Genomic DNA, 71,720 nt, shown 5'->3' with positions numbered 1-71,720 from the left:
TATGGAGATGCCCATCAATAGATATCAATGTGAGTGAGTAAGGATTGCCATGCAACGGATGCACTAGAGCTATAAATGTATGAAAGCTCAACAAAAGAAACTAGTGGGTGTGCATCCAACTTGCTTGCTCATGAAGACCTAGGGCAATTTGAGGAAGCCCATTATCGGAATATACAAGCCATGTTCTATAATGTAAAATTCCCACTAGTATATGAAAGTGACAACATATGAGACTCTCTATATGAAGAACATGGTGCTACTTTGAAGCACAATATATGAGACTCGCTATATCATGATGCTACTTTGAAGCACAAGTGTGGGAAAAAAGGATAGTAGCATTGCCCCTTTTTATTTTTTTGGGCCTTCTTTTTTTCTTTGGCCTTTCTCCTTTTTTTATCAGGACAATGCTCTATTGAATGATGATCATCACACTTTTATTTATTTACAACTCAATGATTACAACTCGATTCTAAAACAAAGTATGACTCTATATGGATGCCTCCGGCGGTGTACCGGGATTTGTAATGAATCAAGAGTGACAAGTATGAAGAAATTATGATCGGTGGCTTTGCCACAAATACTTATGTCAACTACATGATCATGTTAAGCAATATGACAATGATGAATGTGTCATGATGAACTAGATGGTGGAAAGTTGCATGGCAATATATCTCAGAATGGCTATGGAAATGCCATAATAGGTAGGTATGGTGGCTGTTTTGATGAAGGTATATGGTAGGTGTATGATACTGGCGAAAAGTGCACGGTATTAGAGAGGCTAGCAAAGGTGGAAGGGTGAGAGTGCGTATAATCCATGGACTCAACATTAGTCATAAAGAACTCATATACTTATATCAAAAATCTAGAAGTTATCAAAGCAAAGTATTACGTGCATGCTCCTAGGGGGATAGATTGGTAGGAAAAGACCATCACTCGTCCCCGACCGCCACTCATAAGGAAGACAATAAATAAACAAATCATGCTCCGACTTCGTTACATAACGGTTCACCATACGTGCATGCTACGGGAATCACAAACCTTAACACAAGTATTCTTTAAATTCACAACTACTCAACTAGCATGACTTTAATATTATCACCTCCATATCTCAAAACAATTATCATGCTTCAATCTTTTCTTAGTATTCAACACACTCAAAAGAAAGTTCCACAAATCTTGAATACCAAGCATATTATTATTAAGCAAATTACCATGCTATTAAGAGATTCTCAAAATAATTTAAGTGAAGCATGAGAGATCAATAGTTTCTTTAAAACAAATCCACCACCGTGCTCTAAAAGATCTAAGTGAGGCACATATAGCAAAATTATAACGCTCAAAAGATATAAGTGAAGCACATAGAGCAAAATTATCTAGCTCAAAAGATATAAGTGAAGCACATAGAGTAAAATTATCTAGCTCAAAAGATATAAGTGAAGCACATAGAGTATTCTATCAAATTTTAATTCATGTATGGCTCTCTCAAAAGGTGTGTACAGCAAGGATGATTGTTGCGTACTAAGACACAAAGACACAAGTAATACAAGACGCTCCAAGGAAAACACATATCATGTTGGTGAATAAAAATATAGCTCCAAGTAAATTACCGATGGAAATGGACGAAAGAGGGGATGCCTTCCGGGGCATCCCCAAGCTTTGACTTTTTGGTGTACTTGGATTATCTTGGGGGTGCCATGGGCATCCCCAAGCTTAGGCTCATGACACTCCTTATTCCATGATCCATCAAAATAATTCACCCAAAACTTGAAAACTTCACAACACAAAACTCAAAATAGAAAACTCGTGAGCTCCGTTAGCGAAAGAAAACAAAAGACCACTTCAAGGTACTGTAATGAACTAATTATTTATTTATATTGGTGTTAAACCTACTGTATTCCAACTTCTCTATGGATTATAAACTATTTTACTAGCCATAGATTCATCAAAATAAGCAAACAACACATGAAAAACAGAATCTGTCAAAAACAGAACAGTCTGTATTAATCTGTAGCTAGCGCAAGATCTATAACCCCAAAAATTCTAAAATAAATTGCTGGACGTGAGGAATTTATCTATTAATCATCTACAAAAATAATTAACTAAATATCACTCTTCAAATAAAAATGACAGCAGTTCTCGTGAGCGCTAAAGTTTCTGTTTTCTACGGCAAGTTCAACAAGACTTTCCCCAAGTCTTCCCAACGGTTCTACTTGGCACAAACACTAATTAAACACAAAAAACACAACCAAAACAGAGGATAAATAATTTATTTATTACTAAGAAGGATCAAAAAGAAAGGAATAAAAATAAAATTGGGTTGCCTCCCAACAAGCGCTATCGTTTAACGCCCCTAGCTAGGCATAAAAGCGAGGATAGATCTAGGTATTGCCATCTTTGGTAGGCAATCCATAAGTGGCTATTATGATAGTTTCATATGGTAATTTTATTTTATTTCTTGGAAAGTGTTCCATGCCCTTTTTTAATGGAAATTGAAATCTAATATTCCCTTCCTTCATATCAATAATCGCACCAACCGTTCTAAGGAAAGGTATACCAAGAATAATAGGGCAAGAATGATTGCAATCTATATCAAGAACAATGAAATCTACGGGCACATAATTCCTATTTGCAACAATAAGAACATCTTTAATCCTTCACATAGGTTTCTTAATAGTGGAATCCGCAAGATGCAAGTTTAGAGAGCAATCATCAAAGTTACGGAAATCTAGTAAATCGCACAAAGTCTTGGGAATAGTAGAGACACTAGCACCCAAATCACACAAAGCATAAAACTCATGATCTTTAATTTTAATTTTAATAGTTGGTTCCCACTCATCATAGAGTTTTCTAGGGATATAAACTTTCAACTCAAGTTTGTCTTCATAAGATTGCATCAAGGCATCAACAATATGTTCGGTGAAGGCTTTATTTTGACTATAAGCATGTGGAGAATTTAACACGTATTGCAACAAGGAAATACAATCAATTAAAGATCAACTTTCATAATTAAATTCTTTGAAATCCAATATAGTGGGTTTAGCAATATCTAGATTTTTATTTCTTTCAATCCCACTTTCATCAATTCATCATTAAGATCTAAATACTCCGAATTTTTAGAACGCCTTCTAGGTAAAGGAAGATCATATTCAGTTTCATCAAGATTAATATTGCAAAATAAAGATTTAATAGGGGACACATAAATAACTTTTATATCTTCATCTTGATTTTCATAGGAATTGGAGGAACACGCTTTAATAAAGGCATCTTTGGAAGCACGCATCCTAGCGGTTCTTTCCTTACACTCATCAATTGAAATTATCATGGCTTTTAGAGACTCATTGATATCATGCTTAGGTGGAATAGATCTAAGTTTGAAAGAATCAACATCAAGAGCAATTCAATCAACGTTCCTAGCCAAATCATCAATCTTAAGCAATTTTTCTTCAATCATAGCATTAAAATTCTTTTGCGAAGAAATAAATTCTTTAATATTAGATTCAAAATCAGAGGGAATCTTATTATAATTTCCATAAGAGTTATTGTAGGAATTCCCATAATTATTAGAAGGATTCCTAGGATATGGCCTAGGATTAAAATTCCCTCTATAAGCATTGTTACCAAAATTATTCCTACCAACAAAATTCACATCCATAGATTCATTGTTATTCTCAATCAAAGTAGACAAAGGCATATCATTAGGATAAGAAGAAACACTCTTAGAAGCAAATAATTTCATAAGTTCATCCATCTTTCCACTCAACACATTAATTTCTTCTATCGCATGCACTTTCTTATTAGAAGATCTTTCAGTATGCCATTGAGAATAATTAACCATAATATTATCTAGGAGTTTAGTAGCATCTCCTAAAGTGATTTCCATAAAAGTGCCTCCCGCGGCCGAATCTAAAAGATTTCTTGAAGCAAAATTCAATCCGGCATACAAATTTTGTATAATCATCCACAAATTCAAACCATGAGTAGGGCAATTACGTATCATTAATCTCATTCTCTCCCAAGCTTGTGCAACATGTTCATGATCAAGTTGTTAAAAGTTCATAATATCGTTTCTAAGAGAGATGATCTTAGCGGAAGGAAAATACTTAGAGATAAAAGCATCTTTGCACTTGTTCCATGAATCAATACTATTCTTAGGCAAAGACGAAAACCAAGCTTTAGCACGATCTCTAAGCGAAAAAGGAAATAGCTTCAATTTAACGACATCAATATTGACATATTTTTTCTTTTGCATATCACATAAATCAACGAAGCTATTCAGATGAGTAGCGGCATCTTCACTGGGAAGGCCGGCGAATTGATCTTTCATAACAAGATTCAATAAAGCAGTATTAATTTCACAAGATTCAGCATCGGTAAGAGGAGCAATCAGAGTGCTACGAAAATCATTATTATTGGTATTGGTGAAGTCACACAATTTAGTAGTATCTTGAGCCATCAGGATAAACAAGCAATCTAACACACGAGCAAACAAAAAGCAACGGGAAAAAATAGGAAAATAGAGAGGGAGGATAGAGAGAGAGGGCGAATAAAACGGCAAGGGTGAATTGGGGGGAGAGGAAAACGAGAGGCAAATGGCAAATAATGTAATGCGGGAGATAGGGATTGCGATGGGTACTTGGTATGTTGAATTTTTGCGTAGAATCCCCGGCAACGGCGCCAAAAATCCTTCTTGCTACGTCTTGAGCTTGCGTTGGTTTTCCCCAAAGAGGAAGGGATGATGCAGCAGAGTAGCGTCAGTTTTTGAGAACCAAGGTATCAATCCAGTAGGAGCCCACGCTCAAGTCCCTCGTACCTGCACAAAGCGATAGCTACTTGCAACCAACGCGATTAGGGGTTGTCAAGCCCTTCATGGTCACTTACGAGAGTAAGATCTAATAGAAATAATATTTTTGGTATTTTTGGTATAAAGATGCAAAGTAAAAAGTAAAAAGCAAAGTAAAAAGCAAAACAAGATTAAAGTGATGGAGATTGATATGATGAGAATAGACCCGGGGGCCATAGGTTTCACTAGTGGCTTCTCTCAAGAGCATAAGTATTCTACGGTGGGTGAACAAACTACTGTTGAGCAATTGACAGAATTGAGCATAGTTATGAGAATATCTAGGCATGATCATGTATATAGGCATCACGTCCGTGACAAGTAGATCGAAACGATTCTACATCTACTACTATTACTCCAGTCATCGACCGCTATCCAGCATGCATCTAGAGTATTAAGTTAAAAACAGAGTAACGCCTTAAGCAAGATGACACGATGTAGAGAGATAAATTCATGCAATATGAAATAAACCCAATCTTGTTATCCTCGATGGCAACGATACAATACGTGCCTTGCTGCCCCTTCTGTCACTGGGTAAGGACACCGCAAGATCGACCCCGAAGCTAAGCACTTCTCCCATGGCAAGAACTACCAATATAGTTGGCCAAACCAAACGGATAATTCGAAGAGACTTGCAAAGATAACCAATCATACATAAAAGAATTCAGAGAAGATTCAAATATTATTCATAGATAGACTTGATCATAAACCCACAATTCATCGGTCTCAACAAAGACATCGCAAAAAGAAGATTACATCGAATAGATCTCCACAAGAGAGGGGGAGAACTTTGTATTGAGATTCAAAGAGAGAGAAGAAGCTATCTAGCTACTAGCTATGGACCCGAAGGTCTGAGGTAAACTACTCACACTTCATCGGAGGGGCTAGGATGATGTAGAAGCCCTCCGTGATGACGGCCCTCTTCCGACGCAGCTCCGGAACAGGCCCCAAGATGGGACCTCGTGGATAAAGAAAGTTGCGGCGGTGGAATTAGGTTTTTGGCTCCTGTTCTGATCGTTTGGGGGTACGTATGTATATATAGGAGGAAGAAGTAGGGCGGAGGAGCAATGAGGGGCCCACGAGGCAAGGGGGCGCGCCCTAGGGGGGGCGCCCCCCACCCTCGTGACCGCCTCTTTTGTTCCTTGGAGCAGGGTCCAAGTCTCCTAGATCACATTCGGTGAGAAAATCACATTCCCGAAGATTTTATTCCGTTTGGACTCTGTTTGATATTCCGTTTATCCGAAACACTGAAATAGGAAAAAAACAGCAATTCTGGGTTGGGCCTTCGGTTAATAGGTTAGTCCGAAAAATAATATAAAAGTTGAAAATAAAGCCCAATATAGTCCAAAACAGTAGATAATATAGCATGGAGCAATCAAAAATTATAGATACGTTGGAGACGTATCACGCTCCTCCGCAGCCTCGCGGCGGCGATCGGCCTCGTGAGCTTCTTCCAAAGCTCATGAGCGGGCCTCATTGGCAATCTTGAGGGACGCCTCAGCCTTCGCTTTCTCGAGGTCGCGATGATAACAGCCTAGGTTGATGGCCACTCGCAGCTTGCGCCGCTCCTCCACCAACCGAAGGCCTTTAGCCTCAAGACGCGAGTCGACACCAGCAAGCTCTTCACCAAGGCGGTTCATCGTGTCCATCGCCTCCAGGAAGAGCTCATGGCGGACCACGCTGCGCCCGCGCTCGAGCTCAAATGCTCGGCCCACCTCGTCTTCCACCTCAGGGGCTGCGGGTGGAGCATCAAGTGGCGCACCACCTCCCGGTTGGGGGCTGGGGGCTGGCACGGCCCCAGACGCCAGCTGACCCTCGCGATGGGCCCGAACCGAACAAGGCCCGCTGCTTGAAGAAGACTCCAGGATCGAGGCTAGCCAGCTACCGACCGTGACCAAGGGAGGAGCCATTGGCACGCCTGCTGCGCTCTAGGCAAGGCCGCGAAGAAAGGATGGCGAAGGCGCAAGCTCAGGGTGCCTCGATGATGGACCAACTCCCCTGGCCGACCTCACGCCCTGAGCAGCGTCCGAGCCTATAGTGCTGGAGCTTGGTGGGCGCGATGGGACAAGAGGGAGCTGCTTCTCTGAAGATTTCGTGGCCTTAGCAGAAGGGGACCTGAGGGGACAATCGTCAGGAAAGGAAGGTGGCACATAGAAGATCACCAAGATAAGGTACTTACTTGTCGACAGCGATGTACTTCCATCGCTTCAACGGTCCAAAGATGTTGCCGCCGCTGGGGGATCCCTTCCTCTTGCGGAGCTCCTCCAAGTCCACACAAAGGCGACCGAAGCGCTAGACGTGACGGCCGAAGCACAGCGGAGCCGAAGAAGAACCAAGAGGGATGGCTTCAGGGGAGCCCGGCTGCGGCGAATAGCCCGGCTCTCTCTCGCTGCGACCTCCCGAGGCTCCTGGAGCCTCGTCCTCGGGAGCTGCATGCCGCTTCTCATCAGCGACTGACGCCTCAGGAGGGGCGTCGCAAGCTCCCGAGGACGACGCCCCTGGATCACCGCTCGACATGTGCTCCTCAGCACCTGAGAAGTCGGCCCCCGTTGCAGGTCGCTCCCCTGCGCCGTCACCTGGGGAGAGCTCGGCACCGGCGGCGCAGACAGGGACCACGATGACGGGATTCTTGCGAGGCCCCACCAAGCCAATTGGGCGCAGCCCCCACTCATCAAAGGAAGGCATGTTCGCGGCAAAGGTAACCTTGTTCTCGCAGTGGTACAACATGCGGCTTTTCCTTGGTATCTTGTCCGGCAGAGGGACACAAGATAGGACCGTGAGCATCGTTTTCCGCGCGGCGAGAGGAAGCCCCTCCTCCTGAAACCTCATGTTGTCATGTCCGCTGAGCAAGGCCCACGGTAAGACCCCAGGAATCATGCTATAGTAACCTCACCCTAATGTGCCATGTCAGCATGTTTTATTAAGCCAATTTGCCACCTAATAAAAATCAAACAATAATTCAAATTTGAATTGCAAGTCAACTTATTATTTCTTGAAACGATAAAACTAAAATGTTCAAGATGTTACAAATATTCATTAAGTAATTGTCATGTAACAACCAACAACTTTTGAATTATTAAAAGGCCCCTAACCTAATTAATATAGTACCAGTAGCAAATTAATTGACCACTTCAATTTTTAAAATTATTAAATAATTTCTATTGCCCTGAAACTTTTTTGTGCACTCCGAGGATATTAACTAGTATTTATGTGCCAAGTTTCAACTCAAAAAAAAAAATTGTTTGCTATTTCAAATGAATGTAAAACTGAGTCTGATGTTAAACATAATAAAAGAAAAGGGAGAAAATCTCCTATGCACTTAAGCCCATTAGGAAACCCAACCCACTTCTTGTTTACCTCTTCTTCACGTACAGTAAACAGGGGGAATGGCCATGGCACACATCCAGCCACCATGGCCGCCCCGGGGGTTGCTTATCGGCCATCCCGCGACTCCCCCCAGTGGATAAGACCACCCCTGCCATCCTCTCGAAACCCTAGCTGCCTGCTCGTCCCATTCTTTCGCTCCCTCACGCCGCTCCCCTTCTTCCCATGCTGCCTCGCGCGCGTCCATGGCTGCGACACCACCGTTCCCATGGCCGGAGCCGTCCCCGACCCGCGAGGATATGCTGTAGAGCTCCACCGGCCTATTCTGCATCGCCTACAACCTCCGGTTCAAGATGGATCCCTCCACAACCTCGCCATCTGGTCGTCTTCCCCGCCACGGCCGCCGCCGTTCGTCGTCGGATTTGTCTCCTCCGGTCCACCTCCGGCCTTCTCGACTGCGCCATCGAGCTCGCGGTGAGCTCCTTTGCAGACCCCCCTTTTTTCCTTCCGTTCGTCACATGTTGGTATCAGAGCCGACTGCCTGTAGGAATCCCCTTCCCAACTCCTTGGCCGAAGTCAAGTCTAGTCATTGAAAAACTTTTACTAACATGGCCGTGTGGCTTACGGGCCCACGTCGCCATTGGGTGGTATTAGGATCTTTTACTCCTTGTCTATACTCTGGGACTCTGATCTCTCTTTTATTCGGGTTAAATGAATTTTGCTAAATCTAACATTAGGATCTCGTTATCACTTTCACCGAGCCCCTTATTACTGATGATCGTGTGCTGCATGTGAAGACCCTGAAGATACTCTTCGCTGTTAACCCGAGAACTTGTGTTCATTGCGTTTGCAATTCCCCTTCCACCGTCAACCCTTATGGATAACTACTTGCAGTTGTTATTCTTACATTCATCCCTAGTTGGTCTTGTTATTACAAGATACCCCAAAATACTCGTCATTGTTTCGATAATACTTTGAGCTTACTGCCTTGTTGTTCTTTGTCATTTGAATACCCCTATTGTAACACCCCGGATGTAACTTTCCCGATTTGTACTCCAACTCTTGTGGTTTCAGGCGTTAAGTTAATTTATTTCCTCGGGTTCGGTTTCTTTGTCTCCGTGTGTTGTTGTCGTTGTCATGCATCTCTTATCATGTCATCATGTGCATTGTGTTTGCATCCGTGTTCGTCTCATGCATTCGAGCATTTTCCCCGTTGTCCGTTTTGCATTCCGGCGCTTCGTTCTTCTCTGGTGGTCATTTCTAGCTTTCTTTCGTGTGTGGGGATTAAGCATTTCCGTATTGGACCGAGACTTGCCAAGCGGCCTTGGTTTACTACCGGTAGACCGCCTGTCAAGTTTCGTATCATTTGGACTTCGTTTGATACTCCAACGGTTAACCGAGGGACCGAAAAGGCCTCGTGTGTGTTGCAGCCCAACACCCCTCCAATTTGGCCCAAAACCCACCTTACTCGGCTCCATCATCTCGGTCGTTCGATCACGATCGCGTGGCCGAAAACCGCACCCCATTTGGACTCTCCTAGCACCCTCTACCTATAAATATGTGGCCATCCCCGAAATATTCGCGGTTGAAACCCTAAAACTCCTCCTCTCGCGCCGCCGGACGCGTCCACGCCGCGCCGGACGTGTCCATCTCGCCGGCCACCTCACTCCCCCCAATAGGAGCCCGCCACCTCAGCTCCACCGCTCCGCTCGACCAACCGCGACTCGCCATCTCAGCGCCATCCTCCCTCTCTCTCCTCCGCACCCCGCCGCCGGCCCGCGCGTCACCCGCTGCCGCCCGCGTGCTCGGCCACCACCGGACGCCGCCTCCCCGCCTCTTCTCCGCCCCGCCGCCTCGAGCCGCCTCCACGCTGGCGCCGCCACCTCGCCGGCGACCGAAGCCGGCCACCGCACGCCTCCCCACCGCCTGGCGCCTAGCTGGCCGGAGCCGAGCTCCGCCGAGGCCGGCCAGCTCCTCCGCCTCCTCCCGGCCTCGCCTCCCCTACGGATCCGGCCGCCCCCGGCCGTCTTCTCCCTCTCCGACGAACTCCGGCGAAGTTTTCGGCGTTACTCGATTTCCGTGCCCCGATCTAGATCTGGCGTGAACAGTAAACCCTAACCCTAGGTCCTTTTTTTTCACAGTCCCAGTAATTTCAGTCCATGTGCACATGTTCGCGGCCCCGTAACATTGCATCCGTAGCTCCAATTCATGCATATAGCATATCAAAATGTTCGTCTCAGAGAGTACATCATTTCATTCCATTGCATCATTTTCATTTGAGTTCATCTTGATGCCCGAAATGCTGTTAGAATAGGGCTACTTGAGTTATTTGTCAGATCTGCTACTCTGTTTAGGTTTTTGTCATTTTTGCCATGATTATTGTGTGCATGTTATGCCCATGAGTTCTACATGTGTTTTGTTAACGGTTTTGTCATCTTTCCAGAGGTGCAACCCATGTATTTTTAGGATGTGTGTGGTGACTTGTGCAAGCGTGCAAAGTGGTGCACTTGCTAATTCTGTTTTCAGGGACTTAGTAATTTCACTAAGTCCTGCAGCTATTTATCTCATGATGCCATATGTTCATGTTGTTTCCTAGTGATCCGTGCCTCTTTTGAGGATGATCAGTAAGGGTGTTTTGTTAATATTGTAGTGATATATCCATACATGTCTTTGTTTGCAATTATGGAGGACCCTAGCTTGAGTCAATCGAGCTCTACTTTTGCTACTTTGTGAATCTGGGCAGATTGTCAACTTGTTTGCAATTTTGCCGGTGATGTTGTAGTTGATACGTGCATGCTATGCTAGTGTTCTTGCCATGTATAGCTTGTATTTTGTGCCTTATTGATGGGTGTATGCTTGTCTTGCCATGACTTGCTCTGTAGTGAGTGCATCGAGCTCGTAAACATGCCTACTTGAGTTATATTTCAGCATGTGTCAGCTTTCACTAAGTCTGAAAACTGATTATGTTTTTGCTATGTTCACATGCTTGCAATTGTATTTTCTGATCCCTTTTGGCTCAAGGTCACTAAGGGACCTTTGTTAAGCTCTTTGAGTAGCTCCATGTCATGCTTTACTTTGCCATGTTCAGGTCCTGTAGCATGTAGTTTTGTTGCTCCGAAGAGGGCTACCTGATCTGAAACTCCAGACAAGTGTTAATTTCACTAAGTCTGAGATATGTTTGCCATATGCATTTTTTCCATGCTTGTTTGAACCTGTTAATGGATGAATTGGCCGTAGCGCAGTGCTAGACTTTTGTTAAGTATCTTGTGTGCATCCCTGCCATGTATTTTGTTATCATGTTTGGGTGCTGAAGCATGTTCATTTCGTTGCATTTAGATGCCTACTTGCTGTAAATCGCAGACCGGTGTCATTTTTGAATCGCTTGCCATTTCCAAACCGTAACTCCGATTCCGGTGTTCTTTATATCGTTTTCAAGCGATTTCATCTCATCTTTCTAGTGGCACACTTGGTTTTCCAAGTTGAGTCAGGTTCATGCATTTCCTGTCATATCTTGCATTTTGCATCCCGCATCGCATCCCGCATAGCATATCATCTTTGCATTGTGTTGTTTGAGTTTGCATGTGGTTGATTGTACTCTTGTTTCTTGTTTGTCTTGTTTGGTTAGAGCCGGGAGGAGAGTTCTCTAACGAGGATCCCGTTGAGTTTGCTTTTGAGGATCCAGTCAACTCTGACAACTGTGTAGGCAAGATGATCATACCCTCGAAATCACTACTATCTTTGCTATGCTAGTTTGCTTGCTCTTTTGTTGTGCCATTGCTACGATGCCTACCACTTGCTTGCAAACCTCCCAAATTGCCATGTCAAACCTCTAACCCACCATTGTCCTAGCAAACCGTTGATTGGCTATGTTACCGCTTTGCTCAGCCCCTCTTATAGCGTTGCTAGTTGCAGGTGAAGATTGGAGGTCGTTCCTTGTTGGAACATTTATTTACTTGTTGGGATATCATTATCTTGCTATGTTATCTTAATGCATCTATATACCTGGTAAAGGGTGGAAGGCTTGGCCTCTCGCCTAGTGTTTTGTTCCACTCTTGCCGCCCTAGTTTCCGTCATATCGGTGTTATGTTCCCGGATTTTGCGTTCCTTACGCGGTTGCGTTATAATGGGAACCCCTTGATAGTTCGCCTTGTTTAAAGCTTTTCCAGCAATGCCCAACCTTGGTTTTACCATTCGCCACCTAGCCTTTTCTTTCCCTTGGGTTCTGCAGACTCAAGGGTCATCATTATTTTAACCCCCCCCAGGCCAGTGCTCCTCTGAGTGTTGGTCCAAACTAGAGCCCCTTGCAGCGCCACCTCGGGGAAACTCGAGGGCTGGTTTTAGTTGTACGGATTGCTTATCTGAGTGTGCCCTGAGAAAGAGATATGTGCAGATCCTATCGGGATTTGTCGGCACATTCGGGCGGTGTTGCTGGTCTTGTTTTAACCTGTCGAAGTGTCTTGAATAACCGAGATACCGAGTCTGATCAGAACGTCTTGGGAGGAGGTCTATTCCTTCGTTGACCGTGAGAGCTTGTCATGGGCTAAGTTGGGACTCCCCTGCAGGGATTTGAACTTTCGAAAGCCGTGCCCGCAGTTATGGGCAGATGGGAATTTGTTAATGTCCGGTTGTAGATAACTTGAACCTTAATTAATTAAAATGAACCAACTGAGTGTGTTACCATGATGGCCTCTTCTCGGCGGAGTCCGGGAAGTGGACACGGTGTTGGAGTAATGTTTGCGCAGGTTGCTCTCTAGTTCTCGCTCGCGCTTTGCCTCCTCTTCTCGCTCTCCTTTGCGAATAAGTTAGCCACCATACTTGCTAGTCGCTTGCTGCAGCTCCACTTATATTTACCCTGCCATACCTATAAGCTTAAATAGTCTTGATCGCGAGGGTGCGAGATTGCTGAGTCCCTGTGGCTCACAGATTACTATTACACCAGATGCAGGGCCCGATGATTCCGCTCCAGGAGACGTGTATGAGCTCAAGTGGGAGTTCGACAAAGACTCACAATGTTACTATGTTTCCTTTCCCTATGATCAGTAGTGGTGCCCAGTTGGGGGTGATTGGGACCATGTCGCATGTTGGGTTCTCTTTTATTTTGGCGCCGTAGTCGGGCCATGAGTGTTTGGATGATGTAATGTTATTTATGTACTTGATTGACGTGGCGAGTGTAAGCCAACTATGTTATCTCCCCTTTATTATTCATATTACATGGGATGTTGTGAAGATTGCCTAACTTGCGACATATGCCTTCAATGCGATTATGCCTCTAAGTCGTGCCTCGACACGTGGGAGATATAGTCGCATCGAGGGTGTTACACCTATGGATAATTCTCGCACTTATCGAGTATCTGCTCATCCCCCAGTTGTTCATGTGTTTCACAATGGTCTTCGAAATACTATTCGATCCTCCAAAAATCCTTAGTAGCTTATTGCTCTGCAATACTTGTCTGCTTGCATTATGGATGCTTTCCATATGTCTGGCAATATTCGTTAGTATCCTTAGACACCGTCATTTTGATCCTATTGATTCAACATGAGTGCGAATGCACGCAATCATCAGTTGATCCTTTTAAATTATCTTTCTGGCTCAGACGTCATTTTTGAACATAAGCTTGTTCTCGACCAATCTGTTTGCCGTCAATTGTACCCTTAGGTCTATTGAACTTATCCACCCTTGATCAGAGCGTCTGCTTCTGATCATTCTATTTGGAAATCATAATTCCTTTGATATCTAAGCATCGAATCATTCAGGTGTCCTATAATCTGATGCCCTTGCATCCTTTCTTAAACTGACTGTATGTCGATGCTCACATCAGCTCCGCTATGGACCGTCAGATCCTTTATTGGATTATTATTCGACAGTGTCCTCCTTATTCAATAACCTTGTGAGCTTCTCCTCGAATACATAATGCTTTTGGTAAATTGTATCCTCTATTTTCTCAACCATGCTCTGTTTTCGAGCTGGTGGTATTTACGATTGAAGCTTGTGGTATATGTTTCCTCGATACCCTGACGGGTTGAACCTATGCCTTTCTTAATCTATGTGAACCCGAAAGTTTTCACGGGTCATACTCCTCTGGTAATTCACCAGGTAGGTTTTGACACTGAAATCATTTTTATCTAGAGCAGTGAGTGAAAGGTTATACATTGAAGAAGTGGGAGTCGACCTTGAACTTTGTGTTCATGCCCATGGACACGATGTAGATCTTATCATTAGAGCTTCTCTTAAAATTAAACTTTCCCTTGGTATAAGTTCTTATATCTAGGATCCGGCCTTTTGCAATCGTGGTTTCGACCATATGTTCTTCTTTGACCCCATTTCACGGGCAAGTTTTAGCACTTGTCTTCTGTAGATCAATACACCAATCCAACCTTTACTTTGATCTTCCGTCGAGTATTACACCATGGTACCTTGATAATATCAAGTACTACATAACCTCTTATGAGTTCTTCATCAAGTACTACATTCTCACTGATTCCAATTTTTCACGGGCTCTGAGTTATTAAACACTCAAAGACCGATAACTGAACCGAGTCCACACTATGGTTCAACAACTATTATAAATCTTCTTTGCTTACGAGTTTGTACCCGATCACGTCCTTCCTACCCTATTTGGCTATATCATTACTATGATGATTTTAACTGTGCTACCTGGTCCTTATTCCCGGAGCACAATTTTCGATGATGAGCTAAGCTTACATCGATCTTCCACATCATACCATTTTGCCTTAAACAACGAGATTGGTTTCGAGTTTGTGTCATACCCTTGGGTTCAATAACCTTTCGCTTCATCATTCCATTGGCTTGATGTCATCGCCGACCGATTACATCTTCATGAAATCTCTCAACAATTGTGTCATGATCATCATCGGCATTCTGAGCTCTTCCTGGATGTCAATTGAGTTCATTATGAGAAATACCGTCCTTGCCCTCGATGATCTGTGTTATCATCGACCACTTTATTGACTTCCCTCCAACACAAACTTATTCGTGTTTTGTGTTATACTTTGAGATCCTTGCTATCCAGCAATTATTCTTCTTTACCTTGGAGTATTACTATCTTATATGTCAAGAAGGTCGTGAGAATTGCTCCACCTCTTAAGAATTATTGGTATAGTGATACTTCTCGCCATCACCATTCTTTCTTGGTTCCCGTGTTGATTCTAGCCGGGATACCAATAGATGAATGGTGCTGCTTGGATTCTGCACTTCTAGCAACCATATTGCTTTGAAGTTAATGGTCGACATTTCATTCTTCGACCATTGGTTATAGAATCACCATTCTTACATCGATCATGCTACCTAAGCCCATATGTCAGGTGCACCTTTCAACCAATGTTTAATTGGGTATGTTTTTCTCGAGCATACCTCATTATATCATTTAATCTGACAAATGTTATCTCCCTGTTCACATAATTGTGGAAATCCATCTTTTGGAAATCTCGATGAATTGTCGCTAAATTCATCAGCTGCCTCCTCACCCTCTCCTTGTTTTAATGATGAACCCTTGTTTTGGAACTCGCTTCCATAGTTCATTTTCTCGAGAATCTTAAAGTGTCATCTCATGAAATTGTGCCGCACCTTTTCTTCTCAGGCATCCTAAGTCTGAGGTACCGTGACACCAATCATATCCGAATCTCGGTCAAATATGATGGTTAGAACATTTTTTCCAAGAGTCATAACATTGGTCCTTACATGGCCCGGTAAGGTGATGTCATCCTAGTACACTTGGCCGGAGGACCTATTGTTATAGTTTCCATTTTAGCAAGGTTAACCATTCTTCCATGAGGAAATTGTAAGACTTATTCTATAAGTTGTTCCTGATGAATCCTTTGTATATCCAAGTCCAACCTTTGCTTGAAGACCATGTCAATGATATCTCGAAGCATGCCTGTGGTACTCCGATTTTTTTTAACAAGAACATTTGAAACCCAATGCTAAATGATTCTTTCTCAATTATCCAAACACCGTTGTATGGGTAATGTCATGAAATTTCTCTCCCCTACCTAAAGAGTTTTCTACCTTATATCATGTCATGGATATCATGCTTTGCTTGTCCTTGGAAAGGATATACCCTTGAATATGTGTTTAAACACATTTTCCTTTCCATTGTTCTGTTTAATCTGATAATCACATTTTCCTTTCCATTGTTTTGTTTAACCTTCTTGAGGTTTATATGATCTAAGCAGTAATAAGTCACTGCTTTTGTAAGCACCTCGGTGTACAACTCTGTCAGTAAGAACCTGTTACTATTGTTGATGACATTCCGATATCCACCGATGGACGAGAACTTTGCCTAATGGTCCGCCTCGTTCAACGAGTAGGAAAATGGTTCTCTTCGTCCCTCGCCCTTGGTACCGATGTTGTTGCCGACATAACCGACAGACTATCCGCTGACATGCCTTACTTACATGATCGTGCAAGATGTCACCGCCCTTCCTACTTTTAACCCACATGGTGGGCCCATAACCCACATGTCCGAGGATCGGAACCTGACTCTCCTGTACACCCCCCATTCCCAAGGTTGTTCATTGCACGTGGCCTCGTATGTAATTCACGAGCCACCTTCCGAGAGACCATCAATTTTGGTATCAAACACAATACTTATTCATGTTGCTTTGAACCCTTCCACGCCCTGTAACAGGCATCGAATGATTGCCTATCCACTTGAAACTTCTTATTGAACCTTCTTAATTTACTCTCGGTGACTTTCTTGAATTTCAACTCGAGAGATGCCTCTGTGCCTCGTTCACCGAGATAGCCCCCAGGTACATACCTAACATGCATTGAGCTCCGTCCTTCCCGAGCTTTCCCCTTATCTTTTCGGAAAGTACAATGGCAATCTTGCAGAAAGGACGACAACTTCATCGTGAGGCATTAAGGCAAAGAAATGAAGACATCAATCTAATGGATCGACCTCTTCGAGAAGAGTAACCAAGACCGAGAAGACACGTTAGAATTTTGTAACCAAAACTACCCCCTTACTCCACCTCTTAAATCTCAGGACGAGATTTCTTGTAGTGGAGGAGATTTGTAACACCCCAGGAATCATGCTACAGTAACCTCACCCTAATGTGCCATGTCAGCATGTTTTATTAAGCCAATTTGCCACCTAATAAAAATCAAACAATAATTCAAATTTGAATTGCAAGTCAACTTATTATTTTTTGAAACGATAAAACTAAAATGTTCAAGATGTTACAAATATTCATTAAGTAATTGTCATGTAACAACCAACAAATTTTGAATTATTAAAAGGCCCCTAACCTAATTAATATAGTACCAGTAGCAAATTAATTGACCACTTCAATTTTTAAAATTATTAAATAATTTCTATTGCCCTGAAACTTTTTTGTGCACTCCGAGGATATTAACTAGTATTTATGTGCCAAGTTTCAACTCAAACAAAAAAAATTGTTTGCTATTTCAAATGAATGTAAAACTGAGTCAGATGTTAAACATAATAAAAGAAAAGGGAGAAAATCTCCCATGCACTTAAGCCCATTAGGAAGGACGTGGTTTTTGTCCTTCACGTTCCATTCACAGCGGCAATCTAGTCCGCTAGCGCTAGCATGTGGATTCGCCTTGCATGTCGGCCAGCACAGAGTGGGACCGATGACCGCTCTCGTATTCATCTGTATCTCAATTTATCACCCCTCCACTCCCACCGTATTCCACAGTAACGGGCCCCCCTTCCCTGCCCCCACCACCACACTACCCCCTTCTTCCTCATTTGTCTCTAGCAAAACAGAGCATTGACCACGAGGTGTTCTTTCTCAGCGTCAATGGCGCCTAGGAATGTCTACACAGGAGAAGGAGGGAGCTCAGTCATATCCACGGATCTAAGCCATGGCAATGTTGAATCAGGCGAATCTCTTCAGGTTATGTTTGCTCCCCTCTCTTTTCCCACTCCCCCCTTTTTCTTTTGGTCAGATCCGCTTCTTCTTAACCTCTTTTCATCTTCTGATCTGCAGCCCGTCCAACCTACGGCCGATGTACCTCCAGAAGAGATTCCGCATCCAGAGTTCTTCGGCATAGATACTTCCTATCCACATAGGTGCCATCACAAAATGTGTCCAGCAAGAAAAGTGGCTTTCGTCTACACGGCCACAGGCAGGAGGTTCCTTGGATGCCCTCTCTCGGTGAGCATTTAGTATCTGATTCAATTATCTAATTTTTTGCATTTCAGTTTGCAGACATTCAAATTTCTTCTATATCATCCCAATTTTATCTGTATGCAGGGACCTGATAGGTGCTCCTGGTTCATGTGGATAGATGAAGCATGGGGTCCTGTACTTAGCCGTTCATTAATACAACTTTGGGATCAGGCTCTCCTGGACTCTGGAGGAGCAGCAAGGTTGCAGACAAAGAAAAAGGTAATGGAGCAAGCATACTTAGAGTTGTGGACTGAGAGGAGCAATAAGGAGATTGAAAACCAGCAGGTGGTCAACAAGTTGAAGACCACAATACTCGACACTGAGATTAAGATGTCAAGGAGGTTGGAATTTCACACTAAGATGTGTGTGGCATTTATTTCTTCAGCTGTTACCCTTGCTTCAGTGCTCGCTTATGTGCTATCTGCACACTAGTGTAGTTTGTTGGTGATCATGTATGTGCTGAATTAGGATGTTTCGCCACATTGTATGACCATTAAGTTACACCAGTATGTTTTATTCTGTATGTGCCAACTGAGTTCTAGTTTGCAGAGCCCGAATTAAGTTGTTATTTATCCCTAAATATTTTATTATTACCTCCCTTGGCAAGATCACTCATGTTCGATTTTGTTTCTATTGGCCACGTGCAAGAATTATTTTCCATTGAAAGTGTTGCATATTAGAGCTGCAAAAGTACTCTTGCAAAAAAGCAAGAAGTTTGTTAAGTTCTTCAGATGATACATATAAAGTTCCATAGGCATTTCTTCAATTTTTGCGCTGTGATAAGTATACAGTTTGTTGCTTCCTGTCATCGGTACCTATTTTCAAACAAATCACTAGAGTTATCCTTTTTTTAATATTTCGACTATGATGGTGCTTATGCAATGCATATTTTTCTGTTTAATCGAGGATGTTTTCCGAAGTCGCATATGTACTGAGGGGGAAACGGTTCATTCTCTTTCCCAACCAGGTTAGCTGAAGACCACTGCCAACATATAGTGTATTGTTTCCGATTATGAAGTTTGGTCGCATTATACCTATGCTTCATTTGGATCATGCAAATATCCGTGGCAAAACAAAGGATTCGACCTCAGGGCCATATTCACTGTAAACCTCATGATTAAGAAGGTACTCCTCTCTTCCCTTTATAAAACCATCAATCAAATGCATTCCCAGTACTTTAACAATGTTGTATCAACATATTCAAGTTAGTTGCCTATTTCCCAGAAAAAGTGATTAATCAGATCGTGAACTTATTCCATTCGTCCTAATGACCAGGGGCGGTGCCAGCTATCTGGCATGGTTTGGCTGCTGCAACACCTACAATTTTCTGTAAAAATACCTAGTACACTGCTTCCAAATTTACAAATTTAAAATCGCTTAGGTTCAGTTCCTATTTGGCTTTGTTGGTGGATTTGATGAATTTTTACGTAGGGTCAGTGATCTCATGACTGTAGGGCTCTACACCGACTAGTCAGCTTAATAAACTGGTCGGAGACTTGCAAGTTGTTGCTTTACTCCACAGACGAGCAAAAACATAAATATACTATCCGGACCGCTATGTCACTATTGCCAAAATACTAGAAAGCCGAAACCCTCGTGAAGTTTTGATCATTCATGGAGGCGGCAAGGCACGCAGTAGAAGACATTGAACTGATAGCGGCTACCGTTGGTGATCAGTCTGGGCCAGACAGTGAGGACTCTAGGGTCCAAGGACAACTAGGCTAGTGTGTCATACTAATAATTATATATGGGTTCCACCTTTATAGACTCCGCCATATCTACAATTTATTTCTGCCTTCTGAACTGCTAATCACCCCTGCTGTTATGTGGTATTTTGAATGATGCCACATTGGTCTGTATGCAAAACAATTAACTGAGAACAGCTTGCAAATTTAATAAATTAACATGTTCACCAAGTGAAAGCAAATTAATTCTGATCACATCATAGTTTTAAAGACCGAATAGTTTGGGAAGTTCTATGAATTCTCTTCCGAGGCTAAACAAACATTCAATTCAAGTAGTCCATCCACTCCCGGCAAAATAACTTGTTCATATTGTCCTTCTTGTGAACAAGTCAATCCTTGATCTTGTCGTTCTTGCTAATAAGGCAATCCTTGTACCTCGCAGGCAGATGACCAATGTTACCTTCAGAACCAAGCAAGTCCACAAGCATGTTCATCCTAGCATGCATGACACCCTCACCCTGCGTTTGTTAAAAAATTAGTTATAGGTCGCAAATCAACATGCTAACCCACTTGTTCTGCAAGCATCTTCATTGTTGGAAATTCCTTACCGGGTTCATGTCCCTTTTCAGTTTAGTTCCCATCCAATTCCTTCCAAAGTGAGTAGCATATATGCCCGTGTCTTCCCTGGAAATCATGTCAAATTCAGAATGTCAGTAACTATGCTTATGAATAGACACGATTACATAAAGTAAGCATTAGTCACACAACAAATCATTACTTTCTGCATATCCCTATTGCCAGGCCCCTTGGGAAGCATGTATTCCACGACCTCATGTCTGGCTCCCATCCAGAGAAGAATGACTTTATGCATATCTCTATAGCCTTGTGAAGCTCGTCTGCAACCTTCCTGTGCCTGAGTTGAATTACCTTATCAGACTCGTCACCATTGTTCATTGTTGGGTCGAGGACAAAAATCTTCGCCCTTGGAAAGTCCCATATGTATGTAGACCATTTGAAGTCGAACTTAACTGGCAACACAACCTGTTAATTGGAAAAAAGGCACTGGAGTTTATTAAAGAAACATTATTTATCAAATCTTTTAAATCACTTTTGTCTTCTTAAAAGGTCACCTCGGTGCACTTGTGAACCTCGTAAGTGATATGCGGCCCCACGAACATGTCCTTGATGTACCTCAGCTTTGAAATGTTGTCTCCTCTGCTAACATGGTTTTGCATGTTTCGAATTTATGAGTAACACTTAGCTGAAGCATGGAATTTTTTGTATTGATCAATGATTTCAACTAAAGTTCCTCACCACAAAATCTGGCTCCAGCCAATGTCGCCAACATCCTTCCCCTTTTGCAGCAGCAAAGACCGCATCCATCTGTTGGTACCTTCTCATCACCAATGTCATCAGCACACTATCCACCTCACCACCATCGCCTAGCATCTCACGGAGCCGCTCCCCACTGATGTCCATGTATTTTGGGTTGGTGCTGATAATCCACATACTGCATAGTTGAAATAGAACATATTGCGGTCAAACTAGGCTTTACCAATGGTAAGGATGAAAAACGAACTCGAACTATGGTTTTTTCCTGCTGAGAGCTTAGTCTTTTAGCTTGTTCGCGTTCTCCCTATAGAATAGCTTGTATATCTGCACTACATTCGCTGGAGCTCTAGTAGGAGGGTCATAACCCATTACAAAGGGAGACCTTGCATATTTCCCAGGCCTCACCACCCTCTTTGGCTGAGGCTGTGTGCTAAATGATCCCTGTGACATAGTGACGTTGAGGTTGATAGCCGCCTCCTCTATCTCCTCCCTAATGTCAAGCTCGACAGCAGACATCTGGTGGTTGAGGCTAACTGGAGAAGTCCTTGAAGATGTACCTGCAAACACTTGGTTTGGTGCTGGAGTGGCAACAATCTGCATTCCTGAATCTGCATGGCGAACACGGCAAGGTTAGCACGCAGGTCATGACCTAACTGTATTAGTTGTATCTATTAACATTTAACCCCAGCTGGTAAAAGAATCACGGTTACCTTCAGGAGTTTGCATCTTGGTTGTTGCAGAACCAGGCGTGCTGTTTGCGGAAGCAACCGACACGTCTGAAACAAGTTAGTAAATAATGAATTAGCTTCCCCGATTCATTATTTTTTCAGTCACAAAGGATGATCCATCATACTGATTTTAAACCATATCGTTGGACGTTGAAACGGCTGTAAAAGCATTCATCAAGTCCGTCTTCCTAAGACCTGACATTACAACTTTGAACTTCCCATGCATCTCTGGAGGATCTATTGATAAATATCCACCTAAGTCCTCAACCTGTCCTGAAGGAACTATTGACAATTGATTATTTTCAACACCATCCTTTTGGTTCTCTGCAGCCTCATCAGTTCTTGTTGCTATTTTTGGAGAGCATATAACTTCATTTCTTGCCGCCCCACACACCACTGACATCTCCAAGTTGTTCCCTGTAGTATTGTCCAACAGCCCTGTCGCATTGCCAACAATCCCACTGTGCAACCTACTGTATTCATATGCTGCTTCAGTCAGATCATCTATTGCTTTGTTTGCTTCTTCTTGAGCACCTTCAGATTCTTCAGAGCTCTCTATCCTTGCCCTCTTCAGTGTGTGCCTCCTTGATGTAACAACCTTCTTTCTTTTCACACCTAATTTGCTCTTTGCCAATGGTTCCACGTTAGCGGAAGCTCCCTCTGCTGACTCTATGCTTAGTGCATTCTCTGCATCCCCTTGAACCCCTTGAACATCTGAGAAATTACACAACAAACGGGTTAGACAGTTGACAGTTTTTATTCTAAGAACAAACATAATTCTATTTCTTGTGAATTACAATACCTGCTTGGGTTGAATAATTGGGCCTCTACTTTCGTGCCCTCATTGCATCAGTTATCTGGTTGATGTCTGCAATTATCTTCTCAGTTTCTGAGAGTACTAACCCGTTAGTATCATTGACAATCTCATCCCATCCTTCTGCGTGTCTCTTGTTTAATCTTGCTCCCTTCCTTGATGCCTCATTTACAGCTGTCTTGCACTTGTTGGAGTACTGCTCGACCTTGTTGATAATAATACCTGCAAACTGAATTTTATCGAAGTTTTCCCAATAAATGATGTCAGTTTATGTTCCATCTATTACTTACTCATCAATATATTTGACCTATATCAAAACTTACATCTGTGAACACTTTATCACCCCCAATTCCCTCTGTGCTACACCCAATCCCGTATCCATCAGTTGTTTTCTGAGCTGCTGTTGCCATGGTATTACGGCTGTAGCATACTGTCCCCGGATGCCTTGGCTGTAAATATTTATCCAGAAAGGTTTCATCATTGCCAAGCAATAGGCAAATGTGACTTATCTATATAAACATACCAGACAGAGTAAAAGCAAATGGGAACCATGCTAGTACGAATATGACATAAGCATCAAGTCATCTCATAGTTAGATATGCTAGCAACGCGGCCATTTGTAACAGCTCAATCAATAGGTATACCACACATGTCCTACTAACTGAAAAACAATATCCTTTCCATCACAAGATTATTTTACTATACTTGTTTTGTATCTTAACTTACCAGTAGGTGTCCATACACTACAATCTCTGCATCTTTCCTAGTTGTCGTGTCTTCATCAATAACATCAGAGATAGTCTTCTGTGAGTATTCCTTGCACCTAGGGAACACATCGTGGGGCAGGTTCTTATCTTCTCATTCGAGGTTGTCAAGATAGAAAACCTGTGACATGAAACAAATTTGTGATTAATTGTTTCGTCACAAGTTGAATTCGAAGCAATGACATTCGCTCAAACCTGCAAGAAGAACGTGCATCCAGTGAGATTTGACTTCAGTTTCCCACCTAGCAGTTCAGACTTCACCCTACCAGCAGAAGAAAGGATCTCTTCTCTAATGTACCATCCCCAATTGAACATTTGAATCATATCAGGTATGTGCAAGGCATTCCAATAATCTGTCATGAAATAGTTGTGCTTCAGCGGAGGTACCAGGAGGAAAGTCATCGCACAAATTGCGAAGGCAACCTTGAACTTGTCTGCTTCAGCCTTTGTCATAGCTCTGCCATACCGAATCTTCACTATGTTAACTATGGGTGTGATCTTTTTTTCTCCATTGCCGATTCCTAAGATCTCACGTACAGTACCTGCCACGTGCGGCGGTGCATTCTTGTTAACAGGAGATCCTACTGATGGCACCCCCAGTAGCTTGCCGACGTCTCCGTCGTCGAAAGGTAAGTCTCTCCTAGCATCAATTATGATAGCAGATGCCTTCTCGTCAACTTTGCTCATAAGCCACATGGATTGTTGCCTGTTTGCCTTTATTATTGCTGGTAATTCCAATAGTCCTTCGAACCCCATCTCACGTACCAGAGCCTTTTTTTCTTCAGACAGCCCATCAATCAAGGCCTTCATCTTTTTATGCTGCTCCTTGAATTTATTGGGTTTTTTTATGCCTTCTTCTTGCCCTTTCTAGCGCCATCTGACTCTAACTCTTCTGGTGTACCGATGTGTTGTGTAGGATACACATCGAACCCTTCTGATGATTCCTCATCGGATTGCTTGTAATCAGATGAGGACGAACCAGACACCATTTTCTGTGATGTATTTAGAAACAAAGTCAGGTGACATATATAATATATATCACGATTAAAAAAAGATGGTCATCATTGTTGTATGAACCTAGAAATAATTATCAGTTTGTCAATCTCTACAGACATCATAATATTTCCCCCAATTGTACACTCACAACAATACAGTCAACATAGTAAGAATGATTTTCTAATCTAAACCATTACCAATCCTTCTAAGTTATCCTTACAGCCGACGAACCTCTAAAAAATCTTTAATCCCACTGTGTATAAATACTGAATATATAAGCCATACTATAGAATGCAGATAGACACAAAATTAAGTCCACGGATATTGTATTCTGTTAACATGTCCTCTCTTGTTAAGTAGTCATTCTCATGTTTTTCACATTTCTTCCAGACAAAATAGCTTTTTTATGTTAAGTTCCAGCTAAGAATTCATTTGTGTGTAGATATAAAAAATGGACACTAAAGCTCCCTATTTTTAGATCATTTTCCAAAAGCTTACTACTGATATGTTGACCCCCACCATGCATATTTTCTTTATATATGTATCATTTTACTGTTTGCGTATGCAAACCATTAACACTTATGAATTGTAGCACTTTGCTACCGCTATTATTATCACAGAATCTAATGGGAGTTCTCTTCAACATCAGGTATATAACATCCATGACATGCATCAGGTATCTCAGGTTAGAGTTAAAAAAAACTCCATGCCGTGCATCAGGTATTCACAACTTCCATAAAGATGTATCAGGTATCTCTAATCTTACCCTAAATATCCCATCCCAAACAATTGCAAACAATCAAGAACAAGAAAAACTACTTGCATTTGGAAATGCCACAGAAACCAAACTACTAAAATGATAAATATGTTGTTAAAGATCCAATCATCAGGGAGGAAATCAACAAACACTGCCCAACTCGAACAACAAACATGTGGTACCTTTTTTCCAGTAGAACCAGTGAGGAGCTCCTAGTTCTTCATCCTTGGGGAGAAGGAGCTCCTAGTTCTTCATCTTTTTGGGGAAGGAGCTCCTAGTCCTTCATCCTTGTTTTGAAGGAGCTCCTAGTTCTTCATCCAGGGTGGGAAGGAGATCCTAGTTCTTCAGCCTTGGGGAGAATGAGAGAGGAGCACCAAATGCGAATGAATGTATGACAATGGACTCTACCCTCTCACAGCTCTTCCCTTCAACAAGTGTTAGGTTCTAGGTGTCTAGACAAGTGTTTAGAATCTTTTTGTACATGACACACAGCTACCTGCCCTTGGCTTCCAAAAAGCCCTTGAAATCTGAGCCACAGTAGATTCAGTTACAAATGACTATTTCACCCTCCTGTAGAAAGCACGCTACATTTTATTAATAGTTTATGAAGCAACTGTACTCAATCTGCTGAGCTCAAAACATTGGGTTATTATCTTTTTTTCCAATTGTATTAATTATCTAATCCACTAAATGCCATATGAAACGTGGATCCATTAAGGTTCATATTTTGGTATAGTTGTACAATATTAAACCACCTTGTTTCTAACGGTCAAATACAGCCAAAATGAAATGTACAGTTGTTTGGTGTTCAGATAGAACATCCAAACAAGACTATATACTACAACTGTTGGCACACACAAACGAAAGGTTCTGTGTTGATGGCATTCAGGTACATTAATTGTTGAATATTAAGTGCATATGTAAAAGGCATACTCCTTGGTTCACTGCCAGCTTCCCCGAACTTCTTTGATCTTATTAGGTTCTTTGGCACATGAATATTAAGTTCATTGGTACAAAAAAATTGCACCTTCATGAATGTGTTCCTTTTTCGTCATCCATAGATCCCTAGGGCGTGGCTACACTTGTGGAAAATGAAAACATGCATGACGGGTACAAAAATAACTTGGTGGGTGACCAGGAAATGTAGAATGCAGGGAATACAAATTCTTGATAGTTCAACATCATCCACTTAACTAAAAGCCCGACATTTAAATCTACTGCTTACTTGACACTACTAGCATTGAAGCACTTCTTAAGAAGACGGATGATGCCAGTCCTAAGACTCACACTAATGATAAGGTTGCAAATATAACTAAAGGAAGGTACTTTCCTGGTTTGCTAACCCATTTGTTCCCACTTAATCCGAACCAACTATTCATTTCCCAACCCAAGCAGCCCCGATTGCGATCATGGCTGCCACTGGCGCAGTGGACGCGAGTGCAAGTTGTAGCACCTTGTTCATCGTCCTGAGGTTCCTGATCTCCCTGTTCCTATCAGCCATTTCCTCGATGAACTCGTCTCGGTCTTCTGTCACCTCCCGCAGCTTCACCCGTTCAGCTTGGATTCTCTTCTGCACGTATTCCTCCAGTACATCCTCCCACACGTAGACCTCGCACGCTCTCCTCTGAACCTGTACATAAAAATCAAGAAACAAGAGCAAAAGAATCTTTAGCCAGTGCAGGTACTGAACAGAATCTGCTACATTTTGTCTTATCTATATATTCTTACCCCATAGTTCACGCAGCTGAAGTAGAACTTGTCCTGCCTCGCCACCGCAGATCCAGCTTTCCTGGTGCATGGCATGCCGCATGCACATCGAAGTATCGGATTTCCAGTCGACATGTTCTTGTAGAAGAAGTGCTTTGTTCTTGCAGAAGAAGTGTTGTGCTGATTCATGATCCATTCCACTTGTATGCATAGACCTTGAATTTATTGTATGCAGCTGTCTACAACCAACCATAGTACGCATGCTTTTGGCGCTACTGAAGGGGGCAGTGTCCGGGTCGTGCCCATACGGTGCGCCGGTCGAACAGTAAAGTTGTGAGGTCAAATTGACCTTATCTCTACTGCATCGTTGTTTGAGAGGAGTGCATGGTCGACTGGTCATTTTGACTCACCCGTGAGCTGTGCAACACTCTGGATAGTAGGGCATGGGCGACATGGCATTGTACCACTCCTCTCTAATTGATGCATGTTTTCTATTATTTTAATACGCCCACTTTCCCTCCTCATCTACTCCACGGCATACACTCCCTCTTCACATGAATTGGTTAATCAACAATTCTCCATTGGGAGAGCCTTAAACTCGTCATTGGTATCTCAGAGTCAGTTTGCCCCATTTTCATATCAACACTGAAAAAAAACTATTTTCCTTAACCGTGTATCCCACTGAGAAACAAGTCAAAAAACTGCATTATCATTCAGATAACGCCTCCCTTGGATCCCTCCTGCCCAGCTCCCACCTACATGTCAAATCAACTTAAACTGTTGCCCTGCTTGAACTCTCTATACGCTAGTACCTCAAAGCTGTATATAACTCAACCATCCCTACCTCGTTCTCCTACACACCAACGTCATGGATCACAATGCCGACGAGACAGATGCTCTATTCACCGGCGAAGCCATGATGGTATCCCCCGCACGCTCAACTGCCACTACCGTCATCCCCGTGAGTATTGCCACCGGCCTTTGCTTTCAAACTGGCATTGCAGAAATCATTGATATTTTGTTAAACCATATTAAATGTACAGGCTTATCCATCCACTCTCAGGCCTATGACAATTAAGCAGTTGTATGATGGATTCCTGGAGGACATAGAGCGTTACCCTATCGTAGTTGACGGAGACACCGTGTCATCAGTGAGTCTATATATGAAACCATTTAGATTTTCAAAACCATCCACTAGTTGTTCTTAATATATGTCTTCATTTGATAGGTGATCCTGATAGGAACTGTTTCACACTCTACTGTTCGAATGAATCACTGGTCCTTCGATCTACAGGATGCCACAGGGTTAATCAACATATCTTTCTCGTACTAATTTCATCGTCAGTAAACTCCTTGTATCCAAAGAACTTCAGAAATAATGCATTTAACCTTTTGCTCCATTTTTTTTGTTCTTCTGTCAGGTCGGAAACAACTTCCGACTTTAAACTTGCTTGGTCATCAAGGTTTGATTTATGTATTAAGATAAAAATAATAATTTGCAGTCCTAGTTTTTCAACTAGTTGGTCAACAAGCCCATTGTTTCAATTGTTACATCTTATTTGCAGCAATGGCGACTATGTTCAACTATTTGGCAAACCTGCCATGAATGACAGATTCCTTCAGATTAAATCTTTCAAGATCAGGTTATTTTAAACCGCATCTTTTTTCTGTGTCATAAATTTTTCACATATAACATTCTTTTTTACACATAGCCATACATTTTAAAAATATTGCAGGTTAATCGAAAACTACAATGACACCACACACCACTACTTGTATACCATACACACCACATTAGACATTCGTAAGAGAAACACCCACAAGGTAATTCTTCGTGTTTTTTGTAAAATGTACCTAAATGATACATACATTCTTTCTCACATACATTACCTCTCATAGGCAAGAATGGAACCTGACTCCACAGCATCAACTGTTTTCCCAAAGGGGCCGTCAATTACCCCGTCGGAGGTGCCCTTGCATTCGTCAACAAAGGACAAGATAGTTGCCATCCTGCGAGACCCATCTTACCGGTAAGTAATGTATGGATGGTACATAAAGTTCTTTGATTATTACGAAAGCTAAATGCAATATCCTGAACTAAGTTCCTTTGACCATTAAACATGTATATCCACAAATCTCACAAATAACATATAGGTCCCCGTGCCATGCACGACCAACAGTTAAAACATAAAGTTCCATGATCCATCCAAAGGATAACTCCATTTTTTTCTCACATTTGCCCTAACACAGCGATATTCAGCATGGCGTTAGCTTGAAGTTAATCCGTAGTGCACTGGACATCAGCCAGGACGAGATAATGTAAGACATCACATCATTAAATTCATTTAGCCTATTTCCTTATTCAACTTATAGTTGACACATTTTCCGATTACAACTTGGCATAATTAACCAGGCAAGTCATTACGGAGCAAATCTACATTGGGATGATATACACAACTATTGATGACAACCACTTCAAGTCCTCCATCTGAATTGGTCGATTATCCCTGTGTTAATTATTAGAGCTAAATAATGTACTTGAGTGTCAGACATTTATGGTTAAGCCATTCTGTGGATTTTCAGTTAGACCTATCATGATTGTAATATTTATTTCATCACTTTAGCAATTCTCTCAGTTACTTTATTATGTGGTTTCCCTTTCCCAATTCTCTCGGTTATTTTATTATATGTGGTGTCCCACATCAACACTTTATTATTTGGTGTGCCATATCAACGCCTTTTTCCTGGCGCACCTGCTGGATAGGTGCCAGTGTGCCACCCTTACACCCCATACCACCCTTCTTCCCCAAACTAACATCTGTCGTTCTCTATCCACCATGGACATTGACCAGATAGATTTTTCATCTCGCTTAGATAACAATATTTTGAGTGAGATTTTCATCAGGCTAGGATGCACTAGATCCCTTGTTCGTAGTTCTGTAGTGAGTCCTAGATGGTTTGAGATCTGTACCTCCCAGCAGTTCATCATGGAGTATGCTCGTCGCAATGCTCCAGCCGTCCTCGGATTCATTGCTGCATTCGAGCGCCTCTTCGAGCTGCACGTGCGTCTTGTGGATGTCGTTGCTTCCCCTCCTGATCCAGGACAAGCTGCTCTGCTTGCTAGGGTCGACGTGGCAACCTTTGCCATGGAGAACATCCTTGCATCTGAAGCAGGTGAGTTGCTCGTCTTGGTCAGAGGTCTCGACAGCGGGTTCTTTTCTGTCTGTCCAAATCCTCCATTTTCTCGGTCATTCTTAGCCCCTAGAATGCCTAGAGTCCCCCTGTTCCAACATCAGCACACCCCTAATTTATATGGTCAATTTGGTGTCATTCTCATTGACAGCAGGCCTAATTTTTCGTTCTTTGTTAAGCAAGCAGCAGGCCCTTTCGTCCGTTCTTATTCTAGTTTGAGTTTCAGTTCAGTTGCTGACCTATATGTCCACGTTTGCATCCTAAAAAACAACGAATGGTCACGCTTTGTTTCCCCACCGCTTAGAACTCCTCCTGGTAATGATGGACCATTGTTCCATTGGGATCCATACTGTCTCCTAGTTGGTTCCAATCTATACATGATGTATGTGGTAGGATTTGTGGTTTGCTTCAACATAGATACTTTTGTCTTCTCCACTGTCCAGTTCCCTGTAAGTGTCACTTCCTGCTTTGATTACCACATCTCTAGGAGCAGTTCAGGTATCATATCATTTGTTCACAGTGACAATCTATCACTTCGCACATGGAGATTATCATCACGAGAGCATGAAGAAACAGCATGGTTTCCTATGTCATAGATAAACCTTGCATCATCCTTTGGAAGCCGCTGTCAGCATCCCATGTGGCGTCAATTATTCCTTGGAGTTGATTTAGACGATGGCATTCATTCTATGCAAATCAGGTCATCTAGCATAGATTCGTCCTTTGTCTTCCTGAAATTCAGCTTTCATCATGCAATTTTCATTTTGGAGAACTCAAGCGGCAACGTACATGAGGTGCAGTACCTTGATGAAGATGGCGCTCTAAGGTCTATTGTTTCTCTTACAGAGCATTGGCCACCAGTGGTTAATATGCCTAATCATGATGCACCATAGAGATAAACATGGCAATGGGCGTGACACCTATGTATCTTCCTATTCAAATTTATCTTTCAGTACTGTCCAATGTAATATCTTATTATGTTCCTGGTTTGTAATATCCGAATACTATTCGACTTAGTAATCCCTATGTATTTTTAGTCTTTGCTTTCCTATACATAATCCATTTAGCGAGAAGAATCATTTTCAAGCTCATTTTGTTGCACCACGTATTTAAATGTATTGAGCATTTGTTCCGAACTTTGAATAGGAAAAAACTGACTATTATGTTGATCCACTTATGATATTTATTTCTGTTGAAATATTTTTGGTGTGAAGATATAATGATATAGAACAGAAAGACTTGTGGAGTATGCCAGTCCAATGTTTTTTTGGAGCTTGACATAATATATCAATTGCTGAAGTCCCGAACTACTTTTTGAATTTATTTCTTATTCCGCTAAAAATTTAAACACTAAATTTTAAGGGCCTAGCAATGCGGTATAGTTATCCCACATAAACCGCTCAAGCCAATTCAGCGATATATAAATTAAGTGTGCCATGTGTTTTATCAAAGCACTTGGATTCTTTGTGAATGATTGTGAAGTTCATTAGTTTCGACCTCTCAGGGGCGGAACATGCATGAATAAGTTTTTCTATCCTAAGCGATGAAGTGTGGTACACTTTTTAACAAAGTACTCAGATAGTTATGGATGATCTTAAAGTCCTTTCCATTCGTCCTATGAAGTGCGCAACGTGCATGAATAACTTTTTGTATTCTAAGCGTTTAGAATATTTCCTAAGACATTTTGAAACCTATACCTCAAGTGTGCCACACTCCATTAGTTTCATATCATTCCTCACACTCCAGGGCAATTTTCCTAGAGTTATTGAATCGATTTTAATGATGTTAGGGTGATTCCCAATCGAGGTCTAAATTTTGGGCCTTTCATTAATAAAAATGCTATAGGTCCTTTGCGCAGTGTACCTTATGTCCACACACTGCTTTATATGGTTTTAGAAAATTAATGATGTTTTTTTAAGGGCATCCGCACCCAATAGCCATGAAGGGCTCGTTTCGTATACATTAATCGCGCCTCGCAGTTTAGCAAAGTACTGACATTGTTATTGAGCCCTGTAAAGTTCTTTCAGGTCGACTTCTCAAGTGAGAAACCTGCATTAACAACTTTTCCAGCAAAAAAGGTTGAAATAAAGTCGACAAGCCCTTCGTGTCGAATTAATTAATTGCACCACATGCCTTTTAACAAAGTGCACAATTTGCTATGGATGATCTATCAAGTGTTGGGAAACGTTGCATGTAAAACAAAAAAATCCTACTCACAGGCAAGATCTATCCATGGAGAGTTGGTGAGCATTTTCACACCCTTGAAGACCGCTAAGTAAAAGCGTTTATCAACACGGTTCATGTAGTCATACATTATCACGATCCTTCCCTATAAAATTCCGAACACACGACACCTCTGTGTGCTGCAAACGTTCATCTCAATGACGTCCTCTCCTTCTTCACTGGGAAATTAGTAGATTTGTCCCGCAGCAATACAGAAACTAGACGGGTGATATACTAGATGGCACGGGATTCCTTGGTTAATATTGATGTGTCTTATGTGCTATTCCTGCCCCTATATTTATAAGTTCAGCCCTGGTGGTGCCGGGGCTTGGAGTAAAAGCCTCATCAAAGTGGCTTTTACACGAAAGGCAGGATTCATTCTCTTACTACGAGACCAGACGCCATGGTTCCCGTTGTCTGGACCCAGACGCCACGGACCGAGGGGATTGACCACTTGACCCAAAGAAAGTGTTCTCGTGCCCAAACACTTAGGGAGACATCTTAAACACCTTTGATATCAAACACTATTATCAGCTATATTAATCTTTACCTCCTGAATATTCCGTAGTTCCTCATCATGACCGTGATGTCATCCAGAACTCCGAACAAAATTTGTTCACCAACATAGATAACTCATATAAGACTATATCTTGAACAAATGTTAATTGTGCGGCCCCATACGGGTTTGAACGCTACATAGACATTACCGATACGCCTATCAGTTCAATAACAAGTAGCCGAACATGGATGACAACATACGTAATTTCCATTGCTATCTTAATTGCTCGAGATTCGATCGTCGGTATCTTCATACCTAGTTCAAACTCGTCACCGGCAAGTCTCTTTACTCGTTCTATAATACATCATCTCGTAATTAAACCGTTAGTCACTTTGTTTGCAAGCTCCTTCTTCTAGTGTATTACGGAGATGGCACAGCGATACCTCTTCTTCACACGGAGTGACAAAATCCAGACTCGACAAATGCAAACCCAACAGACACATTCGGAGATACATGTAGAGCATCTTAATAGTCACCGAGTTAGGCTGTGATGTTTGTTAGCACACAAGGTATTCCTCCGTTATCCAGGAGTTGCATGATCTCATGGTCAAAGAAACATGTATATGACATTAAGAATGAAGTAGCAATAAACTAAACGATCTAACGCTATGCTAACGGGTGAGTCTTCATCATCAGATCATCCTCCTTATCATATGAATGACCTGACCTCGTTATCAAATGACAACTCATGTCTATTGTTAGTAAAACATGAACCATCTTTTATCAACTAGCTAGTCAGTTAGAAGCTCACTATGTACACGGGATTTGGTTATGTATCCAAACATGTGTTCAAGATTTCGGTCAATACGATTCTAGCATGAATAAAAAACCTTTCATCATGATTAAGGAAATATAATAATAACAATTTTATTACCGCCTCTAGGGAATATTTCCAGCTATCTCCCACTTTCAAATCTAATTAATATAATAATAAGGAATATAATAAGGAAATATTAATGCCCGTAGTTCCCATCAACATATGACCAATACCCAAAAGAGTTTACTAGAGTAAAAAATCTAATTCACATCGCCCACCTAAATATTTCTAAGGTGTGATCATGTTTTGCTTGTGAAAGATGGTTTTAGTCAACGGGTCTGAGACATCTAGTCCCATTTGTACTTTGCAAGAATCTATGTTTACAATGCTCTGGATAAGGCTACTTTAGCTAATTGCCCCTACATTTATTATGTTTCCATACTGAGACCCAAAGCGATATTTATTGGTGACAAAGCTGTCATCGACTTAACCCTTTAAGACGAACTATTTATCACCTCCATAGCAGAGAAACATCTCGTTTTTTCTTTTAGCATAATTTGTTGAGCGATCTCCAGTTATCCACCCCTGGAGCACTCTTGTATCCCCTTGCTAGACACGTGGCAAGGCACACTTCCGGTCTGGTACACAGCATGTCATGTTTTATACTCCCTCTGTCCGGTAATACTTGTCGGAGAAATGCATAAAATGAATGTATCTAGAACTAAAATACATCTAGATACATCCATTCCTCCTACCAGTGTTTCCGGACGGAGGGAGTAGAACCTATGGATGTGGCAGAGGGAATCACTTTCACTATCTCTCTATTTTTATGTTGTGGTTGGTCTTTGAGTCTTACTCAATTTCACACCTTAGAACTCAGGCAAGAACTACTGAGGTCTCAAGCAGCATTCATTTTGAGCTCGTTCAAAATCATGTCAATATATGTGCTTTGTGAAAGAATTATCAGGCGTCTTGATATATCCCAATACATAAGTAGATCTATCGAGGTCTTTCGTTCAAAAAGGTCCGTTAGAACAAGTCTTTATGCTTTGCAGAAAATTATAATGCAGTCCTGATAAACAAGTATGTCATCCACATATACTTCAGGAATTGCTGTAGTGATACCACCCAATTTTAACATAGGTACAGACTTCACCATAAGTATGTAATAGAATAATATGCTTTATGTATAGAACAATATGCTTTGATCACCTCATCAAAGCGTATATTATATCTCAGTGATTCTTCCACAAGACCAACAATGGATCGCTGAACTTGCAGAATTACGGTGAATCATATACTTTACACGTGTTCACTTGTACCCTTCGACGATGGTATACTACTTATGCGCTTACATATGTGTGAGCGGAGCTACAGATTGATCGAGTATGAGTCCAAGATGAAGAGAACAACTCCACAATCCAAGAGGTATGCTTGGAAGCGAAGAATGAACTGTCAAGAAGAAGGCGAGGTTCAAGCAGCACCGATGGTAGTCCGCAAGAATCCACGGTACAAGCCCATGCACATGGCCGAATTCGTCAGTGCGCTTGATACCGCGACCACACATGCTTAGGTTACCCAGTTCACAAGGGTTGCCTCTATGGAGCTGTTTGGATTTTCCCATGTAATCCCAATTCTCCACTCCTTAACCGTTAGTCCCGTGGATGTATAAATACTCCTCCCCATTCAGCAATAGCCAATAATAGATCTAAACATTTGAGCTTAGATCATGTATCTCCCTTTGTGGGATTCATCTTGAGAAAGAGAAGACTCCATTGGAGTACAAGACCTCCACTTGTGGAGAAGCATTGCCCAATTGAATCATCAAGACCTCATCTCCTATGGGATTTGGGAAGAACTCTACCTTGTATCTTTCCATTTGATTGTTCACGTATCTTGTGGATCTTGTGTGTTTGTTAGTCTAGTGGATGTTTGATTGAACTTGTTATTGAGTGTTTCTCTTGTGTTTTCATCTCTTGTTATTGATGGAAAAATGCCCTAGAGGGAATAATAAAGTTGATATTATTGTAATTCCTTAATCATCATAAGGGATTAATATTAATTCCAGGATTGTATTGACCAGAAATTTGAATATATGTGTGAATACATAAACAAATACTGTGTCCCTAGCAAGCCTCTACAAGGTTATCTTGTTTCAAACATAAATGATGATGTTTTTTGTTAAGTCCTTTCTGAAACATAAATATTCAAGTGTCGTCCTAACCGAAGTTGAGAAGTTCTTAGTGGCTTACACATTAAGTGCGCCTCCCTCTTTGAAGAAAGTACTACATAATGGTATGAATGGCGGTAAAGTTCTTTCCGGTTGTCATCACAAGTGCGCAACGTTCATTGAGAACGTTTCAATCCGTACTGACAAAGAGGTGAATAAGCACTTCGTGTCATATTATTAAGTGCACCACATGCCTTGGCGGAGTACTAATGAACTTGTGTACGCTCGAGAAATTTGTCTATGTATAACATATGAAGTGCAGAGCATGCATGAATAACCTCTCCTACCCTAAGTGGAAATTTCATTTGCTAAACCCTTTATAAAGTGCGGAATATGAATAAGCACTGTGCGTCATATAATTAAGTGCACCACATGCATTAGCGAAGTACTCAAGAAGTCGCGTACGTTCGTGAAAAGGTCTATATGTTTGACATATAAAGTGCGGAAGGTAGATGTATAAAGTATCTCACTCAGGCGACGGAGTTCACATGACCTCGAAGTACTCAAGAAGCTTTGTACGCTCACGAAAATTTCTATATGTTTGACATATAAAGTGCGGAAGGTAGATGGATAAAGTGTCTCTATCAGGCGATGGAGTTCACATGACCTCAAATGCGCCACACGCATTTGTAAAAGTTCCGTGGAATATTATGGAAAACGGTGTTTTCATTTTTGGTCGACCTCTAAGTGCGGAAGAATTCAAAGATAACTTTCTATTTATTAAGCCCTACGTGTGCTCCAAGTTAAGTGTGCCATTCTTTCTGGTAAAGTATTGAGATTCATATAAATGACGTTTCAGACATAAATGGCGACGCTCTTTGGTTAGTCCTTCCTGGTCGACATATAAGTGCAAAATTATGCATGAATAAGATTTTCATTAAGCCCCACATGTCGTCTAACTTAAGTGCGACATTCCTTCTATTATAATACTAAGATTCATATGGACATTGTTAAATTCCTTTCTGTTTGGCAACTTGGGTGTGGAACGTGCGTGAATGATGTTTCAAACATAAATGATGAGGTTCTTTGCTAAGACCTTTTTGAAACCTAAAGATTCTAGTGTCGTCCTAACCGTAGTTGAGAAATTTTTAGTGACTTATACATTAAGTGCGCCTCCCTCTTCGTGAAAAGTACTAAGAAAGGTAGGACGGGCGGTAAAGTTCTTTCCAGTTGGCATCTCAAGTGCAGAACGTTCATTGACAATGTTTCAATCCAAAATGACAAAAAATTGATTCAGCACTTCATGTCATGTAATTAAGTGCACCGCATGCCTTTGCGGAGTACTTAAGAAAATGTGTATGCTCGAAAAAGTTCTCCATCTATGACATATGAAGTGTGCAGCATGCATGAATAACTTCTCCTACCCTAAGTGGAAAATTCATTCGCTAAGCCCTTTATAAAGTGTTGAATGTGAATAAGCAGTGCGTGTCATATAATTAAGTGCACCACATGCATCAGCGAAGTACTCAATAAGTTGTGTACGCTCGAGATAGTTCTATATGTTTGACATATAAAGTGCGGGAGGCAGATGGATAAAGTGTATCTCTCAGGCGATTGTATCTCTCAGGCGATTGATTTCACACGCATGAGTGTAAGTTACTTGTAATATTATGCAATACGGTATTTTCATTTATGGTGGAACTCTAAGTGCGGAGGAATGCACGGATAACTTTTCCACTAAGCATTACGTGTGTTCCACATTAAGTGCGCCATTCCTTCTAGTAAAGTATCGAGATTCATATAGATGTTGTTAAAGTTCTTTCTGTTCAGCAAATCAATTGCGAAACATGCGTGAATGACGTTTCAAACATAGATGATGAGGTCCTTTGATACCTCCTTTCTGGTCGACCTCTAAGTGCGACATATGCACGAATAAGTTTTACATTAAGCCCTACTTGTCGTCTAACTTATGTGCGCCATTCCTTCCAGTAAAGTCATAAGATTTGTATGGACGTTGCTAAAGTTCTTTCTCTTCGGCAACTCGGGTGCGAACGTGCGTGAATTATGTTTCAAACATAAATGATGATGTTCTTTGCTAAGTCTTTTTTTGAAACCAAAAAGTTCAAGTGTTGTCCTAACCAAAATTGAGAAGTTATTAGCGGTCTATACATTAAGTGTGCCTCCCTCTTCGCGGAAAAAACTAAAACATGGTATGAATGGCGGTAAAGTTCTTTCCGGTTGGCATCAAAAGTGCACAGCGTTTATTGACAATGTTTCAATCCAAACTAACAAAGAGGTGAATAAGCACTTCGTGTCATATAATTAAGTGCACCACAAGCCTTGGCGGAGTAGTCAAGAACTTGTGTACGCTCGAAAAAGTTCTCTGTGCATAACATATGAAGTGCAGAGCGTGCATGAATAACTTCTCCTACCCTAAGTGGAAAATTCATTTGCTAAGCCCTTTATAAAATGTGGAGTGTGAATAAGAGATGGGTGTCATATAATTAAGTGCACCACATGCATTAGCGAAGTACTCAAGAAGTCGCGTACGTTCATGAAAATTTCTATATGTTTGACATATAAAGTGCGGAGGGTAGATGTATAAAGTGTCTCTTTCAGGCGATGGAGTTCACATGACCTCGAAGTACTCAAGAAGTTTCGTACGGTCGCGAAAATTTCTATATTTTTGACATATAAAGTGCGGAAGGTAGATGTATAAAGTGTCTCTCTCAGGCGATGGAGTTCACATGACCTCAAATGCGCCACACGCAGTTGTAAAAGTTCCTTGGAATATTATGCAGTATGGTGTTTTCATTTCTGGTCGGCCTCTAAGTGCGGAAGAATGCACATATAACTTTTCAATTAACTAAGCCCAATGTGTGCTCCAAATTAAGTGCGCCATTCTTTCTGGTAAAGTACTGAGATTCATATGAATGATGTTTCAATCATAAATGGTGAGGTTCTTTGGATAGTCCTTCCTGGTTGACGTATAAGTGCGACATTATGTACGAATAGGTTTTACATTAAGCCCTACATGTCGTCTAATTTAAGTGCGACATTCCTTCTATTAAAGTACTAAGATTCATATGGACATTGTTAAATTCCTTTCTATTTGGCAACTCGGGTGTGGAACGTGCGTGAATGATGTTTCAAACATAAATGATGATGTTCTTTGCTAAGTCCTTTTTGAAACCTAAAGATTGTAGTGTCGTCCTAACCGTAGTTGAGAAGTTCTTAGTGACTTAAACATTAAGTGCACCTCCCCTCTTTGAAAGTTATTAAAACCATCGTAGGAAGGGCAGTAAAGATCTTTCTGATTGGCATCTCAAGTGCATAACGTTCATTGACAATGTTTCAATCCTAAACGACAAAAAGTTGATTCAACACCTTATGTCATATAATTAAGTGCACCACATGCCTTAGCGTAGTACTCAAGAAAATGTGTACGCTCGAAAAACTTCTCTATGTATGACATATGAAGTGGGCAACGTGCATGAATAACTTCTCCTACCATAAGTGGAAAATTCATTCACTAAGCCCTTTATAAAGTACGGAACGTGAGTAAGCAGTGCGTGTCATACAAATAAGTGCACCACATGCATCAGCGAAGTACTCAATAAGTTGTGTACGCTCGAGAAAGTTCTTTATGTTTGACATATAAAGTGCGGAAGGCAGATGGATAAAATGCATCTATCAGGCCATGGATTTCACATGACCTCAAATGCGCCATACGCATTAGTGAAGGTTCCTTGTAATATTATGAATTACGGTATTTTCATTTCGGGTGCGAACGTGCGTGAATTATGTTTCAAACATAAATTATGAGGTTCTTTGCTACGTCTTTTTTTGAAACCTAAAAGTTCAAGTGTCGTCCTAACCAAAGTTGATAAGTTATTAGCGGTCTATACATTAAGTGTGCCTCCCTCTTGGTGGAAAGTACTAAAACATGGTATGAATGGCGGTAAAGTTCTTTTCGGTTGGCATCAAAAGTGCACAACGTTTATTGACAACGTTTCAATCCGAACTAACAAAGAGGTGAATAAGCACTTCGTGTCATATAATTAAGTGCACCACATGCCTTGGCGGAGTAGTCAAGAACTTGTGTACGCTCGAAAAAGTTCTCTGTGTATAAAATATGAAGTGCAGAGCGTGCATCAATAACTTCTCCTACCCTAAGTGGAAAATTCATTTGCTAAGCCCTTTATAAATTGCGAAAAGTGAATAAGCGATGTGTGTCATATAATTAAGTGCACCACATGCATTAGCGAAGTACTCAAGAAGTCGCGTACGTTTGTGAAATTTTTTATATGTTTGGCATTTAAAGTGCGGAATGTAGATGTATAAAGTGTCTCTTTCAGGCGATGGAGTTCACATGACCTCGAAGTACTCAAGAAGTTTCGTACGCTCACAAAAATTTCTATATTTTTGACATATAAAGTGCGGAAGGTAGATGTATAAAGTGTCTCTCTCAGGCGATGGAGTTCACATGACCTCAAATGCGCCACACGCATTTGTAAAAGTTCCTTGGAATATTATGGTGCACCACATGCATTAGCAAAGTACGCAGGAAGTTAAGTACGCTCGGGATAGTTCTATAGGTTTGACATATAAAGTGTGAAAGCTAGATGGATAAAGTTTCTCTATCAGGCGATGGATTTTGCATGACGTCAAATGCGCAACACACAATTGTAAAAGTTCCTTGGAATATTATGGAATACGGTATTTTCAGTTCTGGTCGACCTCTAAGTGTGGAAGAATGCACAGACAACTTATTAAGCCCTACGTGTGCTCCAAATTAAGTGCGCCATTCTTTATAGTAAAGTACCGAGATTCGTATGGATGTTGTTAAAGTTATTTCTGTTTTGCAACTCGAGTGCAACATAAATGATGAGGTTCTTTGGTAAGTCCTCCCTGGTAGACCTCTAAGTGCGAAGTCATGCACTAATAAGTTTACATTAAGCACTACGTGTCGTCTAACTTAAGTGTGTCATTCCTCCTAGTAAAGTACTAAGATTCATATGGACGTTGTTAAAGTTTTTTATGTTCGGCAACTCGGGCGCGGAACGTCCGTGAATGATGTTTCAAACATAAATGTTGAGGTTCTTTTCTAAGTCCTTTTTGAAACCTAAAAATTCTATTGTCGTCCCAACCGACGTTGAGAAGTTCTTAGTGAATTATACATTAGGTGCGCCTCCCTCTTCGTGAACAGTACTACAAAAAATGGTATGAAGGGCAGTAAAGTTCTTTCGGGTTGGCATCTCAAGTGCACAACGTTCATTGACAATGTTTCAATCCGAAATGACAAAAAGGTGAATAAGCACTTCGTGTCATTTAATTAAGTGCACCACATGCATTAGCGTAGTACTCAAGATCTTGTGTACGCACGAAAAAGTTCTCTATGTATGACATATGAAGTGCGTAGCGGCCATGAATAACTTCTCCTACCCTAAGTGAAAATTTTCATTTGCTAAGCCGTATATAAAATGAGAAACGTGAATAAGCACTGCGTGTCATATAATTAAGTGCACCACATGCATTAGCGAAGTACTCGAGAAAATTCTATATATTTGACATATAAAGCGCAGAAGGTAGATGGATAAAGTGCCTCTATCAGGATATTGATTTCGCATGACCTTAAATGCGCCACATGCATTTGTAAAAGTTCCTTTGAATATTATGGAACATGATATTTTCACTTCAGGTCGACCTCTAAGTGCGGAAGAATTCACGGATAACGAGTCCATTAAGCTCTACGTGTGCTCCAAATTAAGTGCGCCAACATAGTAGTAGTATAGCTTGTTGGAGTAAAACATGTACTTTTGATTTTATTTATCAAAAATCCTGGTTCATCGCATGGTTTTGTTATCATAACTCTGTTTCATCAAGTTTTATTCTGAAAGAGATATGAGATTTTAGCCAAGCTGTTTTTAAATTTTTGAGCAGGCATGTAATTCAGGCAATAGCTGAGCTCCCAGCCTCCTTAGACTGGCATGGGCACATCAATAAGGGCATGGAGCCCATCAAAGAGGAGGTCGGAGCGGCGTTGGACCTGGATCAACTCATCTAAATCAAGCGGCCGGCTACGGCTGGGAGTCCCCAACGCTCCACCTGGACGGCGTCGGCTGGGAGCTGCGACAGCTCCACATGCAATGGCTGGCCGGGGACCAGACCTCGACAGGAACGTGTTGCCCTTTGAGTCGGTGCAGAGCGACAAGTTCGTAGCATCGTTATAGTTTTTTGCACAAAGATAGACCCTGTAGTACTACTGATCAGGTGAAACACATCGATGTGGCACTGGTACTGAACTGAAGCAACGATTTGTTCAACAAAATATGATCCAAATAGAAAATGAGTGCGCATATTAGTTTCTATAACAAGGAATCTTCGCCGGTTTTGTGCCATTCATGTGTTTTTTCCCTATATATAGGATTGCTCTTTCGTTTTGGTTTGTCAAGATTTGAAATGGTTGTGGTGGTTAATATCTCTGTAGGTGTTCTTTGACCTCGAGAATGGCAACCAGGAGCTCAAGAGCGACGTCAAGGACCTCTACATCAACCTCGGGCAAGTAAAGACATGTTTGAAGTGGAAATGTATCCATTACCGTTAGTTGTTGTTGTCAACGATTTTTTTGGAGAAGAACTAATAGTATGATAGTGAAGTAATCTAATTCAATTTCCTTTTTCATTGCAACCACTTAATTTCAATCAGGTCAAAATAAAAAATCAAAGACAATTTTTTTCAGCCATAAGTAGAACACCGGAGCTAATTGATACACCATTTTGAAAATTGATACACTGTTGCAGGGAGAGCAGCACACGCAGCGGTGGTCAAGGGCTTAGTGCCTGTTGACCTCGTCAGTGGCCGTTGTTGGTCGGTGAAGGAGGCATGCATGAGGTGGTGCAAGGGCATGCTGGTGACGGAGTCGCGCATCATGAGGCCGGGTGAGTAACGCTCGGGAACTGCCGGGCGCTCAGATTGATGCGGGATTGGGTTGGCGCGGTGACTCAAGGAGGAGGATGTAGTTATGGGGGAGGGAGTGACGACGGAGGGGCTTCGATGGCCCAACGAGACCCTACATCATAATCAAGGAGGACCCTACATCTAAAGAAAACAGAGCAGTCTATGTCATTAGTCTATTACTAGATTTCTAGAAGAAGGAAAAGGGAGAAATGGTTGTTTCTGCTGCTCTACATTTGCTTTAAAATTGGTGTACATATATCAAGAAGAACTTGGTTGTAAAAGTGATCAAACATAACATTCAACACAAACACATTGGTTTTGTAATTAAATGCCTAAGATCTTATAATTTTGAATTAAATTGTTTGATTATACAATCAGTTCACATTATTTGGTGTAGCATGCTGTTTAACATTTTAGCGTTCCATCCTTTTTAGTAACGAAATAATGATGAACTCATATTAGTGGATCCATAAAAGTGTATGCTATTAGTTTGACGAGGTTATATAGCAAGGCAATTCTTATTTGACGAGAATAATGAAAAACCAAGAAGCAAAAGAAGATAAATTTGGAAAGAAGAGATAATTTTTCGCTCGAGGGTGGGGCTGTATGGAATCTGTGGCACGAGTAAACAAAAGCATCTTGGTCTCCATATAGAAAAACATCTTGGTTGCCTCCTCTCTATCTCGCCCATCTTGTTGCCAGGCATGGAAGAGAGGGGGGAGAGCCGAGGAGCATGGTGGCCTCTGGCTGTTGCCCGGGAAAAGGTAAAAGCCGTGGCACGACTGCCCGTCGCAATGCCGCTGCTCCTTGCGTGCTTGTTTCCCTCCTTACACCCCCACGTCCAACTCGATCTTCGGCTGCCGCAACGTCGTAGATGACCAAGTCTAGCGCCTGCGCCCGCCCCCATCTTGTGAATGGCCAACTGATAGCCAATGGTGGGGAAGGTTTCGATAGTATGATAGTATGATGTGTGTTAGCTGATTGTCAAGAAAAAGATGTGAGTTAGTTGAGATGGCTTTATTCTTGGTTATTTTAGCTCCGTGAGTAGCATCTTTAAATTTTCCAAAATCCCGTGGCAACGCACGGGCGTTTTACTAGTATTATTAGTTGCTCAAATGAATATGTCTAGCACTAAAATACATCTAATATATCTGTTTGAGCAACACATAATATGAATGGGAGGGATTATGTGTAAATTGGAAGTGGCGGCCCCGGCAAGGCCTCGCTACTCGCTAAGACTACGTCCGAAACGGGGATGACACGGCTTGCAGCCGTGTAGCCAGTAGAGAAAGAGAAGAAACTTGATCGACGCGAGTGGATGGCCTTTTAGCTCCGGCTCCCACTCGGATTAGATAGCTACCTCGCTGGAGGTGGAATGGAAATATTATGCGGTACACAATATGTCAAGGCTGAGATTTGACCCTTCGGCAATGGAGAGATACACTCTGGGCCCACTAAATATTACGGTATCCAACATCGTGTGGCAGGTATAGTGATTAAGGTGTTAGTCGCGAGGATACCGGGATAGAGAGATACACTAAGGAGTTTTAGAATCAAAATCAGGATGTCGTATCCCTTGTTTGTAGGAGGGTTTCTGACGAAAGGAACAATGCTCTACTAGCCCCTTATTTTGCCAAGGATGTTCGTATGGCTCTATTTGATATTGGTGCTTTAAAGGTTTTGGAACTTGATGGGCTTTATGTAATTTGCAATCTGAATTGCGACCTATTCTCTTTCAATACTATGATTTTTTTTCCATAAAAAAATACTATGAAATTCCATTCCCATTAGAATATTCATTGACATGTAAAAAGAGGAAAGCTCTAATATGATAGAAAATAATAATCTATTTTAACCCATTTGCGAGAAAGCATGAACTAAGAGACTTGAAATTTTGACTTGAACAATAAGAATTTACGATTTGTATAGTCGGATTGAAATTAGCAAGTAAATTGGTTGTCTTATTTTTAATATAAAGTATTGCAATATCTATGAATTACAAAATTCATTTAAGTGAAAAAAGTGCATTATAGGCGTATGATCATTACCCATCAAGCAGGTTATTCTATTCCACCTCTATACATATAAAAAAACTAAAAGAGAATACATAATAATACAGTGAAACATTTATAGAACACGTATACCAAGCACACGCAAGGGAAACATAGACGGGCAAGTGAAATCCAATCCATGAAATAATTTAATCCATCGAAGATCAGTGTATCGATTGCTCCTAAAGATGGGAATGCGAAAGAAGATGTCGATGGATTCTATAGCGCGAGCATGCGGTGCACCCCCGAGGGTCTGCTAGACCGGTTGGTGCTCCCGGCTAGTTGGCGGGCAGCTTGGTGAGGTCATCGGATTTCTTGGTGTGTGTGTGGCGAGGTTGTAATTCCAGAGGAGTCATTATTACAAGGCATAAAGAGGGAGGTCATAAGCGCCTATACCTTAAAATAGTTTTTTGATGGATTTAGAAGACATATCTTGTAGAAAGTGTGTGCATGACCATGAGTCATTGTGTTATATCTCATCTACACCTAGTGTGAACATTGTTTAATAGATTGTAGCAGCAGTAGTAGCAATTCATGTTGTTTCCGATCATAGAACAGAACGGAAGAACTTGTATTTTGCACAATCATTTAGTTTCAGCTGTGTTTGTTCCATGATCTTAATCAGATTTCCAAACATAATAATGAAACATCTGTCACATAACATGCTGTCACACTGACAAGCAGTCTGTTTAAAAAGATATGGAATTCAAGGATCATCATTACATTCCCAATACACATCAGGACATTGAGTTTATGTCCGAAGTGCTTTGATTTGTTAAGCTACTCATCTAAACCATGATTCAAATGTTCTGTTGCATTGTGTCCTGATGTGTCCAAGTACGCCACACTTCCCGCACTTTGGTTCTTTCCTCTGCTTCTTGTTTGATCCGTCATTTGTTGGGCACTTCCCAGAGTTGTGTCCCTTTCCCCTGCAATTTTTACAAAACTTGGTTCTTGGATTGCTCACTTCATAGCCTGGCCTAGATCTTGCGTTGGTAGGTCGCCCACGATCTCTCTTGCGAGATTCTATCATCATTGATGATTTGAGATTAATGTCGCCTGCATCAACCCCGTTGATATCAATGTTTTCTTTACCTAGTATATCCTCTAGTCCTTTGCCATCTTTCTCAGTTGCTTTTTCTTTGAGATCATCCCTTGCATCTGACAGCCTTACCATTGCAAGGTCGAAGGCCTCAGGGTTGCTGTCACCCATCCTTACAATATCAAGAGCTGTTGTGTAAAGTGTTGTATGCCTGAAGGTAGTTGATTCCAGGATAGGGTTGTGTCCCTTATATATTTTCAAGTGCTCAGGTAAATCGTCACATGCATTTTTAGTCCACCTCCTCATGATGTGCTCTTCTGGTATCTTCGTGAATTTCAAGTGTGCCATTACCTGAAACATTAGCACGTTTTAAACAGATTCGGTAATGGTCTTCAAATTCTAACATAACCTTTTAAGGAAAACATTTTACCCGGATCGCATGGCAGCAGAGCAAACCCATATGCTCATACATTCCACACTCGCATTTGAAGATATTCTCAGGTTGATGCACTTTGACATTGTAAGATGTTTTTGACCAGCTCTCTCTCCGCTCTGCAAAAAGGTGTGTGACACAATATGTATCGTTTATGACCAGAGTGTTCTCGACGTAGTAGGATGTAGATTTGAAGCATGCTTCTTGGAACTGTTTGAACAGCGCAGGTGTGTAAACCTTCGCAGCATGCCTCTCCATAGGCAAACCGGTCTTGAGCACTATGCTCACCTATATTAAGAACAACGAAAATTATAGTCAGAATTGTTTGTCCCAATAGTTAGACAAAGTAAGCTAAGTACTTAGTATTTAGTACAGTTAAGGCCATTAAACACACCAAGTGGCTTTTCTTCTCAGCAAAATTTTCTTCTGAATCACGGTCAAACTGAAGTTTCTGGTAGTTCCTAACAAACATGTGCATTGAGGCACCAGCAGGTACAAAATTCTTCAACATGTGGTTAGCGCTCTCTGACCGTTGGGTGCTTGTCATCCTCGCGCAGAATACACCTGCAAAATATGGCTTTGCCCATTTCTGTCAGAGCTCGTATATCTGTGTCAACATTGGGTGTTCCTGAAGACCATACTTTTGAATCAACTTTGCCCAAGCTGCTTCGAACTCTTCTATAGTGAGCATATATTCCAATATCTTGTGTAGTTCATCCCTGAAATCTTTGTTCTGTGTGTATACAGAGCCAAGGGATTCCTTTGCACGACGCAGCACATGCCATTTGCACCACTGGTGCTTCGTTCCAGGCAATACTTCAGCAATAGCCAACTCCATGGCACGGCATTGGTCTGATAGGAATTTTATGGTCAGTACGTGATAATGAAGGTACAAGATAAATTACATGTTTTGAAATGCATTAGGAGGCTCCAATTATTTACCTGTTAGGATAGTTACCAGTGCTTTACCTCCCATTAATGACACAAATTCCTTGAATACCCACTCAAATGATTCTTGCTTCTCGTTCCTCATCATAACGCCTCCTAATATTATGCTCTGGAAATGATGGTTGACACCAACAAATAGTCCGAATGGCATATCGTACTGGTTTGTACGATATGTTGTGTCGAATGTGATTGCATTGCCAAACATTTTGTATTGGTATATACTCCTTCCATTTGTCCACATAAGAGGCTGAATCTTGCTGTCGCCGTCGACAAGAACACTGTCAACAAACATTGGGTCATTCTTCTTAAGTTCAGAGAAGAGTTGAACTGTTTTCCTTATGTCATCATCTGCAGTTTCTTGGTTCATCCTCTTGCACATGTACTTGAGAGCTCTCTTGTTGAATGGTACACTCTCCATTGATCCAAAGAAGCTTGCGATGACACAAAAAACCTTGGTTATCCCAATGTTGTTGCTCCTCAAGTGCTTGACAATATCTTTTGTGTGTGTGTCAATGTTCCTGTGTGATGGCCAATGTAGTTTCTCGCCACACGATGAGGACAAATGGTGGTTGTGTTCAGATCTAAAATCATGTATATACCATCCATTGTCGGCTGTGCGGTGTAGCCTGATCAAGGCTTGGCAGTTGCAGGCTACTGACTTTGTGTTTTCTTTCTTTGGCCTTCCCTGAAATTATAACGGTAGCGCAACATTAGTATTTTTAGTGGCTAAGAAGCATGTCATCCAAAGAATCACTTGATGCTGTCTATACTCACCGCACAGCCGCAAACGATGTCCTGAATGGTTCTGCTCTTCTTTGCATTTGTCCTAGATTGACCATATTTGATGCCAAACCCAATCTCCCAAGAATAAAGATTATAAAATTCAAATGCCTCCGCAAGTGAGTCGAACTCTCTTCCAATCTCAGGGGCGACAACTTGTCCAGACTTCCTTTGAACAAATTCACGCATTGCTTTTTCGAGCACATAGACCCTTCCCTGTTTAGGCTGCCGCTGATCTGGTATTTTCCCACGACGTATCCTGACATAAATGAAAGTAAACTTCTCAGGGAAAGACTGAGTTATGTGGCGAATCTTATCTGCATTTTCATGAAAGACTAAGTTTCAATATGATTTTTGCAGAGCTATTTGGAGTCCTAGATGACCATAAAAAGCTGTCACAACCCATAATTCCTCGCATGTAAAACTAACCATACTGCACATACAGCAGTTACCAGTTCATGGAGTTCTGAACTTTATGGCTGCTCAATGTTATATGATTAACGAGATATGCACACAAGCTACAAATGGTTCAGACCAAAAAGTTCAGTATGTAACCCAGATTAGAATCCAAAGTCCAAAAAACAGATTCAGTCCCAGCTTCCTCTACTGCAATGTAAATATTGCATTGATTGGAGTTGCATATAGACACAGTTTCTTTCACTGAAAAAACCACCATGTTGACTGTAATCGCTGATAAGTTAGTGCAGTATGCAACTCCTTATAATCGGTAACCACAAAGCATTCAACAGGATGCAAAGGAAAAGAACATGGAGACCTAAGCGGCAGATGTGGTTACCTTCTCTCCCATGGACATTGGTCAGGACGAGATTGGTCTGACTGAACCAGGTTTGGCTTGTTGGTTTGCTCTGACAGCGGCGACTCCAAGCATTCATCTCCTGACCAAGTGTATCCATCGAGCTCTGGCGTTGGCGAGCGGAGCTTGGCATCGTCGTTCTCACAATTCACCTCACCGTCGGCCTCATAGATGGGGGAAGTTGGATCTGGTATGGTGGGAGAGGACTGAAATTGATCCTCGGTGTCGATGCCGCCCCCGCAATGGTTTCCGCCCTCCATCCAATCCGTCTCTCCCACATACTCTTGTTCTTCTTGCCGGGTCCAACAGAGATTTGGATCTTGGGAAGGGATGGAGGAGAAGCTGTCCGCCAGAGGGCATGTGAGATGAATCGTTGAGGAACAAAGATTTGAATGGATTGCCAATGGGTTTGAGCATACCTTAGAAGTAGTTGGGTGAACGATCCAGGCGCGAGGACCATCCGTGGCGGCGGCGTATCCATCGCCGGACGGGAGATCTTTTGCGGAATTCTCTCCGAAATCTCGGAGCTCTAGTCAGGAACTGGGAGCTGTTCAAATTTTGAATGGTTTGCTCCTCCCACAGGGTGGGGTCGTTTCCACAGCACAGGTATGGGCCGCCGCTCGTATCTGAATACGTATGGTAGGAATGGTCTCTGTATTCCTGGCGTATTGGTTTAGGAAAAGATGCGAGGTGGGGTCGGAGAGAATTGCCACATGGGCTGCGGGTCCGGCTGGTGTGGATCCACACGCGCTCGCGAGCGGTTGGGATAGCCGCTGTGAACGGAACGCGAAAGTAAAAGGCTTTATCGCATTAAAACCCAGCCCACTTCTTGTTTACATCTTCTTCACGTACAGTAAACAGGGGGAATGGCCATGGCACACATCAAGCCACCATGGTCGCCCCGGGGGTTGCGTGTCGGCCATCCCGCGACTCCCCCAAGTGGATAAGACCACCCCCGCCATCCTCTCGAAACCCTAGCTGCCTGCTCGTCCCATTCTTTCGCTCCCTCACGCCGCTCCCCTTCTTCCCACACTGCCTCGCGCGCGTCCATGGCCGGAGCCGTCCCCGACCCGCGAGGATATGCTCTAGAGCTCCACCGGCCTATTCTGCATCGCCTACAACCTCCGGTTTGAGCTGGATCCCTCCACAACCTCGCCATCTGGTCGTCTTCCCCGCCACGGCCGCCGCCGTTCGTCGTCGGATTTGTCTCCTCCGGTCCACCTCCGGCCTTCTCGACTGCGCCATCGAGCTCGCGGTGAGCTCCTCTGCAGACCCCCTTTTTTCCTTCCGTTCGTCACCGTTTGCCGTTGTCCCCGAGCTCGGCCGTCCTCGTGCATGGCCATGCTCAAGTTTCCGCGTACGTGTGCGCCCCCAGCGCCGGGCGCGCCTTAGCCGTCCGCCGCCACGCTCCTGCTGCTTGCTAGGTGCGCTGCTGCTTCGCGGCTTAAACGCTGCTGCTGACGCCCGCTGTCGTAGCCGCCCACCGCTGTTGCCTGCTGCTGCTGCTCCTTGTTGATGTCGCTGCTGCTGCGTGTGCACGTCGCTGCCCACTGTGGTCCGTGCTTGCTGGCCGCGACCTGCGCGCCATGCCCATCGCTGTTCTCGGCCGCCCCTGATGCGCTCCCCTTGTGCCTGCAGTTGGCCGTGTCCATGGCGCCGAGCGCCTGTGCGTACATGTGTGCCCAAGCACCAGTGAGCCGTAGCTGGCGCTATGCCTGATGAGGCCGACCCATTTTAGTGAAGTACTCATAAGAGTTTAGTTAGGGATTGATTAGTGGTTAGGCTAGCGTCTTGACCGCATGACTAATGGACCCTATTCACTTAATTAGTCCGTTGAACAAATTATAATGACTTGTGTCACTCATGAGTGGGCCCCACCTGCAGTTTGACTGGTCAAGTTTGACCAGTCAACAGTCAATATGTTGACCGCTAACTGGACTGTTGACTCAGCCCCTGGACCGCATTGTCAGCCTCTGCTGACTGGGCAGTTGACCCAGTCAACTGGCCCCACCTGTCAGCCTCATGAGCACCTCTTTGGGTACACTTCTGTGTACCCATAGCATTTATTCTTTAAAAGAAATTTGAATTAAATTAAATCCTATAATTTTAAAAAATGATTAAAACTTTGAAAAATCATATAAAATAATCCGTAACTCGAATGAAAATAATTTATATATGAAAGTTGCTCAGAACGACGAGGCGAATCCGAATACACACTATGTTCGTCTGCCACACGTTTCTAGCATAGCAAACATGCAACCGTCCCCCTCCATTTCATTTGTCTGAAAATGCCAAACGCCGGGAACACTTTCCCGGATGTTTCCTCCCTTCACTGGTATCACCTCGTACCGCGTCAGGTCACCCCTAGCACAACGTAATGCCGCATCTTGCTTTTTGTTACATTGATTGCTCTGTTATTTATTGTGTTCCCCCTCCGTTACTTCTTTCCGGTAGACCCCGAGACTGCCAGAGACCCCAGTACGACTACGGTGTTGATGACCCCTCCTTCTTGCCAGAGCAACCAGGTAAACCTCCCCTTGATCACCAGATATCGCCTACTCTCCCTTACACTGCTTGCATTAGAGTAGTGTAGCATGTTACTGCTTTCCGTTAATCCTATTCTCATGCATAGCCTGTCATTGTTGCTACAACTGTTGATACCTTACCTGCAATTCTAAATGCTTAGTATAGGATGCTAGATTATCATCAGTGGCCCTACACTCTTGTCCGTCTGCTATGCTATACTACTGGGCCGTGATCACTTCAGGAGGTGATCACGGGCATATGCTATATACTTTATACTGTTACATTACTTATGATACTGTTCGGAGATGGGGGCTGAAGGGGCAGGTGGCTCCATCCCGGTAGAGGTGGGCCTGGGTTCCCGACGGCCCCCGACTGTTACTTTGTGGTGGAGCGACATGGCAGGTTGACACCACCTAGGAGAGAGGTGGGCCTGACCCTGGTCGGCGTTCATAGATACTTAACACACTTAACGAGATTTTGGTATTTGATCTGAGTCTGGCCACTAGCCTATATGCACTAACCATCTACACGGGGACAGTTATGGGCACTCGACGTCATGGTATCAGCCGAAACCTTCGTGACGTCAGCGACTGAGTGGCGCGCGCCGGGTTGGGCCGTGTAATGCAACTTCCTTTGTAATGGAGGTTGCTAGGTATGCTCTCCGGCCGCCCTCGCAACGTGCAGGTGTGCAATGGGCGATGTGCCCAGACCCCTGCGCCATAGGATTTAGACCGGCGTGCTGACCTTTATGTTGTGCCTAGGTAGGGCTGCGACGTGTTGATCTTCCGAGGCCGGGCATGACCCAGGAAAGTGTGTCTGGACAAAGGGGATCGAGCGTGTTGGGAAATGTGGTGCGCCCCTGCAGGGAAGTTGATCTATTTGAATAGTCGTGTCCCTCGGTAAAAGGACGACCCGGAGTTGTACCTTGACCTTATGACAATTAGAATCGGATACTTAATAAAACACACCCTTCCAAGTGCAAGATACAATCGGTGATCGCTCTCTCATAGGGCGACGAAGGGGGATCATCGGTTAGGATTATGCTATGCGATGCTACTTGGTGAACTTACCATCTACTCTCTTCTTCTGCTGTAAATGGAGGTTACCAGAAGCGTAGTCTTCGATAGGACTAGCTATCCCCCTCTTATTTCCGGCATTCTGCAGTTCAGTCCACATATGATAGCCTTTTCCATTTGATACCAATGCATATATATGTAGTGTAGCTCCTTGCTTGGGAGTACTTTGGATGAGTACTCGCGGTTGCTTTTCTCCCTCTTTTCTCCCTTTCTATACCCGATTGCTGCGACCAGACGATGGAGCCCAGGAGCCAGACGCCACCGTCGACGACGACTCCTACTACTCTGGAGGTGCCTACTACTACGTGCAGCCCGCTGACAACAACCAGGAGTAGTTTAGGAGGATCCCAGGCAGGAGGCCTGCGCCTCTTTCGATCTGTATCCCAGTTTGTGCTAGCCTTCTTAAGGCAAACTTGTTTAACTTATGTCTGTACTCAGATATTGTTGCTTCCGCTGACTCGTCTATGATCGAGCTCTTGTATTCGAGCCCTCGAAGCCCCTGGCTTGTAATATGATGCTTGTATGACTTATTTTATTTGTAGAGTTGTGTTGTGATATCTTCCTATGAGTCCCTGATCTTGATCGTACACGTTTGCGTGTATGATTAGTGTACGGTCAAATCGGGGGCGTCACACCCACATTGGGTGAGAATGCCGCTGAAGCGTGGCAACTCGATGCTTGACGTACTCCCTCACCACTATGGGCGCAGTCACACCAAGGTCCTTCAACCACCGCAGTCTGGCCCTGAGGGGGGCGAGGCAAGGGCTTGGGAGCCTCTGGTGACCCCACCGGAGCTTGGAGCAGAGGGTTGAGCATGCCGGCATCAACAAACACCCATCGCATGCAGAACTCGCTCCCGGATGAAGGGAGCTCGAAGTTGCTCCCCATGCCTGCCGTCGCAGCCACGGCCTGGAAGCCCACACACCCTGAGCTCTGCCGGGCACCGGTGAGATGCAGCGAGAAGTGGCGGAGGAGCGCCACGGAGGGGGTGATGCCCACCATGGCCTCACACACGAAGGCAAAGACGGCAAGAAGGGTCACGGATTGAGGGTCGAGATGGAGCATGTGGATCTGATAGTGCTCGAGCACCGCATTGAAGAAGGCGGAGAAGGGAGGAAGTAGGCCAGCCTAGAGGGCGTCAATGAAGATCGGGACCTCGGTGACTGCCCGAGCCATGCTGGAGCGAGACGCAGGCTAGGCCGGCGTCTCTCCCCTCATTGAAGCTAGAGGCGAGCATGGGGAGCACCTTGCCCATGGCCTTGTCATTGAGCACCCGAGGCCGGTTGAGCGCCGGCTCGAAGGATGGAGGCGCAGTTGGTGAGGATAGAGGTTTCTTCCCCTTGTCGGCTTGTTTCGGTGCCATCGCGGTGAAGCGGGCGGAACAGTGGTCGGATTGGGAAGGCGGAGCAGGGCGTCGAGGAAGCAGGGAGATTGGAAGAGCCAGGCGTGGCGGCGGAAGAATAACTGTGTAGGCCGCAGGGGCCGCATAGCCAGGCGGATTCAAAGGCAGCGTGGGGAAGTGGAGACGCCCACGTCCAATCAACCGCCATGTGTCAACCAAGGCTGCAGGCTTTTGGGGGCCTGTGGTGCTTCGAACTTGACCCTTGGCTTCACCGTGAAGCCAAGCCCGAGTGCACCTTGGGCCCGGGGCTACTATCAGCGTTCTGAGAACGGGGGTCCCCAGACTTGCCTGCCTGCGGCCCGCGGCATGGCGGAGCCAGCAGGCCATACGACCCATCTTCATCAACAAGCATCCAGACCCTCACGAGGGGCCAAGCCTCGCGAGGCGGACGACGCAAGACCTCCTCTGAAGTGGCCTGGCCAGGCAGGCTCACGAGGAGCGGAGATATCAAGGCGGGGCAAACCTTGCGAGGCTCTCGTGAGGTGAGCCATGACGATCGACACCAGGAGGGCGCCAGGCGGACGCCATCGCGCGCAGCGTCCTTGTTTCCTCTTTGGTGCAAAGGGGGCAAGCGCAGCCACGGGGTACCGAGGCCTCGGGCAAAGGTTGCCGTTTCAGTGCAACAAGCCCAAGACCATGGACTGCAAGGCGAAGGTCATTGTGGAGCCCACGACGGTGTCACCCCAGAGCCTTTCACAGGCGCATACTACCTTTTGTCAGGATAACTTGTACTAGTTGCCCCCCTTCAAATTAGCCCACCATTGTTGGCTCCCTTCCCGCTCGATATTTGGGAAGAGGACCAGGGCCTCCATAAATAGGACTAGCCACCATAGCAAGGGGGAAGAGACCCGGAGATACACACAAGTCCATACGTACAAGAACACCTCAACCTCAGGAGGCTGTTCTTCCCTTGTACTATTCATCATCAGCCCAAGAGGCAATCCACCATCACCACACTGGAGTAGGGTATTACACCACAACGGTGGCCCAAACCAGTATAAACCCTGTGTCTTTCTGTGTTTCGAGTTCGCCGAGTTCGTCCGCAAGATCTTAGCGAGCTAGAGCGTAGATCGGTAGGAGGGAAAGACTTCACGCGCACCCCAGTGTTCGAACCTTAAGGGTTAGCCAGAACCCCTCATCCGACACATTCGCATATTGCTAGACTATGCCAACCATCACAACATCCTCCTGTACCAAATGGATGTGAAGAGTTCTTTTCTCAATGGCAAGATTGAAGAAGAAGTGTATGTTCCACAACCACCTAGCTTTGAAGATCCAAAATGTCCTGATATGGTATACAAGCTCAACAAGGCACTGTATGGCCTCAAACAAGCCCCTCGTGCTTGGATGATACACTCAAAGACTTCTTGAAGAGCAAAGGCTTCAAACGTGCTTCCGTGGGTCCCATACTCTTCAGGAAGACATATGATGGAGAATTCTTTGTATGTCAAATCTATGTGGATGACATTATCTTCGGCTGCACTAATAAGAGATACAGTGATGAGTTTGGACACATGATGCAAGAGCAATATCAGATGTCCATGATGGGTGAGCTGAAATTCTTCCTAGGTCTTCAAATCCGTCAGCAAAGCAATGGCATCTTCATATCACAAGAAAAGTACCTCAAAGATTGCCTGAAGAAGTTTGGAATGCAAGACTGCAAAGGATACACGACGCCAATGCCAACCAAAAGTCATTTGGGTCCCGATGACAATGGTAAAGAGTTCAATCAAAAGGTATACTGCTCCATGATTGGTTCTTTACACTATTTGTGTGCATCTAGGCCAGATAAAATGCTTAGCGTTTGCATGTGTGCCCGATTCCAAGCATCACCAAAGGACTCGCATCACTTAGTTGTGAAGCAAATTCTTTGATATTTGGCTTACACCCCAACACTAGGCTTATGGTATCCAAAGGGCTCAGAGTTTGATCTAGTTGGATTCTTAGATGCTGATTATGCTGGTGACAAGGTTGATCGCAAGTACACATCAGGCACATGTCATTTTCTTGGACGATCTCTTGTCTGTTGGTCTTCAAAGAAGCAGAACTGTGCATCTCTCTCCACTCCTGAATCTGAATACATTGCTGCTGGATCTTGCTACGCTCAGCTTCTGTGGATGAAGCAAACACTCAAGGACTATGACATCCACCTGAAGCATGTGCCACCCTACTGCGACAATCAAAGCGCAATCAAGATTGCCAATAACCTAGTTCAGCATTCGAAGACAAAGCACATTCAGATCCGTCACCATTTTCTCAGAGATCATGTCGTGAAGGAAGATATTAATATAATTCACATCAACACTGAAGAGCAATTGGCAGATATCTTCACAAAGCCTTTGGATGATAAAAGGTTTTGCAAGTTGCGGTGTGAGCTAAATATCTTAGAATACTCAAATGTCCTGTAACTGGACACACATCCTAACACTTATGCATGTTGATGACTTAGATGTGCAACACACAAAGTAACATATATCTTCAACCAATGAAGACATACACTCTAAGTGTGAATACATTAATGCGGAATTTGACTTCGGAGCGCCACGATAATTGTGCGTCGTGTCTGAGTCTAATACTTCATATACGATGGGTGACGCCACCACCACAATCTTTCAAAAGTGTTACTTGTGGCGTCATAATTGCATAGTCTTCGCATTTAGTTTATCTTCAACACTGATTTGACTTCAGGTTTATCTTCGCAATGTTGAGTTGGCCCGATATATATATATTCGTGTTCTGTCCTCTACATCATTCACTTATAGCTATGTCTTCATCATTGAATTTTTATTAATCTAAGTGAATGTGATCGAACCCTAACCTCTTTTGTGCTTCTACCTCAAATTCTATCTATCCAAATCATATGCATCCTAGTGAAACTTGTCGCTTGTCTTCTCTGAGTCTTTGTTAGCAGAACACTAAGTGACAAACATGTAAATGTGTTTTTAATGCCATATCCTTTTTGCCTGAAAATCGGAGAAGCCAGAACAACCACCCGACAATCCAGGCGTGCGTGGGCACATGGAACAACTTTCTATAAGTTGCATGCATGCCACGTGTACCTCAGATGTGAACCGCCAGGGGCACCTGCATAATTGCGCTGTGCTGTCCTTGTCCTTATAAATACACAACTCGTCGCGGTCATTATCTCTTCTTCCACCTCTCCACCTCGCACAAACCCTAGCGCCTCTGCTAGCTCGCGTCAACACCGGAGACGAAACGCTTAGCTGCCGTGACTTCTTCGACGCCATCCTCACATCGGTCGTGAACCTCATCCTCTCCGCTGTCGCTGTAGATGTCTTCCGCCGCCAAGTTAGGGCACGAAAGATTGAACTGTCCGGCCTTTCTCTCCACCTCGTCTAGTAGTTCGTCAAGCGGTAATTAAATCTCACTTTTTACCGTGTTCTAGATCCATTAGATCCATCCACTTCAACCATAAGTGGTTTCTTCACTTCCAAATATGGATCCATCCTTATCTGCATCTCATATCATGCCAAGTATATTCACTTATGCTTCATAACTAGTTAGATTCCTCACTTGTACTTATTCATGGATTCGTACAAATCTGGAACCAACTCTCTTCAAATATGTGAATGTCTTCGCGATATGAGGTCAATGTCTTCAAAACTGATTTATCTTCAAAATCTTCTGAGAATACATATGACCTCTTCCCCTTCCCTCGCATCTCTAATGTTGTCACAGGTACATGTCCGGGGGAGAATCCCTTGGTTCTCATAATCTGCATTCATTTGCAGAGTTCCTACAACGTCATATTCACTAACCTGAAGCCAGTTCCTGTCTGACCAGCAAGAGGAAGCCATTCACTGTCTTGATGCCTTTCAATCCTAATACAATGGCAACAGAGAAATCGGCTAGAAAGGACGGCATGCAATGCCGTGGAAATACAGCTAAGGATTTGCCTCCAGATCTGTTTGAGCTATACAAGTCAGATCCTAAGGAGAGCTATGGCCAACGCAAGACCCGAATCCAATGGATTCGAAGATATTGGGCAGAGCAATGGTTCTTGTACAGATTTGTGACTGCTGAATATGCTGAATAGAACGCCATCAAGGGCCCCTGGGGAATATTCTATACAGAAATCTGCAGCCCAAGTCCAAGTCTGAAGCCATTGCTCAAGGCTTCTACCCTTGCATGTTTCGAGGGCCACAGCCAGAGAATGCCGACCCATCATCCTTGTTATAGTGTCATGAAGACAATCTGTTCAAGCGGAATTATCAATTTGCCAAGGAGTCTGCTGTCAAGAACAAGAAGGACCTGGGACTCAACTTCAACCCTGTTCCATCTGCTCCAAGGGCTGATGGCACCCATGATGCCAATCCAAATGTCATCGGCCCCTTCTACAACCTCGATGGCCTTCTCACTCACATAGCTGTACAGGGGGCTACGGTGGAACACTCTGCTGATCACGCAGACTCTGAAGAAGCGCCAGCTCCACAAAAGCTGCAGAAGAAGAAGAAATCAAAGGCTTCAAAGCCCCTGCCTCACCAAAAGCTTCGTGTATGAAGCCATTGTCCACTGCACCTCCTGAAGCCAGTGTGCAGTCCGAAGACTTGTCTTGTGTCTCCAAGAAGGTCGAGAAGACACTGGTGCGCATCTGTCCTAAACAAACGGTTTTTAACCCCTTTCCGCGATGGCATTTGGAACCATCGCCAAGTGAGTGTGTGCGATAGGTGTCCTTCCCACACGACCAAGAAATCGTCGAGGATAGGCCCTCCCGGGACCCAGGCTGGGGCCGTGTGCGATCGGGCGAGGCATCGAAACCCAATCATTTCCATAGGTATGTACATCCCACACGTTAATCCGAGAAAATCATTTCCGTAGGTATGTACATCCCACATGGTAATCCGAGAAAATCATTTCCGTAGGTATGTACACCCCACACGGTGAATCCCAGAAAAACATTTCCGTTCGTATGTATATCACACACAGTCAATCCAAGGAATATGTTTCCGTTCTTATGTGATGCGGAGCATCCCAAGGTCATCCCCATGGACCTACCATCGTCTCATCAAGTGCCTACCGGGCCCATGACTCGATCACGTGTAAGAGCCCTTGAAACCGAGGTGACATCTCTCCTCTCACAATTCCACTTCGATGCACATGAAGCATGGCTACTACCTCATATGGATACCTTGTGCACACTCAGGTACAATGGAGAAGCTAAGGAGCAAGGACAAGAAGAAGAGCAAGATGGACGAGAAGACGGAGAAGAAGATGGGCTGCAGGAAAATTCCCAGCCACCGGACGACCGGCCGGGACCGGACGTCCGGCGCCTGAAGCGTCAGCCGAGCTCCAGCCAGCGGACGTCCGGTCCAGACCGGACGACCGGTGCCCCCGCACCCGAGGCCAATGAGTGGACGTCCGGCCCCGACCGGACGACTGGCGCGACCGCACCCGAGCCAAAGTCAGCGGAAGTCCGGAGCCTTCGAACGTCCGGCACCCCCATCACAGAGCGGAACTAGCGGACGACCGAAGGACACCAGACGTCCGGCAGCTCCTGAGACAACGGACGACCGGTCCCCAGCGGACGTCCGGTACCTGTCTGCGCATAGTGTTCGGGCCCAAGGCCCATGTACCCCTTCACTTCGCCCCCATTTGCACTTAGACTATAAATAGACCCCCCATTCATCCTAGCTAGGGTTAGCATTCGTTTAGCTCATTTGAGAGATAGAGCATTGCTCATCCATATCGGATCTACTCCACGTGAGAGACTGCGGCCCCTCTTCGGAGAAGATCCACCTTGGATTCAAGACCCCTTTCTAAGGGAAGACCCCCTTGTGGATTCAAGACCTCCTCACGGAGAAGAACCGGTTACCGTGTATCGTCCCTAGTTGTCCGCGGATTCTTGTATCGTTCTATGTACTCGAGGATCTAGCCCATGTGCGACTTTTTCGTGTCGGTTTAGTGATTTCCTCTTGTGTTTTCCTTCCGTTCATCCTCGTGTTCTTCGTGTTTTCCACGGGATCCGCTCCTTTCGTGAAAGATCGGGCGATTAGGGTCTCTACCCTACATCACCTTGGTATCATGAGCAAGGTTGATCACGGTTTCGGAGCCCCCCTCTTCATTTTCTAGCTTGATTTTGTTGTTTTTCGTCCTAATCCGAAAATCCCCACAAAAATAGCCCCAAACAATTTTCTTGTGTTTTGTGAGTTTTGATGATGTTTTGTTGGATTTGATCCATGAATTTGTTTAGTTGCAAGTGGATCTCGCCTTCCCCCACCATTTCCACCTCGTAATCCCTCACAAAATCCCCAAAATCACCTCCCGGATCTGAAATTTCGCGTTGACCCCGACCACCGGACGTCCGTCACTTCACCGGAAGACCGGTGACCCAGGAAGCACCGGACGTCCGACCATTACCGGACGACCGGCGACCGGACATCCGTCCACTTCCGGCCGTCCGCTACACCACCTCCAACTTCCGCAAACCGTTCCAATATCCCAACTCACACCACCACTTAACCGCTACCTACTCCGACGATTTTGGTCGCCTTTGGTTTTGAGAATTTGAGTTGCGGTACCGTATCCTTTTGTGTTTCGGCTATCTAGGTATGGTTCGACATCGACATCACCGCTGCTCATCTTCGCCATGGACTCGTCATCAACAACGACCACATCGACTACGACTTGGTATTCGTGCCACCATTTTGACACCATACCGGAAGCAAGACCGGTAACCTCATCTTGGTATTGGACATATCACTCTTGCCATTACATTGATAGCCATCATCGCCTTACACCTTTGCGTTGCTTACCCATCGAGACTAGCCATTGAGTATTGCCGGCAACGAGACTTGTGCACTTTAGTGATCCTACTTCCCATAGCATACATACATACATCATTGTTGCATATATTGGTATCATCTCTTCTGTCACAAAATTGTCATCGCATACTCACTTGCTATCTTGGTTCGTCAAGCATTGCATGAGAAAAGAGCTCAAACATCAAAGAGCCAACCAAGCTTTTAAGCAAAGAGGAAAGATAAGCAAAGAGCTTTTAAGCAAGAACCATAGCATCATACAACATTAAGATTGTCATACTCGATCATCTTGGATAATATCATAGCAACACCTTGCATAAAACATATTTGGGATAGAAGTCGTTGCATTTTTGCTAAGTAGGTTGTGCACAAGTTCTTGTATCCGCCTATCGTGCAATCGTGCTAGCGTCTCTCTAGTGTTGTGCAACAAGAGCATTTTTGTGGATACCACATTTTGGCTCATCCTTGGTTGCCCAACCCCACCTATCTTTTTGCGCGTGTGTTTCCGTGCACCGTATATGCTTGGTCTACTTGTTACATTGCATCTTGCGAATCTTCTCCAACATTATTGAATCTTGCTTACATTGACATTAAAAATTGTGCCACCATCCTAACCAAGCTCCACCATAAGCTATTAATTGTGTAGGTGTGAGAAACCGACGGGAATTCGTACCAATTGGGCTATTTCCTTGTCCTACATTGGAGTGATCATTGATTCACTTTGAACTTCGGTCAAGGTACATTTGGTATTCGTTCTTCTCTTTCTACCACTCACACTTGTCTTGGAATGATGGATAGGCCAAGTACTTCTACCAACCCACTCTTCATGGAGCAAGACGACGACATGAACTCCTTCGTCACCAAGAGTCACCTCTTTGGTGCACAATGTGCTTTGCATCAAGAGCAACAAGCTATGAGTGAACGCATCGACAACCTTGCCGCCGACTTGCGACTTTCCGAGCAACGTACAAAGGACTACTTCGACCACAAGCTCGACGATCACAAGCAAGAGAATGACGCAAGGATGGACGAGATTCGCGCTTTGTTGCTGAACCGCTCTTCTTCCACTTCAAGAAGGAGCCGTTCAAGTCGCCATTCCGACTCAAGTACACCAACATTGAACACTCTTCGTCGAGCCGTGCGCACTGACCGTCAAGCAAACCTCAATCCGCTTCGGGACACCGACTCTCAAGAGCGCCGACGACGTCAAGCCGAAGAAGCCTTTGCGCTAGCTCGAGAACGACAACAACAACGCCAACATGAAGAGGAAGAACGCGTGCGTCTACACCAAAATGCACAAGATGCCGAGGCTCAACGTCAAGAACAACAACTACGTGACGCTCAAGCACTTGAGGCGCAACAAGCTCTACGTGATGCGAGTCGAGCCGTTGCCGACTGAGGCCGACAAGCCCGTGAAGAAGAGGAAGCACTTCGCGACGAACTTCATGAACGACGATTTCAAGCTCGCATGCATCGTTTAGTTCCCCTTAGAGCTCAACGCGTTCCTCCACAAGCTCGCCAAGACCATCAAGTTCATCAAGAACATGAAGACAATGGGAATCCTCCGCGACAAGAGCAACACGAGGTTGACAACCCTCCGCATCAAGAGCACCACGAGTTGGACAATCATCTACAACATGGGCGTCATCATCCCCGACCCCAACACAATGAAGAGCAACGCTACGGCAAGCTCAAGTTCACCATGCCCAAGTTCAACGAAAGCAACGATCTCGAAGAATACCTTTCATGAGCATTGAAAGTTGACAAGATCTTCCGTTTGCACAATTATGAAGAAGAGAAGAAGATCGCGATGGCATCCCTTGAGTTCCAAGACTATGTCCTCATTTGGTGGGAACAAGTCATTGAACGTCGCGAGGCAAGAGGTGATCCACCCATCACTACTTGGGCACAAATGAAGGATGTCATGAGAGCATGCTTCGTGCCTACCTACTACAACCGCGACCTCTTCAAGAAACTTCAACAACCAAGCAAGGAACCAAGAGCGTTGAAGAATACTACAAGGAGATGGAGATTGCAATGATAAGAGCCAATGTGACGGAAGATGATGAGCAAACTATGGCACATTTCTTGAATGGACTCAATCATCCGATCAAGAAGATCGCCGACTTCCAACCATACTCAAATCTCATCGAGCTCGTGCACCAAGCTACCAAAGCGGAACGCCAAGTGCAAGATGACTTCAAGTATGCCAAGTTCTCATCCAAGTCCTACGGTTTCTCCAATAACCAAGCTTCAACGACTCCAACACCGACTACAAGACCGTCTACTTCCAACATCGACAAGTCGACTTCCAAGAAAGCTTTGCCTACTACAAGCAACTTCAAGCCTAGAGCTTCATCATCATCAACCCCTACCGATGAGACCGTCAAGACGAGTTCCCTCAAGTGTTTCACTTGCGGAGGCCGAGGCCACAAGTCCTATGAGTGCACCAACAAGCGCACCATGATCTTCAACGACGATGGCACTTATGATTCCATGAGCGAAGGAGAAATGGAAGCCCTTGAGCAAGTCGCCATGCACCGCCAAGTGAACAACGAAGAAGAACAAGTCTTTTCTGATGAAGACTCAAGTCCCGCACTTGTTGTCTCCAAAGTCTTGACTCTCCAACATCACCAAGAAGAAGACCAAAGATGCACCATATTCCACACCAAGGCCGGCATCAATGGACGATCTGTCAAGGTCATTATCGATGGAGGGAGTTGTCACAATATCGCAAGTGAAGAACTTTGCTCCAAGCTCCAATTTCCCAAGACGAAGCATCCACATCCATACAAAGTGCAATGGCTTAGTGGCTCCGGCACTATCCAAGTCGAGCACTGAGTACAAGTCTCCTTCAAAATCGGCGCCTACGAAGACACCTTGGAGTGCGACGTCATCCCAATGACCATTTGCCATCTTCTCCTTGGACGGCCATGGCAATTCGATAGAGGAGTCGTCCACAATGGGCGTACAAACCACTATAGCTTCAAGATGCAAGGAAAGGAGTTTGTGTTACGACCTATGTCTCCAAGCCAAGTGATTGCCGATAAGCAAGCCACCCATCGTGGAGAGAATGGTGAGAGAGTGAGCACCACAAGCCCATATTGAGTGCCTCCACGATGAGCGAAAACAAGAACCTCGTTCTATTTGCCACCAAACATGAGATGAGAGAAGTGTGTGAGAACCCATCTAGTGTCTTACACTACGTCCTCGTGTGCAAGGACAATGCACCACAAACTAACACTTCTCACACTCTTCCTCTAGTGTTGTCTTCTCTTTTGCAGGAATTTCAAGATGTTTTCCCCGATGAGCTACCTCCGGGACTACCTCCACTACGAGGCATTGAGCACCGCATCGACCTCATCCCTGGAGCACTGCTTCCGAACAAAGCTCCCTACCGCGTCAACCCCGATGAAACCAAAGAAATTCAAAGGCAAGTAAAGCATCTCATAGACCATGGACATGTGCGTGAAAGTTTGAGCCCTTGTGTCGTACTGGTCATTCTTGTGCCAAAACGTGACGGTAGTTTTCGCATGTGCTCCGATTGTAGACCTATCAATGCTATCACCGTTCGTTATAGGTATCCCATTCCACGACTAGATGATATGCTAGATGAGCTTAGTGGTGCCACTATATTTTCCAAAATTGATCTTATGAGTGGTTACTATCAAATCCACATACAAGAGGGTGATGAATGGAAAACCGCATTCAAAACCAAGTTTGGTTTGTATGAGTGGTTAGTCATGCCTATGGGTCTCTCGGAAGCATCGGGTACTTTTATGCCCCTTATGAATCATGTCTTTCGCCCTTACATTGGTATATTTGTTGTGGTTTAATTCAATGACATTCTTGTGTTTAGCAAATCTATCCAAGAGCATGTCACCCATGTCCGCACCGTTTTGCAAACTCTTAGGAAAGAGCGTCTCTATGCTAATATGGAGAAATGCCTTTTTGGTGTTGATAAGCTCGTTTTCTTGGGTTTTGTGGTCTCTTCTAAGGGTGTCCATGTAGATCAGTCCAAGATCAATGCTATTACGACTTGGCCGCAACCAACCAACTTGCATCAAGTGCATAGTTTTCTTGGTCTTGCGGGTTTCTATCGTCGCTTTGTGAAGGATTTTAGCACCATTGTTTCGCCTTTGCATGCTTTGAGCAAGAAGAATGCGACGTTTATTTGGGGACCATCCCAAGATACCGCATTCAATGAGATTAAGAATTTGCTTACTCATGCTTACGTGCTTGCTTTACCAAACTTCGACAAGCCTTTTGAGATTCATTGCGATGCTAGCGGTAATGGCATAGGAGGTGTGTTAACGCAAGAGAAGCGCCCCATAGCTTACTTTAGTGAGAAACTTTACGGAGCGCAACTCAACTATCCCATCTATGACAAAGAGCTATATGCTTTAGTCCGCGTTTTACATGAATGGGAACATTACCTTCGTCCCCATGAGTTTATCATTCATACCGATCATGAGAATCTCAAGTATCTCAAGGGTCAAACTAAGTTGAACAAGCGTCATGCTAAATGGAGTGAATTCATTGAGTCTTTTCCCTATGTCATCAAGTACATCAAGGGTAAAGAAAACATCGTAGCGGATGCACTTTCCCACATATGCATGCTAGTCACGCAACTTGAGTTAGATGTCATTGGCTTCGAGCATATCAAAGAATTGTATGCGCATGATGAAACTTTTGCCACTCCTTATGCCAAGTGTTTGTCGCATACATCGTGGGAACGCTATTACATCAAAGACGGCTACCTTATGAGAGCTAACAAACTTTGCATCCCCAAGTCGTCCCTTCGTTTATTGCTTTTGCAGGAATCGCATGGAGGAGGATTAATGAGACACTTTGGATGCGATAAGACGTTCGCCACGCTCTCGAAGAGCTACTTTTGGCCAAAGATGTTTCGGGACGTCAATCGCTTCACCAACCGATGTTCGACATGCCGCAAAGCTAAGTCCAAAGCTCAATCTCATGGCCTCTATATGCCTCTACCGATTCCATACCAACCTTGGGAAGACATTAGCATGGACTTTGTACTTGGTTTTCCTAGAACTCGCAATGGGAAAGATTCCATATTTGTAGTTGTGGACCGTTTCTCAAAAATGGCACATTTTATTCCTTGTCACAAGATAGACGATGCTTCACATGTTGCTAATCTCTTTTGTAGGGAAATATTGCGTCTACATGGTGTGCGAAAGACAATTGTCTCGGACTGCGACATCAAGTTCCATAGCTACTTTTGGAAGACCCTATGAGCCAAGCTCGGCATCAAGCTACTCTTCTCCACGGCGTACCATCCTCAAACGGCCAAACGGAGGTGACAAACCGCACACTCTCTGCTCTACTTCGAGTACTCATCAAGAAGAACATCAAGGAGTGGGAGCAGTGCCTACCTATCGCCGAGTTCGCCTACAACCGCGCAAGACACTCAACAACCGGCAAGTCGCCTTTCGAGGTCTTTTACGGATTCAACCCATTGTCACCATTGGACATTCTTCCTCTACCACTCCAAGAGCACATCAATTTGGACGCAAGTGCGCGTGTGACACATCTCAAGAAGATGCATGAAGATACAAGAAACAGCGTCGAGCGCCAAGTTCAATGCCTTGCGACCAAGCTCAACTTCAACAAGCAACCTAGGGTCTTCAACATTGGTGATCGAGTGTGGCTGCGCCTTCGCAAGGACCGCTTCCCACAAGAACGCAAATCCAAGCTTCGACCACGAGCGGATGGACACTTCAAGGTGCTTGCATGCTACAACGACAATGCTTACAAGATCGACCTCCCGCGCGACAAGTACAACATGAGCGACATCTTCAACGTCAAAGATCTCTCTCCCTTCCATGGTGATGAAGATTTTGATCCGAGGACGGATCTTCCCCAAGGGAGGCGAGATAATGCGGAGCATCCCAAGGTCATCCCCATGGACCTACCATCGTCTCATCAAGTGCCTACCGGGCCCATGACTCGATCACGTGCAAGAGCCCTTGCAACCGAGGTGACATCTCTCCTTTCACAGTTCCACTTCGATGCACATGAAGCATGGCTACTACCTCATATGGATACCTTGTGAATACTCAGGTACAATGGAGAAGCTAAGGAGCAAGGACAATAATAAGAGGAAGATGGACGAGAAGACGAAGAAGAAGAAGGGCTGCAGGAAAATTCCCAGCCACCGGACGACTGGCCGGGACCGGACGTCCGGCGCCTGAAGCGTCAGCCGAGCTCCAGCCAGCGGACGTCCGGTCCAGACCGGACGACCGGTGCCCCCGCACCCGAGGCCAATGAGCAAACGTCCGGCCCAGACCGGACGACCGGCACGACCGCACCCGAGCCAAAGTCAGTGGAAGTCCGGAGCCTCCGGACGTCCGGCACCCCCATCACAGAGCGGAACCAGCGGACTACCAGAGGACACCGAACGTCTGGCAGCTCCTAAGACACCGGGCGACCGGTCCCCAGCGGACGTCCGGTACCTGTCTGCGCACAATGTTCGGGCCCAAGTCCCATGTACCCCTTCACTTCGCCCCCATTTGCACTTAGACTATAAATAGACCCCCCATTCATCCTAGCTAGGGTTAGCATTGGTTTAGCTCATTTGAGAGATAGAGCATTGCTCATCCATATCGGATCTACTCCACGTGAGAGACCGCGGCCCCTCTTCGGAGAAGATCCACCTTGGATTCAAGACCCCTTTCTAAGGGAAGATCCCCTTGTGGATTCAAGACCTCCTCACGGAGAAGAACCAGTTACCGTGTATTGTCCCTACTTGTCCGTGGATTCGTGTATTGTTCTATGTACTCGAGGATCTAGCCCATGTGTGACTTATTCGTGTCGGTTTAGTGATTTCCTCTTGTGTTTTCCTTCCGTTCATCCTCGTGTTCTTCGTGTTTCCCCCGGGATCCGCTCCTTTCATGAAAGATCGGGCGAGTAGGGTCTCTACCCTACATCATTATGTACATCCCACACAGTCAATCCAGGGAAAATGTTTCCTTTCAGATGTACATCCCACACAATTTTATGTGTAGGCTCGTGTCTGAAAGGTGTAACTATCACACACGGTCTTCCTTGGTTAACTGTTTGCTTTTATCAACTATATCACACACGATTTGATGCAGAAGACCGTGTGGCATTGGCTATCCATTGCAAGCACTTTTACTGTTAGAACCGTTTGCAAAGATCCATGACACATTTAGTAGGTTTATTAGTTTACAATTAATAATTACAGTATTACGCAAATTCACATTTCATATCGAATAGTTGTTTGCCAATTTCATATCAGGCACATAAATATATTATAACATCACAGTACGGTAGCTACATGAAAATAGCACAATACAACATATAGCTAGTTAAACTTCATAAGAACAATATATTCATTTCCCTGATCGAGATCATCCAGGCTCGTCTTATCCACCTCTGCTTTTAGTTCTGTAAGAACCCGTTTTGCACGGTCCAACTGGGAAAGTGCCTCCTCCTTGGCCAACACCATCTTAGCAAAGTCTGATTTAAAAAAAATCTGAGCTCATTCTCCACCTTCAACTTTTTATCCCGCATCTTAAAATATGCTTCAACATTGACAAGACTTTCTCTTTAGCCTACATGTGTTCTCTTCCTCATACATACTCCAGAGCTTCGTTAGGTACATCTTCAAAGACTGTGGCCACTCTTGATCAACCCACTCCAAGTAAGAACACTTCCATTCATTCTATAATATTTAAAACTAGATCAGTAACAATTGTAGGGGAAATGGGTTTATAGCAACATAGAAAATCACCAATGCTTATTTTGAAAAACTGAAGAAACATGTTAATTATGACATATCTTCTCAAAAAGATCAATGTGCAAATGAAATAATTGGTACTGAGACAACAACCAAATTCTGGAATATCAGAAGCTATAATTAACTACAACGACGCTACAAGTTCTTACTCATGTACAATAAATAACAAAATGAACATTTTATGAGGAAGGTAAATATAACTGCAACAGCATAGCGACAATGTTTGGAAGACAACAAATTGATACTAACAGGTGTGTACATGCACACATTTAGTAACATAGAACTAATAGCACTAAGGCCGTCCACTATGTATGCCAAAACTGGGGTGAAGACAACTGTTCCTACATCTTGCACCGGAGCCCTGCACTGGCGAGCCGGTCCAGCGAAAAAAATCAGGGACCCGGACTCCGGAGCACGTAGTTGCTCCGATGCCCAGTTCCTTCGTGCCATAAAGATTTAGTATTTTACTGCTTGGCTGCTCGGATGTGTGGACCAAAGTTGGCTGCACAAACTGCTGAAGCGGTGCCAAATAATTTTCTAATGGCAGCGCTGTTGAGATGGCAACAATTTAGGATACTAGTTACAAACTGTGACACTGTCTTAGGATGCATTTGGTTGAAGGTGTGGTATGAATGGGTTGGGACCGTGATAGTGTCTGAATCACATCTAAAAAATGATTTGTAACAACGAAATAGGGTCTAACCTTCTCTGCACATGCCAGAAACTTCCTCCCACTGTCCATAGAATCAAACGAAACTAGCTTCACACATGGAGATTGATGGTGACAACGAGTAGATAGATCTTCAGCCACTCTGCTCCATTCGTTGCCACTGATGGTCTTAGGGAGATACAAGAGGAAGAAACCACTCAAATCGACCTTCGGGTAAAAATCCTTCATTCCAAGTCATAGCCCGAGAGAGAGAGAAGAGAGGCATACCCGGGTGGTGAAGGAGTTGTCACCGGATGAGGAACCACTGGAGATGTCTTTGAAGAAGACCATGGCGACCCCAATGGTAGGATGCGAGACGGCGAGAGCGAGGAAGAGGCTATAGCTTAGCGAGGAAGGAAGGAAGGAGGAAACAGGGGAAATGTGACTTGTGGTTGGGGAGAAAAGGGGGTGGGGAACAGGGAAGGGGGGCAGGGTAGATATTTTGGCGGTAGGCCAAAATTTTGGAAATGTGGAGGGAAACTTTGCGCGCGGTGCCGCTGGACCATTCACTTTGAACGATTGTGTGCATCGCAAACGATTCTTCTGCTTTAAGTAATTTTCTAGCAATTTAATGACCGTAATTGAAATTTGAACTACATGTACATGCAACAACTATCCATAACGGTTTGAAAACTCATATTTCGTGTACTTGTGTGCAATTTAATTCCATGTGCAGTAAATTGGAAGGAATTTTCAAACATATTGGTCTAATGGCTATGACACAATTAAGCATGGAGTGACATGGCATTTTAGTTCCAAAAAATAAAAAAAATTAGAAACACATGAAACCTTGGTTGACGTAATGTCATGCCACCAAGATGATGTGGTAAAAAATTGGCATGTTTGACCAAAGTTTGGACACACACCCCTCACAAACCGGAGCAACTCACTAGAAGGCTTGTGGTTCCGAGAAGGAACAATGCATGTTTGATGATGAACGGGAGATAGCTTCCTCTTACGGCCTCCAAATTTTTTCTACGTCTAACGTGCACTACTACAACTGTAATGTGAATTTTTTGAAAATTCTAGGGGTCATTTGACCTTTTAAAGATATTTAAGTGATGTTCTAGCCATTTAATGACCGTATTCAAATTTGAACTACATCTACATGCAACGCCTAACCAAAACAGTTTGAAAAATCATATTTGTGTACTTGTGTGCGAGTTAATTCCATGTGTAGCTAAACTAGATGGAATTTTTTCAAACATATTTGTATCATGACATGGACACATATGCATGAATACGTATGCATGGAGTGGCATGGCATTTTAATTCCAAAAAAAATCAGAAGCACAAGAAACATTGGTTGATGTAATGTCATGCCACCAAGATGATGTGGTAAAGAAATTGGCATGTTTGACGAAAGTTTGGACACACACCCCTCACAAACCGGAGCAACTCGCTAGAAGGTTCGTGGTTCCGAGAGGGAACAATGAATGTTTGATGACGAACAGGAGATATATTCCTCTTATGGCCTTCAAATTTTTCCTACGTCTAACATGCACTACTACAACTATAATGTGAAATTTTGGAAAATTCTAGGGGGCATTTGACCTTTTAAAGACATTTAAGTGATTTTCTAACCATTTAATGACCGTAATTCAAATTTGAACTACATCTACATGCAACGCCTATCCAAAACGGTTGGAAAAATCATATACGTGTACTTGTGTGCGAGTTAATTTCATGTGTAGTAAATTAGAAAGAATTTTCAAACATATTGGTCTCACGACATGGACACATGCATACGTATGCATGGAGTGACATGGCATTTTAATTCAAAAAAATAGAAAAATGACCAGAAACACATGAAACCTTGGTTGATGTAATGTCATGCCACCAAGATGATGTGGTAGAGAAATTGGCATGTTTCACGAACGTTTGGACACACACCCCTCACAAACCGGAGCAACTCGCTAGAAGGTTCATGGTTCCGAGAGGGAACAATGCATGTTTGATGACGAATGGGAGATAGCTTCCTCTTACGGCCTTCAAATTTTTTCCTACGTTTAACATGCACTAATACAACTGTCATGTGAAAATTTGGTAAATTCCAGGGGTCATTTGACCTTTTAAAGACATTTAAGTGATTTTCTAACCATTTAATGACCGTAATTCAAATTTGAACTACATCTACATGCAACGCCTGACCATAACGGTTTGAAAAATCAAATTTTTGTGTACTTGTGCGCGAGTTAATTCCATGTGCAGTAAATTAGAAGGAATTTTTAAACATATTGGTGTCAAGGCATGGGCACACGCATGGAGTGCATGCCATGGCATTTTAATTCCAAAAAATTAAAAAATGATTAGAAAAACATGAAACCTTGCTTGATTTAATGTCATCCACCAAGATGATGTGGTAAAGAAATTGGCATGTTTGATGAAAGTTTAGACACACACCCCTC

At 43.6% G+C, this 71,720-nt stretch overlaps 4 protein-coding genes across 13 annotated transcripts; 1 reads left to right on the top strand and 3 right to left on the bottom strand.

Moving 5' to 3' along the window:
• Window positions 1–17,845: 17,845 nt before the first annotated feature.
• LOC123147332 (replication protein A 32 kDa subunit B) lies at window positions 17,846–29,728 on the top strand. Of its 10 annotated transcripts, XM_044566562.1 has the most exons (15): window positions 17,846–18,046; window positions 18,140–18,307; window positions 18,407–18,663; window positions 19,290–19,447; window positions 23,895–23,974; window positions 24,221–24,274; window positions 25,291–28,066; window positions 28,149–28,256; window positions 28,334–28,431; window positions 28,527–28,568; window positions 28,671–28,748; window positions 28,842–28,929; window positions 29,005–29,135; window positions 29,356–29,424; window positions 29,519–29,728. In XM_044566562.1, the coding sequence occupies exons 7-15, from the start codon at window positions 27,974–27,976 to the stop codon at window positions 29,595–29,597; spliced, it is 786 nt and encodes a 261-aa protein (XP_044422497.1). In that variant the 5' UTR covers window positions 17,846–18,046; window positions 18,140–18,307; window positions 18,407–18,663; window positions 19,290–19,447; window positions 23,895–23,974; window positions 24,221–24,274; window positions 25,291–27,973; the 3' UTR covers window positions 29,598–29,728. The 10 variants fall into 10 exon arrangements, with proteins under 10 accessions (XP_044422497.1, XP_044422500.1, XP_044422498.1 ...); XM_044566565.1 differs by lacking the exon at window positions 23,895–23,974 and having other exon boundaries at window positions 18,407–18,541; XM_044566563.1 differs by lacking the exon at window positions 23,895–23,974 and having other exon boundaries at window positions 19,295–19,447.
• Window positions 20,388–21,316, bottom strand: LOC123147333 (uncharacterized). Its single transcript, XM_044566569.1, has 4 exons — window positions 21,138–21,316; window positions 20,786–21,048; window positions 20,616–20,691; window positions 20,388–20,525 (listed from the first exon to the last, which is right to left on the bottom strand). Exons 1-4 carry the CDS (start codon window positions 21,240–21,242, stop codon window positions 20,397–20,399), a joined length of 573 nt encoding a protein of 190 aa, XP_044422504.1. The 5' UTR covers window positions 21,243–21,316; the 3' UTR covers window positions 20,388–20,396.
• On the bottom strand, window positions 26,774–27,294 carry LOC123153372 (uncharacterized). The gene is made up of 2 exons (XM_044572524.1): window positions 27,127–27,294; window positions 26,774–27,028 (listed from the first exon to the last, which is right to left on the bottom strand). The coding sequence occupies exons 1-2, from the start codon at window positions 27,292–27,294 to the stop codon at window positions 26,774–26,776; spliced, it is 423 nt and encodes a 140-aa protein (XP_044428459.1).
• A 15,858-nt stretch (window positions 29,729–45,586) lies between the features above and the next one.
• Window positions 45,587–49,839, bottom strand: LOC123147328 (protein FAR1-RELATED SEQUENCE 5). The gene is made up of 7 exons (XM_044566556.1): window positions 49,454–49,839; window positions 49,017–49,376; window positions 48,215–48,479; window positions 47,435–48,125; window positions 46,887–47,344; window positions 46,490–46,780; window positions 45,587–46,410 (listed from the first exon to the last, which is right to left on the bottom strand). The coding sequence occupies exons 1-5, from the start codon at window positions 49,513–49,515 to the stop codon at window positions 47,085–47,087; spliced, it is 1,638 nt and encodes a 545-aa protein (XP_044422491.1). The 5' UTR covers window positions 49,516–49,839; the 3' UTR covers window positions 45,587–46,410; window positions 46,490–46,780; window positions 46,887–47,084.
• Window positions 49,840–71,720: the final 21,881 nt, after the last annotated feature.

This window comes from Triticum aestivum, chromosome 7A (assembly GCF_018294505.1).
Source record: "Triticum aestivum cultivar Chinese Spring chromosome 7A, IWGSC CS RefSeq v2.1, whole genome shotgun sequence".
Lineage (NCBI taxonomy): Eukaryota > Viridiplantae > Streptophyta > Magnoliopsida > Poales > Poaceae > Triticum > Triticum aestivum.
This window is presented reverse-complemented; position numbering and strand designations above follow the sequence as displayed.

Excerpts from the sequence above, each read along its gene's own strand:
- LOC123147333 (XM_044566569.1), bottom strand. The coding sequence starts at position 21,242 with ATGCAAAACCATGTTAGCAGAGGAGACAACATTTCAAAGCTGAGGTAC. Across the intron at positions 21,049-21,137 it reads AGGTTCACAAGTGCACCGAG|GTTGTGTTGCCAGTTAAGTT; the intron begins GTGACCTTTTAA and ends TCCAATTAACAG. Across the intron at positions 20,526-20,615 it reads TGAAAAGGGACATGAACCCG|GGTGAGGGTGTCATGCATGC; the intron begins GTAAGGAATTTC and ends TAACAAACGCAG.
- LOC123147328 (XM_044566556.1), bottom strand. The coding sequence starts at position 49,515 with ATGGATACGCCGCCGCCACGGATGGTCCTCGCGCCTGGATCGTTCACC. Across the intron at positions 49,377-49,453 it reads TTCACCCAACTACTTCTAAG|CTTCTCCTCCATCCCTTCCC; the intron begins GTATGCTCAAAC and ends TCTGGCGGACAG. Across the intron at positions 47,345-47,434 it reads ACTGGTAACTATCCTAACAG|ACCAATGCCGTGCCATGGAG; the intron begins GTAAATAATTGG and ends AATTCCTATCAG.
- LOC123153372 (XM_044572524.1), bottom strand. The coding sequence starts at position 27,294 with ATGAATCAGCACAACACTTCTTCTGCAAGAACAAAGCACTTCTTCTAC. Across the intron at positions 27,029-27,126 it reads TCAGCTGCGTGAACTATGGG|GTTCAGAGGAGAGCGTGCGA; the intron begins GTAAGAATATAT and ends TTTTATGTACAG.
- LOC123147332 (XM_044566565.1), top strand. The coding sequence starts at position 27,974 with ATGGATCACAATGCCGACGAGACAGATGCTCTATTCACCGGCGAAGCC. Across the intron at positions 28,067-28,148 it reads CTGCCACTACCGTCATCCCC|GCTTATCCATCCACTCTCAG; the intron begins GTGAGTATTGCC and ends TTAAATGTACAG. Across the intron at positions 29,425-29,518 it reads ATCAGCCAGGACGAGATAAT|GCAAGTCATTACGGAGCAAA; the intron begins GTAAGACATCAC and ends ATAATTAACCAG.